Genomic DNA, 72,089 nt, shown 5'->3' with positions numbered 1-72,089 from the left:
GCCAAAACCCCAGATTGAACCAGGGATCTTCAGTCTAACACACTCCCAACTGAGCTATTTCAGTCTCACAGGCTTGGGATGATAAGTGGCAAGTAACATTCGCACCACACAAGTGCCAGGCAATGACCATCTGCAACAAGAGAGAATCTAACTATCTCCCCTTGACATTCAATAGCGTTACAATCACTGAATCCCCCACTATCAACATCATGGAGGTTACCATGGATAGCCATACAAATAATGTGACTACAAGAGCAGGTCAGAGGCTTGGAATCCTGAGGTGAGTAATTACAGTGCAGCTGTTGGCTCCACCCCAGCGGCTGAATTTGTTCTGTAAACCATGAAGCAGCTTCCTCTCAAATCCCAGATTTATCAATAAATCCTCTTACAAAAGCCCCAAAGTGTGATATATTCCTCTCACTCATCCATGACTCTTGACTCCCCAAAGCCTGTCCACCATCTGCAATTCACAAGTCAAGAGTGTGATGGAATACTCTCCACTTGCCTGGATGGGTGCAATTCCAACTCAAGAATCTCAACACCGTCCAGGACAAAGCAGCCCACATGATTGGCACCCCATCTACAAACATTCACTCCCTCCACCATCGGCACACAGTGGCAGCAGTGTGTACCGTCTACAAGATGCACTGCAGCAATGCACCAAGACTCCTTAGACAGCACCTTCCAAACCCAGCGACCTTTACCACCGAGAAGGGCAAGGGCAGCAAATGCAGGGGATACCACCACCTGCAAGTTCCCCTCCAAGCCACACACCATCCTGACTTGGAACTATATCGCCGTTCCTTCACTGTCGCTGGGTCAAAATCCTGGAACTCCCTTCCTCACAGCACTGTGGGTGTACCTACCCCACATGGACTGCAGCGGTTCAAGAAGGCAGTTCACCACCACCTTCTCATGGGCAACTAGGGATGGGCAATAAATGCTGGCCGAGCCAGCGATGCCCACATCGCATGAATGAATGAATAAAAAAGTGAAGTATCCCTTGTGTCACTGTTTTGGTAGAAAATATAACCCTGGTGGAATTGCCCCTCCCAATCACACCTCACTTCATAGAACATAGAAAATGGAGAAAATTTATGGCACAGAATGAGACCATTTAGCAATCGTGTCTGTGCCAGCTGAAAAAGAGTGATCCAGCCCAATCCCACTTTCCAGGTCTTGGGAAAGGGATCTGAACAGATCTCAGAGCTCACATTATGTGAATGTTCTGTTGAAGTGTTGGTGAGCTGATATACCAGGGGAGATTCACACTGTTAGACACAGTGTGAAATACATTCAAGTATTTATAAAACATTACAACATGTGAGTAATATTCCCCATTGATTTCTCAGCACTGATGGATTGTGAAGTGGGAGACAGCCAGAAGTCCCAGTGAACCACACTGACCCTGAGCTGAGAATGAAATGAGATAAAGTTCAGTCTTCAGCAGTGAGATCCTGCAGAGAGGTAAGAATCCTGAATCAAGGAGAGACTTTCTCATACTGCTGTTGAATCTCATTTCAAACACTCCTTGAACTCCCTGCCGAGGAATTCAGAGCTGGATAACGCCTGTAAAATCAGCCTAAAAAGGAAATAAAAAACACCCACCGTGGGCTCAAACTCAAAAACTTGAGCTTCAGAGTTTCATGCTTTCATCGACTGAGCTCACCAGGCCTGAGACAGTGTCCCCGGCCTGTCTGTTATTGGACGGTGCAGCTGTTGGCTCCACCCCAGGGGCTGAATTTGTTCTGTAAACCATGAACCAGCTTCCTCTCAAATCCCAGGTTTATTAGTAAATCCTCTTACAAAATCCCCAAAGTGTGATATATTCCTCTCACTCATCCAGAATAAAAGTTACATCTTTTGCTCTTTTTACCTTTCAAACATTGACTTCTATTTTACTCAGCATTTATTTCTCTCTCCTTTTTATGTTGTGCATTTCCTAATAAACATTTCATTTCAATTATTTATGAGGGATGAAATGAACAGAAAAGATTTTCTGCAATGGTACCAGGGGTGTGGGACAGAGTGAGTGGTTCGGATCTGGAATACACTGCCTGAGAGTGTGCTGGAGGCAGATTCAATCGTGGCTTTCAAAAGGGAATTGGATAAACACCTGAATAGAGAAAATTTGCAGGGCTACAATGAAAGGGCAGAGGAGTGGAATTCGCTGATCTGCTCTTGCAAAGAGCTGTCATGGACATGATGGACTGAATGGTCTCCTTCTGTACTGTTACCATTTGATTCCTTGATTCTAACTCTGTCAAAGTTGTTCTGAACTTGCTCTGCTCCAAGGAGAACAACCCCAGCTTTTTCAGTCTCTGCACATAACTGAAGTTATGAGGAACCATGGGGAACCCACTGTAAACCTTCCTCCAGACAGAAATACAACTGTTCACCACCACACTGTGACCCAGCTGTTCACATGATTTGGATGTGGGGACCAAATGTAGTATTTCAAAGTTTGCAGATGACACAAAACTAGGTGGGAATGTGTGTTGTGAGGAAAATGCAAAGCGGCTTCAAGGGAATTTGGACAGACTTAGTGAGTGGACCAGAAAGTGGCACATGAAATATAATGTGTAAAAATGTGAGGTTATCCACTTTGGCAGGAGAAACAGATGTGCAGATTATTTGTGAAATGGTAAGAGTGTGAATGTACAAAGGGGCCTGGGTGTCCTTGTCAATAAGTGACTGAAAGCTAACATGCAGGTGCAGCAAGCAATTCAGAAGACGAATGATATGTTAGCCTCTATCACAAGAGGATTTGAGTATAGGAGTAGTGAAGTCTTGCTTCAATTGTATATAACCTTGGTTGGACTGCACTTTGGAATACTGTGTGAAGTTTTGTTCCCCTTACATTAGGAAGGATATCATTGCCATCGAGGGAGTGCAACGAAGGTTCACCAGACTTGTTCCCGGGATGGCGGGACTGTCAAATGAAGAGAGATTGGGGAAACTGGGCCTGTATTCTCTCGAGTTTTGAAGAATGAGAGGTGATCTCATTGAAACTTACAAAATATTTAAAGGGATAGACAGGTAGATGAAGCTAAGATGTTTCCCCCGGTTGAGGAGTCTAGAACCAGGGGACACAATTTCAACGTAAGGGGAAAGCCACTTAGGACAGCGATGAGGAGAAATTTATTTCCTCAGTGGGTTGTGAATCTTTGGAATTCTCTACCTCAGAGGGCTGTGGAAGTTCAGTCATTGAGTATGTTTAAAGCAGAGATTGTCAGATTTCTAAATACAAATGACATCGGGGAGATGGAGATAGTGTGGGAAAAATGCATTGAAGTGGACGATCAGTCATCATCATATTGAATGGCAGGGTGGGCTCGATGGGCTGAATGGCCTACTCCTGCTCCTATGTTCCTATCAGTCTGCAAACTTCATATGCATGCTGTCATTGTTCCTTTTATTCCATGGGCTTCAGTTTTACTGGCAGTCTAGTATGTGACATCTTCAAGAAGGTTTTCAATAAGTTAAATAAGGAGAAATTGTTTCCAGAGGCAAAAGGGTCAGTAACCAGAGGATGTATTTATCAGGTGATTGAGAAAAGACCAGAGGCGAAATGAGGAATGATTTTTTATACAGTGATGTGTTGTGATCTGGAATGCACTGTCTGATCAGGACTTGAAAGCAGATTCAGTCGTAACTTTGAAAAGCAATTGGGATAAATACTGGAAGGAAAAATGGACAGATTACAGGAGACAGCACTGACACAATGGACCAAATGGTCTCCTTCTTTGGGTATCATTCCATGGTTTTATGAACATAATGTTGATACAATTCGCTGAGTTGGAAGGGAAGTGAACCCAGATTCCGGGTATTCTAAACACCAGACCCAAACCAAATGAACAAGCCTGTTGTTTAATCTCTGTTTTTCACACCAGCTTCTCCTCGCTCTTTCTGTGTTTCCTGCCTGGTCTGTTCCTCTGACCTTCATTCCTGACACTCTATTGAGAATGGCCAACTCACTGCGCCTCTCACTCACACCGTCACTCCACCCCTTCACCCACTTCCAAACCTCTCTGTTCAACAGTACCTCACATCTGCTCCTCTGCTCCATTAATATAACAGGAAAACATTTTCAAACAGACATCTCCAGACAGTGAACGTTCCAGTAAGACAAGGTAAAGAGCAGATTCATTCACTTTAAATACAGAGAGAGCAGCTCTCCCTGTTCAGTCTAAGGAGCAGATCTGGTTTCACTCCCATTAGTCTTAGAGACATGCGCCAGAATTTTAAGGGACCGTTGGAGACGGGAATGGAGGCCGGGGAGGGGGAGGGGGGTGTATAAAATAGGGATGGAAGACGTTGGACCGGATTTTTCTGTCGGCGGCTGACATGGAGGGCAGACTTGTGAGTCCAATTGTCAGCAATTTTATTCACTGGATCCAATTGAACTAATAGTGCACGGGAACCACGGGGCTTCAGTGCCTCGCCTGGTTAAAGGAGGTGACTGGGAGGTGGGAGCTGAGTGTTGTCTTCACTGGGAAGCTATCGGGAGAGGCAGCAAAACTTGGCAGCAAGGGTGGAGGGGGAAAGGGCATCGGGAAACACTGTCAGGAGTGGGGGCCAATGTGCCAGCTCTGCAGAGGGAACAACACCAGGGTGCCATTGGGGCAGTGCCACTTCATTGAGGGTGACAAGTGAGGTAAATGTGGCTGGGTGTTGTTTACTGTGAAGGCCTTGCACTCAGGGAGGGGCAACCTGTCATGGGCCTCATTCGAGGCTCTCATTGGATTCGAGGCTCCCATTGAGGAGGAGGAGGAGGAGTAGAGAGGAAGGGAGGGAGGCGCAGGCACCTGCAGGGGCACCACAGCAGCTTGGGGGCCCACAGGAAGGCCAGCCTCGAACAGGAGGCTGGAAAAGGAGGCAGAGGAACACGTCAGCCGAGGTTCAACTACCTGCAGATGTCCGATTGACAGTGTCTCCGCAGACTGCACCTCTCCACGGAGGTCATCACTGATCTCTCTGCCATGATGCAGCTGTGCCCCATGCGACTTGGTGGGCACCTGATGCCAGTGTCACTGAAGGTCACCGTGCCACTGAACTTCTTCACCACCAGATCATTGCGGGGATCCACTGGAGATATGTGTGGAATCTCACAGTCTGTAGTGAATCAGTGCATCAAGGAGGTCACCAATGTCCTGTTCAGGAGGGCCGGTGACTATGTGCACATTGATCCAAACAGTCAAGCTGAGAGAGCTATAGGATTCGGGGCCATCGCTGGATTCCACCAGGTGTAGGGTGTCATTGACTGCAGCCATGTGACCATCAAGGCTCCTGCAGACCAGCCAGCAGCCTTCAACAGGAAGGGCTTCCACTTGCTCAGTGTGCAATTGGTCTGCGACCACTGCAAATGGATCCCACAGGTGTGTGTACAAATCCCGGGAAGCAGCCACAACGCCTGCATACCAAGGCACTCCCAGGTGGCAGAACCTTTTCGCGGCCCCATCCGCTTTCAGAGATGGATCCTTGGAGACAAGGTCTACCCACTGAGGACGTGACTACTGACGTCTGTGAGGAACCCACGCACGGATGCAGAGGAGAGGTACAACACCTGCTGCGGGTCAACCCGAGCGACCGTCAAGGAGGCCATTGGTCTCCTGAAGATGAGATGCAGGTGCCTAGATCGATCCAGTGGAGCCCTTCAGTATGTCCTGGCGAGGGTCTCGCATATCGTGGTGGTTTGCTGTGCACAGCACAATCTGGCATTACAGAGGGGTGAGGTGTTGACTAGTGAGGATATCGTGGAGTGTGATGTCTCCTCTGATGATGAGGATGTGGAGGAGGATGCTGCCCATGCAGTGCCAGATGAAGAACCTCAGGCACAGTAGGAAAGGGGCCATGAGATACACACAAGGGAGACATGAGACACCCTTATACATTCAAGTTTCCTTTGAGCCTTACCACCTTCTGGAACCACAGCAATAAAGTCTTAGCTTTAAGCAGCCCTGTTGTCACCTCCTTCCTTCTGTTCTGCAGCGTCCAGGTACACATCGCACAGTGACAAGGCAGAAGCTTTGTAAACTCAGGGCTTGGTCCCTCACTTCCAGCCCCTTGGGAGGAAGGGTTTAAATGAAGTCCCAAAGGGTATCAACAATAAGAAGGAGACATAGTGAGAGAACATCATTTCTTTATTCCGTGTGACACCAAACACAACCCTATCCATCTGGAATGTACATTCACCCGTGAACCCCTCAGTGAATCTAGGTGCTCTTCTTAAATCTTTTCCGGGTGCTCCTACGTGGTGCTCCCCCTGCTCTGTCAGCTGAGGTGGAGACAGGCTGCTGACCTTGCCGACCCATGGCTTGGGATGACATTGGTGGCCGTCCTCTTGCTGCCTGAGGCCTGGAGGGCCCTGGCACACTGAGGGCCTCCTGCACAGGTACAGGGACCCCCCTCTGTCATCGAGGATGATGGAGGCAGGCACTGGCATCACTTGTGTCACTGGCAGAGGGGCTTTGGAGCTACTTTCCACACCAGGAGCACCCTGAGAGGAGACCCCAGATGTAGCAGCCAGCTGCTCCTCCCCCTTATAAGACACACTTGTACCTCGCTGCTGACCTGAGAGGGATGTGGACCTGGTGAAGAGTTCAGGTGCCTCGTCCCCCCTCTCACCTTGTCACCGCTGGATGGATCTCATGGACAAAGCGATGGAGTGCAAGTCTGCGCGCATCTCCGGCAGCCACTGATTGGTCGGCTGGATCTGGCTCTCCATCAGAGTCACCAATCTCTCAAGGAAGGAAGCCAGACACACCCCCATCAGAGTCAGTGCAGCATGCAAGGCCTGGATGGACTCCTCCATCATCCGAACTTGGGTACACATAACCTCTGGCAACTCTGCCAGATGTTGCCTGACCTCTTGCTGCAGCTGCAGTATTTCCCGTGTTGCTGGTGACACCAGAGGCACGTCATCAGCCTGGGACTCAGCATGGGCCTGGCCTCCCACAGACTTCCAACTGCCAGTGGCCTCGGCTGTCACAGCCTCCGTCAGCTGCCCGGGCCTGTCTGTGACGTGCTCACCAGCTTGTGTGCCCAAATCTAACAGCAAGTGGATACCCACCGAATGAGGGTTTCTGTGCTGGTGGAGGGTGCAGGGGAATGAGGTGATGGTGCACCATCTGAGGCTCCCTCCTCCTCCTCAGAGGTGTCTGGCTGTCCCACAGTCTCTCCAGCTCTTCGCTCTTGTCGTTCATCCTAGCCTGCTTGTGAAAACAGGGACATTGAAGGGTTAGGGTCTGCCCATCGTGACATTCCAACCACCCCTACTGTGCAGCTCCATTGATGCAGTGGTGAACAGATGAGCAGTATGGCTCCTTTGCAGCGGATGCTCCCTTGTGCCCCAGGAGATGTTCACTCACTCTCTTAGGTATGTGTCCCTGTCTCTCCATCAGCTATGGAGCAGCTGCTTTGCTGCCCGGCCTGTTCCATGGCCTCCTCCTCCATCGGGATGAGGACATGGAGATAAGGCATCCACTGCCAGTCTTGACATGCTCTTTCCGATTGTGGGCTGTCTTCTCCTGCAGCCACTATGATCAACAAAGTTAGTCTCCCAGCGGGGACAAGCCCAATATCTCTGATGGTGATAGTCCAGCAGTCCATGATGTGGACACACATATTCCTCCTGCATGTGGCCCCTCTTGAGGGACTGTGTGAGTTTATACAATGACTGATGTGCACCTCCCACCGAGATGCAGCCAAGCCTCAGGCAGCATGTCCTGCTGCCCTTCCCCAATACACATGACTGGGTGGTCACTCCCTTTCCACCAAACACTCCCTCTCACTCTGCCATGCGCAATGTCCAAAGGGTCCAAAGTGTTTTGAGTTTGTGCCTGAGCAGCCCGGATCCGGTCATTGACCCACTTCGTGCACTGGATCCATGTCTTGGGGGTGACCCCACGGCTGCTGACTTCACCTACTATCTCAAAGCAGCTTTGCTTGGTCAGGTGGACAGGTCTCCACCTCCCATCCCTGGGGAAGAGGATCTTCCACCTATCTGTTGTCACCTGGAGGCGAACCTGCAGGAAGGCATCGCCAAACCATTGGACCATGGTCACTGCAGGCTCGCATTCAGCTCCTTACCTATCAGGCAGCAGAGACAGCAGAACGGGTCCTGGGGCATCAGTGACAGCAGAACGGGTCCTGGGGCATCAGTGACAGCAGAACGGGTCCTGGGCAGCAGAGGCAGCAGAACAGGTCCTGGGGCAGCAGAGGCAGCAGAACAGGTCCTGGGGCAACGGAGGCAGCAGAACAGGTCCTGGGGCAGCAGATGCAGCAGAACAGGTCCTGGGGCAGCAGAGGCAGCAGAACAGGTCCTGGGGCAGCAGATGCAGCAGAACTGGTCCTGGGGCAGCAGAGGCAGCAGAACAGGTCCTGGGGCAACGGAGGCAGCAGAACGGGTCCTGGGGCAGCAGAGACAGCAGAACAGGTCCTGGGGCAACGGAGGCAGCAGAACAGGTCCTGGGGCAGCAGATGCAGCAGAACAGGTCCTGGGGCAGCAAATGCAGCAGAACAGGTCCTGGGGCAGCAGAGGCAGCAGAACAGGTCCTGGGGCAGCAGAGGCAGCAGAACAGGTCCTGGGGCAATGGAGGCAGCTGAACAGGTCCTGGGGCAGCAGATGCAGCAGAACTGGTCTGGGGCAGCAGAGGCAGCAGAACAGGTCCTGGGGCAGCAGATGCAGCAGAACTCGTCCTGGGGCAGCAGATGCAGCAGAACGGGTCCTGGGGCAGCAGAGGCAGCAGAACAGGTCCTGGGGCAGCAGATGCAGCAGAACAGGTTCTGGGGCAGCAGATGCAGCAGAATGGGTCCTGGAGCAGCAGAGGCAGCAGAACGGGTCCTGGGGCAGCAGAGGCAGCAGAACGGGTCCTGGGGCAACAGAACGGGTCCTGGAGCAGCAGAGGCAGCAGAACGGGTCCTGTGGCAGCAGAACGGGTCCTGGGGCATCAGAGGCAGCAGAACGGGTCCTGGGGCAGCAGAGGCAGCAGAACGGGTCCTGGGGCAGCAGAACGGGTCCTGGAGCAGCAGAGGCAGCAGAACGGGTCCTGGGGCAGCAGAATGGGTCCTGGAGCAGCAGAGGCAGCAGAACGGGTCCTGGGGCAGCAGAACGGGGCCTGGGGCATCAGAGGCAGCAGAACGGGTCTTGGGGCAGCAGAACGGATCCTGGGGCAGCAGATGCAGCAGAACGGGTCCTGGAGCAGCAGAGGCAGCAGAACGGGTCCTGGGCATCAGAGGCAGCAGAACGGGTCTTGGGGCAGCAGAACGGGTCCTCAGACAGCAGAACGGGACCTGGGGCAGCAGAGGCAGCAGAACGGGTTCTGGGACAGCAGAGGCAGCAGAACGGGTTCTGGGACAGCAGAGGCAGCAGAATGGGTCCTGGGGCAGCAGAGGCAGCAGAACGGGACCTGGGGCAGCAGAGGGCTCTCAGGAAGACACTCCTTTAAACCAGGCAGCAGTGAATGCAGGTCTGGCAGCCCTTTCAATATGGTGGCAGCACCTGCCGTTGTGTCAGATGTCGGTGCCATCGGTGCCTCGTTCCCTACCTCTGGTCCTTGTTTACATGGGCCCCACGCCTCCCCTTCATTAATTGGTCGGCTGCTCCGTGATCGAGGTCGGTCGGCCACATTTCACTCGTGTGGTGACGACACCCACTTCCGGTGCCTCTGCCGAGAGCCGCACCGTTAGTTTAAAATTCAGCCCATGGGGTCAAGAGTGGAAAATCTCCCCTCTGATTCTCTCTACTTAAAATGAAGGAGACACCAAATTAAAACTGATGAAACCAGGGATTGTATCCTGGTTCTTCAATCTAGTGTTCTCCCAACTGAGCTATTCCATCCTCACTGTGAACTCATCTTCATTGGAGACAAATATAACTCCAGGCGGAATTTCCCCACCCGTTCATTCCTCACTTCAGGGGAATGGGACCCGACCAGATCGCGGAACTCAGATTATGTTAATGTTCTGCTCTTGATATCTTAATATTATCTTGCGTTTGAGCCACTTTTAATCAGGTTCTCGGACAAATTCTTCCATCATCCCTTCTCCCACATTCCCTCTCTCTCATTCATTCTTTATTCCTCACAATCCAGAAAGGGTTAGGAATCAGAGCTCACCCCCAAACCCTCTGCACACAGACCTCTGTCTGTTACCCTGTTTGATCCAAGAGACCAGTCAATAAATTACACTCTTTATAAACACAGAAAGGTGCCTCAGAGTGTTGGACAGAGATAAATACACTGAAGTCTTTTGAAAAAAGTTCATCTTACGGGTTGTTACTGAGCCCACAGAGAAGGGCGGGCCCAGGCTCCAGCCCCAGCCCCAGCCTGTGCTGTGTTAGCTGATGCCACCTGGTGTGATACTGAGCCACACGGAGCAGGAAAGGGCCTGGTTGTAGTCATGGCCTGTGTTGTGTTAACTGATCCCACTCAGTGTGGTAGGAGCCACACAGAACAGAATGGGCCCAGGCTCCTTCCTCAGCCTGAGGGATGATAGTTCTTCTCACACGTTGTTGTACAGAGCCCCACACAGAACAGGGAAATTACAGGCTCCATCCCCGGCCTGTGGTATTTTACTTCATCGCACCTGGTATGGTACGGTGTCCCCAGAGCAGGAAAGATCCAGCTTCCATCTCCGGCCTGTGCTGAATTAGCTGATCTGACCTGGTTGGCACTGAACCGCAATCAGGGAAGGATGGGCCGAGGCTCCATGGCCTGTGGTGTGTTAGTTATTCTCATTTGGTGAGGTACTGAGCACCATATAGAGCAGGATGGGCCTGTGCTCAGTGAGCTGATCTCACCTTGTGTGGTCCTGAGACCCACACACAAAGCAGGACAGGCCTGGGCCTCATCCCCGGCCTGTGTTCAATTAGCAGATCTCAGCCAAAAGATTTTGATAAGGTTCCACACAAGAGGCTTCTCGATAAGATTAAAGGCCCTGGTATCAGTGGTAATATATTGATCTGGATTGGGAACTGACTGGCAGACGTAGGCAGAAAGTAGTTACAGATGGATCTGGATCTGTTTGGAGACCAGTTACCAGTGGTGTCCCACAGGGATCGGTGTTGGGACTGTTGCTCTTTACTATTTTTATTAATGATCTGGATGTAGGTGTAGGGGGCACCATCTGTAAATTTACAGATGATTTGAAGATCTGTGCGAGTGTTTAGACTGTAGACGATACTCGACTGTTTCAGGCTGATCTTAATGTGTTGGGAGATTGGGTTCATGACTGGTAAATGATGTTTAATTTGGGTAAGTGCAGTGTTATTCATGTGGACAGGGCGAATGCTCAACATTCATACACCCTTCAGGGAAAAACAATAAAGCAGGTGGAGAAAGAAAATAATTTTGAGCAGAGATCTGGATGTTCTGGTGCACAGATCTCTAAAGTTACAGCAGCAATGCTGTGAAGTGATAGTTGGAGCAAATAGAGGGTTGGGCTGCATTCAGAGGACAATTGAGTATAAAATGAGGCATATTCTTGCATGGGATGTGAGCGACACTGGCAAGGCCAGAATTTGTTACCCATCCCTAATTGTCCTTGACAAGGTGGTGGTGAGCTCCCTTCTTGAATTGCTGCACTCCATGTGGTGTAGGTACACCCACAGTGCTGTTAGGAAGGGAGATCCAGAATTTTGACCCAGCATCAGTGCATGAACAGCGATATATTTGCAGATCAGATGGTGTGTGACTTGGAGGGGAGCTTGCACATGGTGGTGTTTCCATGCATCTGCAGCCCTTGTCCTTCAAGGTGGTGGAGGTCTTCGGTTTGGAAGGTGCTGTCTGCGGAGCCTTGGTGAGTTGCAGCAGTGCATCTGGTAGATGGTACACACTACTGCCACTGTGCGTCAGTGATGAAGGGAGTGAATGTTTAAGGTGGTGAATGGGGTGACAATCAAGCCAGCTGCTTTGTCCTGGACAGTGTCGGGTTTCTAGAGTATTGTTGGTGCTGCACTCATCCTGGTTTGTGCCTGTAGATGGTTGACAAGTTTTGGAGAGTCAAAAATCACAAAATTATTGCAGTGCAGAAGGAGGCCATTCGGCCCATTGTGTCTGCATAGAATCATAGAACATAGAAAGTTTACAGCACAGGCAGGCCAAAAAACGAGCCACCCAGCTGAATCCCATTGCCCAGCATTTGGATGGTAGCCCTGCAGGTTCAGGTACTTGAGGTGCACATCCAGACACCTTTTAAATGAGTTGAGGGTTTCTGCCTCAGCTACCCTTACAGGCAGTGAGTTCCAGACTCCCACAGCCCTCTGGGTGAAAAAACCTTTCCTCATCTCCCCTCTAATTGTTCAACACATCAATTTAAATCTATGCCCCCTAGACACTGACCTTCCTACTAAGGTAAATAGACCCTTCCCATCCATTCTATCCAGACCCCTCACAATTTTGTACATTTCAATCAAATCTCCCCTCAGCCTCCTCTATTCAACCCCAGCTGATCCAATCTTTCCTCATCGCTGCATTTTTCCAGAGCTGGCAACATCCTCGTAAATCTCCTCTGTAACCTCTCTAGTGCAATTACATCCTTTCTGGAATGAGGTGACCAGAACTGCACACAGAACTCAAGTTGTGGCCTAACTAATGATTGATACAGTTCCAGCATAACCTCCCTGCTCTGATATTCTATACATCGGCTAATAAAGGAAAGGATGCCATAAGCCTTCTCAACCAACTTATCAACATGTCCTGCTACTTTCAGGGATTATTGGACATTCACTTCAAGGTCCCTCACTTCCTCTACACCTCTCAGCATTCACCCATTAATTGTGTATTCCTTTGCTGTGTTTGACCTCACCAAAGGCATCACCTCACACTTCTCCAAGTTGAGTTCCATTTGCCACTTTTCTGCCCACCTGACCAGTCCATTTCTCCAGCTCTCCTAATGAGCATTTCACCACGTGCCTTGAGCTGAGTTACTCATCACAGAATTCCCACTATCTGATTTACTCTTGTAGCCAGAGTATGTATATGAATGGTCCAGTTAAGCTTTTGTCAATGGTAACCCCCAGGATGTTGATGGTGGGGGGATTCAGCGATGGTAATGCTGTTGATCGTCAAAGGGAGATGGTTACATTCTCTCTTGTTGGAGATGGTCATTGCCTGGTACTTATGTGGTGTGAATGTTACTTGCCACTTAGCAGCCCAAGTCTGAATGTTGTCCAGGTCTTGCTGCTTCTGGACACAGACTCCTTCAGTATCTGAGATGTCCCGAATTTGTCCTTTTATGAAACCTTGGTCAGGACTCACTTGGAATATTGTATCCAGTCTTGGTCTCCTCACATGATGGGTGATATTGAGGCTTTGGAAAGGGTACAGAGGAGAGGCATTCGACGAATTCCCAGTATAAGACATCTTGGTTATCAAGTTAGACTAAAAGAGTTGGGACCCTACACCTTAGAGAAACCTAGACTGAGGGGTGATCCGATTGAGGTTCATAAATAATGAAGAGTCCAATTTAGCATGGGAGAGGAGTCATAATGATGGCGGATCATCCTCCGCCATTTTCGCCACCTCCAGCGTGATGCCACTACCAGTCGCATCTTCCCCTCCCTTCCCCTGTCAGCATTCCGAAGGGATCGTTCCCTCCGCGACACCCTGGTCCACTCCTCCATTACCCCCACCACCTCGTCCCCGTCCCAGGGCACCTTCCCTTGCAATCGCAGGAGGTGTAATACCTGCCCATTTACCTCCTCTCTCCTCACTATCCCAGGCCCCAAACACTCCTTTCAGGTGAAGCAGCGATTTACTTGTACTTCTTTCAATGTAGTATACTGTATTCGCTGCTCACAGTGTGGTCTCCTCTACATTGGGGAGACCAAGCGCAGACTGGGTGACCGCTTTGCGGAACATCTCCGCTCAGTCCGCAAGCAGGACCCTGAGCTTCCGGTTGCTTGCCATTTCAACACTCCCCCCTGCTCTCATGCTCACATCTCTGTCCTGGGATTGCTGCAGTGTTCCAGTGAACATCAACGCAAGCTCGAGGAACAACATCTCATCTACCGATTAGGCACACTACAGCCTGCCGGACTGAACATTGAGTTCAATAATTTCAGAGCATGACAGCGCCCCTCTTTACTTTCATTTTTAGTCATTTTTAGTTATTTTTTCTTCCTTTTTTTTGGCATTCCTTTTTACATTTTTTGCATTTATTTCATTTCATCTTGGTTTGTTCAGTTTGCTTACCCACTGTTTTTTTCAGGTTGTTTTTCTTCAGGTTTGCACTTGCTGATGTTCTATATTCAGTATATTCACACCTAATCTGTACTAATGCTTTGTCTTTCAAAACACCATTAACATATTGTTTGACTTTGCTCCGTGACCTTTTGGTCAGCTCTGTGGCCTGGTCCAATCTGCACCTTCTCCTTTGTTGTCTCTTGCCCAACCCCCACCTCACTTGTTTATAATCTGTGACTTTTCTAATATTTGTCAGTTCCGAAGAAGGGTCACTGACCCGAAACGTTAACTCTGCTTCTCTTTCCACAGATGCTGCCAGACCTGCTGAGTGAATCCAGCATTTCTTGTTTTTGAGTCAAAACTTTATATTGGAAAAGGCCAGATGGCACCCGGATCACATTAAATTTCATTTTTAGTGGTGGGTTAACGTACCAGAATGGCCGAGTGGTTAAGGCGTTGGACTTAAGATCCAATAGACATGTGTCTATGTGGGTTCAAACCCCACTTCTGGTATCTGTGCTTTCAAAATGTTGCTCATTTGTTCCCTTACTTTTGCCTTGCACCATCATCTCTTCTGTCACTCTTGCCTTCCAACTGATCACAGCTTCCTATTATTTGATCTGCCCCAGCACCGTTCCTTGGCTCTGCGCTTGCTTATAAACTTGTAAATCTTTAACTTAATCTCCTCTGTACCCTGACAATGACCTTCTCATCCTTCCTGGATTGTGGTTCCTCACAGGATTCGCTGCCTCTCCGACTCCTCTCCAGGTAACTGAAGGCCCTGAGCCTTGGTCTCGCTTTATACGCTAGCTGGTAGTTGATTCCTTGCAGGTCTGCCACCGCTCAGGAGAAGCTCAAGACCCAGATCAAGCAAAGTATCAAGAGGAATGTGAACAAAGGCTCCCTGGTGCAGAGCAATGGACAGGGCGCCTCCGGCTCCTTCAAAATCAGCAAGAAGGAAAACCCAGGGAAAAGTGGGAAAGAAGGTGAAGAAACCAGCAGCCAGGAAATCTTTAGTGAAGAAACCAGCAGACAAGAAATCTTCAGTGAAGAAACCAGCAGACAAGAAATCTTTAGTGAAGAAACCAGCAGACAAGAAAGTGACAACAAAGAAAGTAACAGCCAAGAAAACGAGCAGCAAGGCGGCGGCAACGCCAAATAAGGCGGTGAAGAAAGCAGCGCTTCAGAAAAAGTCTCCTGCGAAGAAGGTCAAAAAAGGCAAGAGTGCGGCGGGCGGAAAGGCGCTGAAGAAAGTGCAGACATGGAAGAGCAAGGTCAAGCCGAAAGCAGCAAAGTCTCAGAAAGCAGGGTCTGGAAAGAAGTGAAAGCGCGGGAAACTTGTAAACATCTGAACACAAAGGCTCTTCTCAGAGCCACCCACATCTCTCAGGAAAGAGCTGATCCCCTGATCAAATGATCCCTGTCCCGGCCCCGCCTGCAGATTCCACATGGAAATGATTTGGAGTAAATCCAGGATCCCTGGTGACTCCCCTCCACCCAGCCCTTTCCCCACTCTCTGTCATAAAACAGAGGGATGTCCGGCCCTCACTCTAACTGGAGATGTGTGCGGTGCAGTCTCAGTTCACAAATTCAGGGGGAGAGTTTGTAAGACAGTAACACTGGCGGAGAAACCCCACCTCACAACTCAAACCCCAACACATGAGTTTCTCCAATTCAGCTGGAGTCGGGTGAAAACAGGAGCTGGGATAGGCTGTGATCGGGAATGTTAGGAATGGATTTGTTCAGGGAGGAACGTACCTGGAATCTCCGAAAATAATAGTTCCTTATTTCCCCAGATGACACATTCTGCAGTGAGAGTGAAAAGTCTCTTCACTGCTTCACATTTACTAATTGTTTGGTTCGAGATGAATAATGAGTCAGAGAGTAATGACAGGATCTGAAGCTTCTCTCACACCAGCCCTTGAATGACTCAGTGTGAAGTGTCCAATGTGTGAAGCTACTGCCAGGGTTTGTCAATCTGAACAGTTTCAGCTCAGTTACTGGGGGCCTGGAATCCCCGCAGTTTGACTCTGTCTCTGATTGATCACCCGCTTCACAATCCAATTCTTAACCAATAGGAGAATCACATATAAGTAAATAGAAGTTCTCATTGGCTCAGATTTTCCAATTGGAAAAAGCCTGGCAGTTCCAGAGCAGGAAGGAATTGAAGTGATGGAAAATTTCAATTTTCAGGCAACAATTTTAAAACCTTTCATTTTATGTTCTGTTTTACTGTATTTACCGTCACAAAATCCTGACGCGATTTTAGGAATCGTTTTCATTCGTCAATCTGTTAACTGGAAGCGGCGGGAGGAAGGTCCGGTTCAGCAATTTAAAACGGGACAAATATCAGCTTCCACTCTGTAAAAGGAACAAATTAGCGACGAACCGCTTCTCACAGGCTTCTCGGGGACTGACAGAAACGAGCGGTTTCTGATCTTTTCTCCTGAAAGAGGCGGATAATGCTGCAGGGAGCAATGAACTGCCCTTCACTTTCTGGCTGCTAATACACCCCTGACTTTAAACAGTTCAAACAGCGACTGATGCTTCTGCCGGAAAATGAGCAGATTCACCAGAATGATCCCGGTCCATCATGGCCAAAGACATCCAGCTGGCCCGCCGCATCCGCGGGGAACGCACCTTAGACCCAGCTTCAGTAACAAGTGTAACAAGGGCTCTTTTCAGAGCCACCAAATCAGCAAAGGAAAGAGCTGCCATCTCTGTTCATCATCAAACCCATTAGATTGGAGGGGCGGCCACATGGTTTCTGTTTTGTCACATCACTTTCCCGAAAGGCCTGCAGGACTGAGAGCTGATCTGGAATTTAGAAAGCAGCATTACCGGAGACTCATTGCTGCTCAGCACAATCTCAACCCCGCTCCTGGGATCCGTTAGCTGGCATTTGGGGAAAAGAAATGGATCCAAGTTTTATTTGGAAGGCATTAATGGAGCCGGGTCCGTTCACATGAGGGTTATTTACAAACATTACCCAATGAGTTCACTAATATTTGAATCCATTGGAGATCAGTACACAGGATATGTAAGGCAGCTCGGTCACTCTGACTGAAACCGCCAGTTCCCCGGGGCTGCAGACCCTGACACTGCGGGGAGAGAATCCCCGACTCTATCCCGCCGCCGGGGGAAACAGACAGCTCTGTGTCCGCAGAATAGGGAGGGCCGGGGGGAAGGCACACCTGAGAGCGCTGCAATGGACTCAGCTCCTGTGTGTGCACAACTCTCACTGATTCCGTCCTCTGGGAACAGTGCGGTCTAAACAGATGAGGTTAGGAGAGAAACACACAGCCCGAGAATGTCCTCTTCCTTCCTGCATTTACTCTGTTCCGGTAGCAGATTCTCATTGAGAAGCGGCGCTCAGATCACCGGAGAGAAAAAAAAAACACAATTCAAACTGTCCAAATGAAAAACAGAGAATTAACCCGGACACTTCCATTATTAAATTAATTCATCAGCTCCGAACCAGTTCCCGTTAATGTACCGGGATAATCTCGGGATTTATAAAATCGAAGGCAGCGGGATTTATTAAATTGTTGATTCTGACACCCTGTAGTTCACTTCTTCACTTAACTAGAGGGGGTGATGTGTGAGCAGAGAAACAGAGCGAAATCCAGAGAGGGAACTGAACACACACCTGGACAGATGTGAAACAGGTCAATCCACTGTTACAATAACTCCATCACTGACTCCCTCCTGACAGTAACCAGTCCTTTCACAGAGACTGTGGGTGGCTCTGAAAAGAGCCTTTGGTTTATTTGATGACATTTTGGCCGCTTTACTTTTTCTGGGAGCTCTGAGCGCTGGTTTTCTTGGGCAGCAGCACGGCCTGGATATTAGGCAGCACCCTGCCCTGAGCGATAGTCACTCCTCCCAGCAGCTTGTTGAGCTCCTCGTCGTTGCGGACGGCCAGCTGCAGGTGTCTGAGGATGTTGCCCTCAGATTAGGAGATTATCTTCTTGTTGTCCCGGGCTGCGTTCCCGGCCAGCTCGAGGATTTCAGCGGTCAGATACTCCAGCACAGCAGCCAGATAGACCGGGGCTCCGGCACCCTCACGCTCAGCATAGTTACCCTTTCTCAGGAGCCTGTGAACACGGCCCACCGGGAACTGCAGTCCAGCCCGGGAGGAGCGAGACTTGGCCTTGGCTCGAGCTTTCCCGCTGGTCTTTCCTCTTCCAGACATTTCCACAATCTCACAAATACTTTCACAAAGAATGAATAATTTCCTTAGCATTGATAACACGTCGCAGGTAGTCAGGATGGCCGAGCGGTCTAAGGCGCTGCGTTCAGATCGCAGTCTTCATTGGAGGCGTGGGTTCGAATCGCACTTCTGACACCTTGTGTTTTGACTGCACTGGAGGCGTTTGGGAGCAGCGGTGAAAAGCAAAGAGAAAGCAGGAAAGAACATGGACAAACAAAGGAACAATGGAACCAAAGATGTTGTCACAAAACATGAGAGTTGGAGGCAACCAAGCAAACAGCAGGGCACATAAAAGATCAAAAATGTAACCTTTGTATCGGGGTGGAATATGTTGCCAATATCCTTAATGAATACTTTACTGTTTTCCCGAATGAGAGGGTGATGCAGATATTGTTATGAAGGAGGAGGAGTGTGAAGTATTGGACGTGATAACTTAAGGAGAGAGGAAGTATAAATGGGATGAGCATCCTTGAATGTGGAAAAATCACCAGGACCAGATGAAATGTACCCCAGGCTGTTGAAAGAAGCCAGGGAAGAAATAGTGGAAGGTCTGACCATCATTTTCCAATCCCTCACTGGATACAGGTGTGGTGCCAGAGGATTGGAGGTCTTGTAACGTTGCAATAAAAGCAAAATACGAGGCAGATCAAGCATGGCTGATCCTTTCGAGTAGAGAAACAGGGCTGAATTCCCTGAACCAGTGCTACAGCTTTCAGAATAGAAGGAGCCTATACACACCTGATGGGTTCCACTTAAACAAAAGAGCTGGAGGTGTTGACGGTCAGAACAGATAAAATGTGGAGGAGTGTTTGAAGCAGATGCTGTGTGGTTACTGTAGTTGTACTATGGAGTTATTTCAAGGAGGTGATTCTGAATGTAATGGATCAACGTGGACCCGTCCAAGGCAAAGGTTCCAAACTTCCCTGTGGTCCAGCCTGGTTGAATGAAACTGAAGAAAACAAATCACCCAGAAGTGGAAAAGAAATATAAGGCCATGAAAGCACAGAATTCAGATGGATGCAATACCAGATGGTATGGCAAGTGTGTAAAACAGCAACAGACTGGTGAATAAAACTTTCCCATTGAATGAGACAAGAGAAAAGAAGGGTAATAATAGTGTCAGGTGAGTTGTGACACGATTCACATTCCACCTTGATCTGAATAGGACTGTTGAAGGGAGTGATTGAGAAGAATAGAGGAGAAATGAAAAGAAAGGAGAAACAAACAAAAGGTCTTTTGATTTTAGAATGCTTGTTTTTGGAAATGACAGACTGTAAAGTGTGTGTGTCAGAAGATATAGAGCGAAGTTGGGTATGACAAGATCACAGGAAAGTTGTGCCCTGAGACAAGGTGTGTGTTGACAGGAAAGCTGCTTTCTTTTGCACAATATGTATTTTATTCATATAATTTGTGCAATTACATTGCAAAGCAGTTCAAATTTAATATTACATAAGGTACAATACAGATCAGTTTCCTTCAATAATGTACATGATGTATCTCACTATCCCTGCCTGCACAGGTTATATTTACAGTATTTACATTACACATCAAACATTCTCTGGTGCAAACAGCCCGAGGGGTTTTACACGGGTTCCAGCCCCTCACTGTACTGTGGCCTACTAGGGCCTTCGACTGCAGCCTTTCCCCATTGAGTCTCCATGGTGGCTTCCCCAAGCTTTAATGCCGTCCCACAGCACATAGTCTTGGACGTTGCAATGTGCCAGTCTGCAACACTCGGTCATGGACAGCTCTTTGCACTGGAATACCTGTCCCACGGCCGGGCTCGTTCTCAATAGAGATCGTTGCAAATGAACATTTCGTAAATCCGTGCTGTCCCTCTCACAATATAGAGAACAGGATGTCTGGCAGATTCAGTGTGAGACAATAACACTGCCGGGTAAAGGCCGCTTTCCAACTCCAATCTTAACACAGGAGATTCCCCAAACAGCTGCAGTAAGGTGCTGTAAACTACTGGAAGCGGATGTGTGTGGAAATGGTGATGTTACTGAGGAGGTTTCTTAGTATAGAATGGACTATGTTTTGGTGGGAATATTACTGAGTGTTAATTGCATCGGGACCATATTTAAAAGCTCCGGCTTTCTGGAAAGCCTTGACTATGAAGGCCGAGTCTGGAAGGGTTTGTGTGGAGAGCTGGGTTTCGGTTCTACTGTTAATAAAGGGTTTGAAATTGGCAGCCCGGAGGAAACTGGAGGTGGAGCTGAAAGATGAGGGGCCATTCTCTCTCTGTCTGTCACTCTGGGTGTCTCCTCCATCGAGCTCTCTGTTTAATCTTCACTCTTGTCTCTTCCCCTCCCTGCTTTCACTCTGCCTTTCTCAGCCAGGTCCAGGTGGCCTGTATAAAAAGGAGCCTGACAGAATCAGTCTCTTTTATTGTGCACTGATTTGAGGAAAGAATCAACATGTCTGCCAGTAAACAAGAGTATGCTCCAGGTTGGCAGCATGTTAGAATCCATGAGGAAAGGCATCATCGCCCTCATTGACAAGCAGAAGGGGGAGAGGACAGAAATCAGAAATTGGTGGCCCAATTTCTGCTTAATGCTGACTACAAGATTCTGTCAAAAGACATAGCCAGTCGATTCAAGTCTGCTCTGGAGTTGGTGATTCACCCCGATCAGACCTATACTATACCAGGCAGGACAATCTCTGATAGCTTTGCGCTACTCAGGGATATGATCACCTATGTACGGGACAGGAGGGTGGACACCTGCCTCATCAGCCTGGACCAGGAGAAGGCTTTTGACAGGATATCGCACACTTACATGATGGATGTGCATTCCAAAATGGGGTTTGGGGAGGGAATCTGCAATTGGATCAAACTATTCCACACAAACATCAGTAGTGCAGTCTCAATCAATGGGTGGGAATCAGAAAGTTTCCCGATCCAGTCTGGAGTCAGACAGGGCTGTCCTCTCTCCCCTGTCTTGTTTGTTTGCAGTATTGAACCCTTTGCTGAGTCTATTAGGAAGAATGCGAGCATCAGAGGGGTGACAATCCCAGGCAGCGGAGGCACTCAGGTTAAAACCTCCCTGTACATGGATGACGTCGCCGTTTTATGCTCGGATCCACTGTCTGTGCGCAAAGTGATGAGCATCTGCGACCAGCTCGAAATGGCCTTGGGAGCCAATGTTAAACACGGCAAGAGCGAGGCCATGTTCTTTGGGAACTCGGCTGACCGATCCTTTGTCCCCTTCACCGTTAGGTCAGACTACCTGAAGGTGCTGGGAATATGGTTTGGTAGGGCTGAGACGTGCACCAAAACCTGGAAGGAGCGAGTAGCCAGGGTACAACATAAGCTGAGCATGTGGGAGCAGCGATCTCTCTCCATTATGGGTAAGAACCTGGTCATCAGGTGCGAGGCGCTCACATTGCTGTACGTGGTGCAGGTCTGGCCCATACCGCATTCCTGCGCTGTGGCGATCAGCTGAGCCACTTTCCGCTTCATCTGGGGATCCAAAATGATCCGAGTCCGGAGGGACACGATGTTCAAACCTCTGGATAAGGGCGGGAAAAATTTACCCAACGTCGCCTTCATCCTTATGGCTACCTTTGTGTGCGGCTGCATCAAGCTGTGTGTAGATCCCCAGTTTGCAAACTTCAAGTGTCACTACGTGCTGAGGTTCTATCTGTCCCCAGTGTTGCAAAGGATGGGCCTGGTCATATTGCCGCGGAATGCTCCATCAAGTTGGACTGTGCCGTACTGCCTATCCTTCATGGAAAAGTTTCTGTGGAAAAACACCTTTGACCACCAATCCATCAGGCAGTGGTCTGCACGGAATATCCTCAAGGCCCTACGGGAAAAGGAGATGGTGGATCCTGTCGGATGGTCCCCTGAGCAGAAGTCCAAAGTCATTTGGCAGAATGCCTCATCACCAGAACTTTCAAACAAGCACCAAGATTTAGCCTGGCTGATGGTGAGAAGAGCCCTCCCTGTCAGATCCTTCCTGCACACCCGAAGTCTCACCCCATCCACACGCGGCCCTCGAGGTGGCTGTGGTGGAAAAGAGACGTTGCCCACCTCTTTCTGGAATGTGTCTTTGCAAAGCAGGTGTGGAAGAGATGCAGTGGTTTTTGTCGAGGTTCATCCCAAGCAGCTCTGTAGCACAGGAGTCTGTGCTCTATGGGCTGTTCCCAGGGACGCACACCGAGATAAACATCAACTGTTGCTGGAGGACTATCAATTCGTTGAAAGACGCTCTTTGGTCTGCCCGAAACTTGCTGGTCTTCCAGCGCAAAGAGTTGTCCATGACCGAATGTTGCAGACTGGCACATTCCAATGTGCAGGACTACGTGCTGAGGGACGCACTAAAACTTGGGGCAGCCGCAGCAAAGGCTCAATGTGGAAAGACCACAGTGTAAGCTCCCCTCACCACGCTGAACTGAGGAGCTGGATTCATGGGAAACCACTCGAACTGTAGCCAGAAAATATTTGTTTGCTGTAAAATGTACATGGCACGACAATGAAATGGAAGGGTTGTGAGGCAACTCACTCCTGTATTGAAGGAAACTGATCTCCTTTGCACTCTTTGCATTGTTTGACTTGGTGCTTTTTGGAACTGTTTTGTAATGTATTTTTTTTTTACAGATTTTTATGAATAAAGTATATTTTGGAAATTAATAAACGAAAGTCTGGCAGAGGTAAAGGAGGGAAAGGACTGGGCAAAGACGGAGCAAAGCGGCACCGCAAAGTGCTTCGTGATAATATCCAGGGCATCACCAAACCAGCAATCCGCCGCCTGGCTCGCCGTGGCGGGGTCAAGCGGATCTCGGGTTTGATCTATGAGGAGACTGGCGGGGTGTTGAAGGTTTTCCTGGAGAATGTGATCAGGGATGCGGTCACCTACACTGAACACGCCAAGCGCAAGACGGTCACTGCCATGGATGTGGTGTACGCTCTGAAACGGCAGGGCTGCACTCTCTACGGATTCAGCGGCTGAACAACTCGACCCTTTCCTGCAAACACAACAAAGGCTCTTCTAAGAGCCACCCACCGCCTCACAGAGAGAGCAGTGACCTCGAAACGGGAGCTGGGATAGGCTGTTAAGAACTGTCTGGAATAAATCTGTGCTGTGTTCGAGATACAAAACTAGAATCCCCAAATTTGACATTTCATTTGCAGCAAGGATGTGCAGTGGATTTGATTTTCTAAACGGGCTGTGTAAACAGTGCCCGAGGCTCTACAGTTAGTTATTTCCCCAGTCGACACATGCCCTCAGTGAAAAGCCACATCACTCCTCCAGAATCACTCATTGTTTTCCTAGAATTTCAAAATGATTTCGCTGCAATGAGGGAATCCGGGAGTTTTGCAGCAGCCGTTAAATCGGTCACTGGAACCAGACCCACTTGTGATGTTATTTCCCCCGAGACGGTGTTTCCTGCACTGAAACTGACAGGGTTTGTGAAACTGATCAGTTTCAGCTCATTCATTCAGGGACCTGGAATTCCCGCAGTTTGAGCCCGCGCTATCCAGAGCCCACTTCTGATTGGTCACCCTCTTCCCATTCGCATGTCTTAACCAATTGCCGAGCCTCGAATTAGAAAATACAGCAAATCATTGGCTTAAATTGTCGTCCTGGCAGAAAGGTTGAATTCAAAAAAGCCGCCAATTTCAGTGTTGGGCAGAATCGAATTACTCAACGAATCTCAATAACGAATTGGCAGCACATTTTATACTTTCCCCGATTTTCCTTTCCATCGATTGGGGTGCTAATTCACTCGGGTGCGTTTGCTAATACTAACTGTAATCCTCAGATCCATTTAACATTTCAGTAATCCTATTAAATACAAAAGGAATTTTGTGATTGAATTTCCATTGGAAGATCGTGAATTAGCACCTCGATCGATGGAAAGGAAAATCGGGCAGAGGATAAAATGTGCTGCCAATTCGTTATTGTGATTTGTTTATATAACTGACCAGGATTGACTTCACCAGAACGCAGCTACTAGCTCCCACCCCACTGACCGCTCTCCCCCTCTCTGCAACTCGCTTTCTCCCCCTCCTCCCTACTGGTGAAATTCCGCACTCTGGCTGTTCGCTCTCCGCACCCCCACCCCCCACCCTGTCCCAGCCCAGCCCACAGCTGCTAGCTCTGGCCGTGACACTCGCTCCCACATTTCTTCACCAGGCGCCACCTGCAGAAGCAGGAGGGCCGCAAGGAGTGACAGGGCGACGTAGGAGTGAGTGGCTGAGAGGCGGGAAGTGGCACGGCCTGGAGCGAGTGGCCAGAGAGTGGGGTGGTGCGAAGCGAGGAACAACTGGCCAGGGGAGTGAGGGGGGGTGGGGGAGCAGCGAGGTCTGGAGCGAGCGGCTGAGGGGGGGAATCGTCGAGGCCTGGAGTGAGTTGCCGAGGGGGGAGAGCTACAGCTTCAAAATCTCCCATTCAGCCACTTCCTCCAGCCAAGTGGTGGGGGGATGGGGTGGCTAGATACCCAATGATGCTTTATCACGCATGCACGAAGATGGATTTGTTGCGGAAATGTGATGATGTTGGCGCTGCAAAATGCTCGAGTATCTGACCGCTGAAATCCTCGAGCTGGCCGGTAACGCGGCCCGGGACAACATGAAGACCCGCATCATCCCCAGACACCTGCAGCTGGCCGTCCGCAACAACGAGGAGCTCATCAAGCTGCTGGGAGACGTGACCATCGCTCAGGGCGGGATGCTGCCTAATATCCAGGCCTTGCTGCTGCCCAAGAAAACCAGCGCTCAGAGCTCCCAGAGAAAGTAAAGCGGCCAAAATGTCATCTAATAAACCAAAGGCTCTTTTCAGAGCCACCCACAGTCTCTGTGAAAGGGCTGGTTACTGTCAGGAGGGAGTCAGTGATGGAGTTATTGTAACAGTGGATTGACCTGTTGCACATCTGTCCATCTGTGTTTTTTAATTTGCTCTGTTTTTCTGCTCACACATCTCCCCCTCTAGTTAAGTGAAGAACTGAACTACAGGGTGTAGAATCAACAATTCCCAGGATCGGGGGTGAGATTGTGCTGAGCAGCAATAAGCCTCCAGTAATGCTGCTTTCTAAATTCCAGATCAGCTCTCAGTCCAACAGGCCTTTCGTATTTTAAATATCACAACAGAGCTGAGCGGGAGTGAGCGCAGCCTCAGCTGCACCGAGTCTCAGGGGCTCTCACGACCCCAATCAGAGCCGCCAGGCCTGGCAGACGTGCAGCAAGGACCCCGGGGGAGGGAGGGTGCACCATTAAAGTGATGGTGCAGCACCTCCCCCATCCTCGCCGCCACTTCCCGGTTTCTTCTCCCGTTTATCTCAACATTAAGAAGACGCTTTTGCTCTGGACTACACTGGTTATAAAGTAAGACCCAACTTTGTCTCTGAAAGTGATGAATAGCAGCAACAACAGCAGAATCCAACCCCTGCAGTTACATGTGAACTTGCTGATGTTGCAGCAGATTGAATGACTGAGTGAATCCCTTCCCACACACATGGCAGGGGAACGGCCTCTCCCCAGAGTGAATGTGTTGGTGTTTCAGCAGATCATTACTGCTTTTCAAGCTCTTCTCACAGTCAGGACATTGAAAAGGTCTCTGATCAGTGTGAACAAGTTGATGTTCAGTGAGGTTGGATGACTGAGTGAACCCCTTCCCACACACGGAGCAGGTAAATGATCTCTCCCCAGTGTGAACTCACTGGTGTTTCAGCAGGTTGACTCTGGCTGGGTTCAGTTCTACACTCACTGGTTCCTCTCTCTCTCCTCCCCTGAAGGTGCTGATTCTGACTGTATGTACATGCTCTCTCCCCCTCCGACCCTCCCTGTCCAATGTAGTATCCCCCAGTTTTGGTGATGTGCTCTCCCTGACCTGTCTCCATTTCTCCTTCTTATACAGACTTGCCCTGACTGTCACTATTTCATAGAATCATACAGCACAGAAGGAGGCCAATCGGTCTTTTGTGCCTGTGCTGAATCTGTGAAAAAAATGATGCAATTAGTCCAACCCCCTGCCTATTTCCCCATAGTCCTGGAGAAATTCACTTTGAAATATTTGTCCAATTCCTTTATGAAAGTTATAATTGAATCTGTTTCCAGCACCCTGTCAGACAATTCATTTCAAATCCGAATCAGTTACTGGGTAAAAAGATCTCTCCTCACCTTTGGCCAACAATCCCAGCTTCACCACCCTGTCCAGAGAACTGAAACCCCTCATCTCTGGTATCATTCTCGTAAATCTCCTCCAAACTGTCTCAAAAGCTTTGATGTCCTTTCTGAAACCTGGTGCCCAGAACTGGACACATTACTGTAGCTGAGATCGAGCCAGCGACGCCCACATCCCACGAACGGATAAAAAAACGCTCCCTGCCAAATCCCCAATTCTTATCCATTTACAGACGCTCCTTGCCCAGTCCCCAAATCTTATTCATTTAGAGACGCTCCCTGCTCAATCCCCAATTCCTATCCTTTTTCAGACGCTCTCTGACCAGTTGACCTTGCTGGCGGGCAGTTTCGGGAAGCCTCACAGGGAAAAGCTTCACCGCCACCCGCAGGGACACAAACGGGATTGTTCCATCCTATTGTGGCCTTGACGCCCTGCTCCAGCTGTGTGCACCCGCTACGGGCGCGGTCTCCCTGCACTTTGTGAATATTCCGCTCCAGCTGCAGATGGAGCTCAGCCACTACCGCGCCTGCTCTTTCTCAGAGACAAGGCAACTTCTGGAGCGCAGAGCATTCTGGGTACCACAACTGTCATTAATGCCAATCTCTGACATGATAATCAGGTTTTATTTCCTACATTTCATTTCCTGGTATGTTAGTGCGTGTTTTCTTTTGTACCTGTCAGTGCCTGGGAGGAGAGAGTCAGCTTCACTTTGTAGCCGTGAATTTCTGGTGTGAGAATGTGGGTTTTTACTCTGTATGTTTCAGTTTTTGGTTTGTGACTGTTTCTGCTATTGCTATGTGAGTTAACTTTGTGGAAAGAGATGCAGTGGTTTTTGTTGATCTTCATCCCAAGCAGCTCGGGAACACAGGAGTCTGTGCTCTACGGGCTATTCCCAGGGACGCACACCGAGACAAACATCAACTGCTGCTGGAGGACTATCAATTCGGTGAAAGACGCCCTTTGGTCTGCCTGAAACTTGCTGGTCTTCCAGCGAAAAGAGTTGTCCACCACCGAATGTTGCAGACTGGCACATTCCAAGGTCCAGGACTACGTGCTGAGGGACGCACCAAGGCTTGGGGCAGCCGCAGCAAAGGCTCAATGGGGAAAGACCACAGTGTAAGGTCCCCCCACCAAGCTGAACTGAGGGGCTGGATCCATGGGAAATCCCTCGAACTGTATCGGAGAACTTTTGTGCGCTGTAAATGTAAAAATGTATATGGCATGACAATGAAATGGAAGGATTGTGAGGCAACTCATGATTGTACAGAAGGTAACTGATCACCTTTGCACTGTTTGTATTTTTTTGACTTGATGCTGTTTTAAACTGTTTGGGAATGTAATTTTTACAGATTTTTATGAATAAAGTATATTTTGGAAATAAAAAAAAAATGTGAGTTTCACCACATATCTTTCAACAACTTGTATGTGAACATCAGCTTTTGTCCAGATCTATCAGTTTCTGATATAGAGTCATAGAGTTATCCAGTACAGAAACAGGCCCTTCAGCCCACTGTGTCTGTGCTGGCCATCAAGCACCTAACTATTCTAATCCCATTTTCCAGTATTTGGCCCGTAGCCTTGTATGCTATAGCATTTCAAGTGCTCATGTAAATACTTCTTAAATGTTGTGAGGGTTCCGGCCTCTACCACCTCTTCAGGGAGTGCGTTCCAGATTCCAACCACCCTCTGGGTAAAATTTTTTTCCTCAAATCCCATCTAAACCTCCTGCCCCTTACCTTAAATCTATGCCACCTGGTTATTGACCCCTCCGCTAAGGTAAAATATTTCTTCCTATCTAACCCATCAATGCCCCTCATAATTTTGTAAACCTCAATCTTATCTCCCCTCAGCCTTCTCTGCTCTAAGGAAAACAACGCCTGCCTTTTCAGTCTCTCTTCATAGCTGAAATGCTCCAGCCCAGGCAACATCCTGGTGACTCTCTTCTGTACCCTCTCCAGTGCAATCACATCCTTCCTCTAGTGTGGTGCCCAGAACAGTACACAGTACTCCAGCTGTGGCCTAACTAGCATTTTATACAGCTCCGTCATAACCTCCCTGCTCTTATATTCTCTGCCTCGGACGATCTATATTGGCCTGTAATCTAAGGCTTTCCTCCTCACTATTTACGACACCACCAATTTTCGTGTCATGTGTGAGAAAGGGTTTGATTCTATCCCTATCAGTATCCGTTACATGCATGTGTTTTTTAATCTGCACCCCCTCTATTTTATTCTCTGTACTTGTCAGCCTCTTGTAGGTGAGTCTGTGTTTTGCTCTTTATCTCTCAGTCTTCGAAGTATGAGCCTGGGTTTGTACCTAATTTTCTTTGTACCTTGCAGGATGGATATTGAAGAGAGGTTTTTACACATTAACTGCCAAATCCTGATAAGTGATTTTTGGGTTTCACACAGTATCTGTCAGTTTCTTGTCTAGGACTGTTGGTTTTACTCTGTCCCTGGCATTTGCTGGTTTGTTAGTGTGGGGTTTACACTGTACCTGTCAGTTTCTCATATGTGAGTGTTGGTTTCACTTTGTACAGAATCATAGATCACAGAATACTTACAGCACAAAAGGAGGGATTCAGCTCATCGTGCTTGTGCTGCCTCTCTGCACAAGCAACTCAGCTCATGCCACATCCTCATGTATTCCGTGAAAAGCTGAATTTTTTTTTCCCTTCAGATAATTATCATATATCCTTTTGAAAGCTATGGTTGAATCTTCCTCCGTCACACTCTCAGGCAGTACATATCAGATCTTAACCATTTGCTGCATAAAAAAGATTTTTCCTCATGTTGCCTTTGGTTCTTTTCCCATTCACCTTAAATCGGTGCCCTCTGCTTACTCAGCCATGAGTAATATTCCCCATTGCTTTCTCAGCACTGATGGATTGTGAGGTGGGAGACAGCCAGAAGTCCCACTGAGCCGCACTGACTCCCAGCTGAAAAAGAAATGAGATAAAGTTCAATCTTTCACAGCGAGATGCTGCAGAGAGTTAAGAGTCCCGAATGAAAGAGAGCGTTTCTCATACTGTTGTTGAATTTCATTTCAAACACTCCTTGTACTCTCTGCTAATGAAGCCTAAAAAATGGAAAAGCTAAATGGCGCTCAAACTCACAACCCTGAGATTGAAAGCCCCATGATCGACAGACTGAACTGAATGTGTCACTTCTACTGTACCTCTGTTTGGATGGATGCAACTGTATGCTCCAATGCAAGGGCAGCTTTCAAATCCTCCCATGGGTCCACAAGTCAGACTAAGTTCCATGTTGTAATCTCAAGCAAAGGAAATCTGCTCACTTCCAAAACTATCAGCAAATTGAAGCTGATTACGATCAACGTCATCAGAGGTCAGAACTATCTGGTGAAAGAAGACTCCCTGAAGAAGGATCCACAATTATTCAAAGGCATCGACAAAGTGAAAAACAAGAAAATCGATGAGTCAATCCAAGCTAAACAGAAACTCTGAAGAATTCCATTCCAGACCAGAACACAATTAGAGGCATTTTTGTATTCAAAGCTGGGCATTAGTATTTAATAGTTGATATATAATTTTGAATATATTTGAATTTCTTTATTCATTTGGCACTGCTGAACATGAAGCAGTCTTAAATCATTTAATTTTTTTTTGTAAAATCTGACTTACCAGATTAAAATATTAGATCAAGGGAGAAATTTCAAAGATTACTGGACCAGTAATCCAGAGGCCTGGACTCAAGATCCAGTGACAGCCAGGACGTCAAGGCGGGAAACACTCCGCACTAGTCTGCAGTGAGCGATTCCATCGAAGGTAGAGCACAATCTCTTTAATATAAGAATGTATATTTTATAATAATTAATCACTCAAGACCTTCCTGGTCTCTGCATCTCACCTGCTCTCTGGATAAACTTGCAGAAAGTATTTCAACCTGTAAAGGAGGAGTCTAGGGAATGTATAATGATATTTTCTCGCCTTCGGGCAATAGTTTAATCAATACAGCGTGGGACAACCTGTCTGGGCACAACTCCATGACTTTCTCTTTAACTAGTGACCTCACAATCACTAACTTCTATGGTAACAATCTTCAGCTCATCACCTCCGGTACGTAGCTCTAATCTTAATGCACATTTAAACAACCTTTCAAGTCCAGTTACAGTTTTTGTTGCCTTACCTGCACAAGCTTAAAAAGTGAAAAACGGAAACAAGTTTAACTGAACATTCTGGTGGTCAGTTCGGGCACGGGAAATAAATGAAAGGACTCGGACCAGGTCGGATGTGGTGCTGTCAGGCTTGGGTCGGGTTTCATTTGCTGACCCGAGCAGGCCTTTAGTTACTGTTGCAACCTTATATTCCCACTTGACAATCTGTATATTTTGTTCATTTCAATTTTGTCGACAAGCTCTTTGAATCCAGTTCCCCGGTCCTCAAGCAGGCTCAGTTTGGAAATCGATTCCGCTTTCTGGAAGGCTGAAAGCAATCGATGACCTTAAACTAAAAATGGCAACAGAGAAGGGCTCGTCTGGGATTTGAACCCAGGACCTCTCACATATTAATCACTGATATACCCAAAGCGATAATCATACCCCTAGATCAACGAGCCACCGTTGGCATGGTTTTTATTCGCTCCTGTGGAATTTCACTGGCACCCACAGCCGATCATGCATTTTTTTCAGATCAAAACAATATCCTACAAAGCTGAAATAAAAACAGAAAGTGCTGGAAATACTCAGCACCTCTGACAGCATCTGTGGAGAGAGAAACAGAGTTAACATTTCAGGGTTTTCACCTTTTGTTTGAGCCATCTTTTCAGACTGCTTCTGTCCATCCAATCTCACTTTTTACTCTATCCACATTCTCAGGGTGGTGCAGTGGTGAGCACTGTAGCTTCACAACTTCAATGACCCCAATTCAGTTCTGTACACTTCCTGTGTGGAGTTTGCAAGTTGTTTATGTGGGCTTCCACAAGGTACTCTGGTTTCCTCCCACAACGAAAGACTTGTGGGTTGATAGATAAATTGACTGTTGTAAATTGGCCCCAGGGTAGATGATAGGAGAAATGTGGGGATGTGGTAGGGAATTCTGGGTTAACATAGGATTAGTATAAATGGGTGGTTGATGGTCAGTGCAGACTCAGTGGGACAAAGGGCCTATATCAGTGCTGCATATCTCTATAACCATTCTCTAAGCAAATGCATTTTTCATGAAGTCCTCATTTCTTTTATTAATGACAATTTTATATTTCCGGCCCTTGCTTCATACGATACCACAAGTGGAATCATGTTTCCATCAACCCGATCAAACCCCTTCACTATTTCCTCATATTGCAATGTTTCTTTAACCCTGACAGACTGTGGAGTTTCTGCTGCTTGATTGCAGTTCTTGCTTCCCGCCAGTAGATGTCACCTCACTCCAATATCGTGAAGTTTACAAATGTGAGAGAGACACAACAGGAAATAATTGTTGACATTATAGTGAATGTGTGGGATTTAGAAATACTAGGAGTGGAGACGAGTTATTATTGAATTTGTCAAACCAAACATATGTTATAATGTTGTGTTAAATCTGTCACTCTGTTGTCTTGATTCTGAGAGAGACATAGACTCATCGAGTCATTGGGTCATTTGTGGTATAGAAGGAGGCCATTCGCCCCATCAAGTACAGGCCAGCTCTCCATGGAGCGATCCAGTCAGTCCCACTCGTCTGCTCGATCCCCCTAGCCCTGTAAATTTATTTCCTTCAAATGCCCATCGAAATTCCTTTTGTAACCAACGATTGTCTCCACTTCCTCCGCCCTCGGGTGCAGCGAGTTACAGATCATTACCAATCACTGTGTAAAAAAGCTCTTCCGCACATTCCCCCTGCGTCTCTTGTCCAAAACCTTCAATCTGAATCCCCTAGTCCTTGTACCAATAGTTAATGGGAACAATTTTTCCTTGCCAACTTATCTAAAACTGTCATAGCCTTCGACACCTCTATCCATTCTCCCCTCAATCTCCTTTGAGACAGCCAGAAAAAACCCTGTTTTTCTAACCTAACCTTGAAACTAAAACCCTCCATCCCTGGAACTATTCTGGTAAATCTCCTCTGCACCCTCTCAAGAATCCGCACATCCTTTCTAAAGATTGATGAGCAGATCTGGATGCAACACTCCAATTGGGGCCGAACCAGAGTTCAGCATAACAACCCTGCTTTTGTACTCAATGTCTCTATTTATAAAGCCCAAAATCCCACATGCTTTGCTAGCCACTCTCGCAATATGTCTTGCCAACTTCAAAGAATGATGGACATGTACTCCAGGTCCCTCTATTCCAGCACACTCTTCAGAACTGTAGCATTGAGTATATATTGCCTCTCCCTATTTCTTCTGCTAAAATGCATCACCTCACACTTGTCACTATTAAATTCCATCTGCCACCTGTCTGCCCATTCTACTAGCCGATAACTATCCTGTTTCAGGCAGTTCATATCATCCTCACTGTTTGCCACTCCTCCAAGTTTGGTGTCATCGGCATATTTTGAGATTCTACTCGATATTCCAAGATCCAAGTCATTAATCTGTCGCAAAAAAAAGCAATGGTTCTAGCACTGACCCTTGGGGAACACCACTGTCGACTATCCTCCGGTCTGACCAAGAACCATTTCATATGACTCGCTGTTTTCTGTCTTTAAACCAATTTCCTATCCAAATGGACACTGACCCTCCTAATCCATGAACCTCAATTTTGTTAACCACCCTTTTATGTGGTACTTTATAAAATGCTTTTGTAAAATCCATATAAACAACATCCACTGCATTCCCTTCATCAACTTTCTCAGATAGTTTATCAAAAAATGCAGTTAGATTCATCAAGCATGAACTTCCATTCATAAATCCATGCCCACTCTCCTTAATTAACTCAAACCTCTCCAAATGACTTGATTTTTTCCCTGACCTGTTGGTCTTGTGCTTATAGCAAGCTCACCACAGAGCATGTATTTGGCAATCTGACTGTCATTCATTTGGCCCAGTCAACAGAGCCGCCTCTGACTCAAAAGGGCAAACATGCTGCGGATCCCTGCACGCTGGTGTACTTCCTCATTCGGCACTCTGTCCTGCCAGGAGATGCCCAATATCCATCTGAGGCAGTGGAGGTGGAAGCTGTTCAGCTGCTTTTCTTGGCTTGTATCAGTTGTTGATGCTTCTCTACTATAAAGGAGGGTGCTGAGAACACAAGCCTGGTACACATGGAGTTTTGTATTTTCGGTCAGTTTGCTGTCGGTTCACACCCGTCTTCTCAACTTTGACATGACAGCTGCAGCATTGGCAATCCTGGTGCTGATTTCAGCATCAAGGGACAGATTGCTGGTGATTGTTGATCCAAGGTATGTGAACTGTTGACAACCTCCAAAGTGAGGTTGTCAATGTTGATGGAAAGTGGAGTCTCTACGTCCAAGTCTCTACGTCCAAGTGGAGTCTTGCCAAGATGAACAGCTTGTCGTCAGCTCTGATATACAGGTGAACACCCCCATCTGTGTACAATAGCAGCATGGAGAAGAATACACCAATTATAAAGGATGTGATAACTAGACAGTTAGAAAATAATGATATGATTGGGCAGAGTCAACATAGATTTATGAAAAGGAAAACAGGCTTGAAAAAACCCGTTGAGTTTTTTGAGGATGTTACCTGTAGAACAGATAAAGGAGAACCAGTGGATGCTTTGGTAATGTCCCACACAGGAGGTGAGTAAACAAAATTAGAGCACATAGGATTGGGGATAATATACTGGTGTGGATTGAGAATTGGTTAACAGACCGAAAACAGAGAGCAGGAATAACGGGTCCTCCTCAGGATGGCAGGCTGTTACTATTGGGGTACTGCAAGGATCAGTGTTGGAGCCACAGCTGTTAACAACCGAAATAAATGATTTGGATGTGGGGATTAAATGTAATATTTCCAAGTTTGCAGATGACATAAAGCTAGGTGAAGTGTGAGCTGTGAGAAGGATGCAGAGAGGCTTCCAGGGAACCTGGAGAGGCTAAGTGAATGGGAAAGAACATGGCAGATGGAATATAATGTGAATAAGTGTGAAGTTCTCCACTTTGGTGGAATAAACAGAAAGACAGAGTATTTCTTAAATAGTGAGAGGTTGGGAAGTGTTGATGCCCAAAGGGACCTGGGTGTCCTTGTTCATGAGACACTAAAAGCTCTTGTGCAGGTGCAGCAATCAATTAGGAAGGCAAATGGTATGTTGGCCTTCACACGAGGGGTCTTGAGTACGGGAGTAAAGATGTCTTGTTGCAATTGTATAGAGCCTTGGTGAAACCGCGCTGGAGTATTGTGTATAGTTTGGTCTCCTCATCTAAGGAAGGATATACTTGCCATAGAGGGAGTGAAACAGAGGGTCACCAGACTAATCCCTGGGATGGTGGGACTGAAACTGGGCCTGTATTCCTTAATGTTTCGAAGAATGAGAGGTGATCTCATTGAAACTGATAAAATTCTTACAGGGTGTGACAGTGTGGATGTAGATAGGATATTTGCCCTGGTTGGTGAGTCTAAAATCAGGGGACCAAGTCTCAGAATAAGGAGTAGGCCATTTAAAACTGAGATAGGGTTGAATTTCTACACTCAGACGGTAGTGAATCACTGGAATTCTCTACCCCAGAGAGCTGTGGCAGTTCAATAATTGAGCATGTCCAATACAGAAATTGTTAGAAATCTTGATACTCAGGACATCAAGGGATATGGGGATAGCACGGGAAAGGGGCAGATAGAGGTAGATGATCAGCCATGATCGAATTGAATGGCAGAACAGGCTCGACGGGCTGAATGGCATCCTCCTATGTTCCTCTGTTCCGAAGAGAGTTGGCGCCAGTGCGCAGCCCTGCTTTACCCCGCTGCTGATCTTGAAAGTGTCTGATGTTGCTCCATTGTAACTGATGGAACTGTGCATGTGCTCGTGAAAAGAAGAGATGATGCCCAAGAGTTCAGGAGGGCAGCCGAGTTTCCATCGCAGTTTGAAGAGTCCGTCTCTGCTGACAAGATCAAAGGCCTTGGTGATGTCATTCGCAATGAGTGCGGCTCTGTGGCGCAATGGATAGCGTGTTGGATTTCTAAATAATGATAAAGAAGGCATTCAAAGGTTGTGGGTTCACATCCCACTAGAGTCAGATTTTGGACCAGAGACAGAAGAGCACAACGGAACAGAGAGTTCACAAGTGTGTCAAAAGCACCGACTCAGAGACAGAGAGAGAGAGGAGCACAGCAGGAGCAGAGCAGGGGTAAAAAAATCAAGGAGTGACATCACAATGGAGAGTGAGAGCAGGGAAACAGAGAGCCGCTGGGGTGAGTTCACAGGATTTGGTTCTTGCTTCGGTGCAGTGGAAGGAGCTGTTTGGTGAGGATCTGGTAAGCTGTGACATCACAGGCAAGCAGGTAGTTGATTGGTTTGGAAAAAGCTGCATGTTTGATGAGTATCTGGTAAGTGATTAAGGTCCATTTTAGTCCTCATGTTTAAAATAGTAAACAAACTAGTAGTAAGCTTAATAAAATATACAATAAAATAAACAATTGAATAAAATAATTAAGTAGTTAATTGAAACACGTTCAGGATGACAGGACAGGTGATGTGTCACAGCTGCAGCATGTGGGAGCTCCTGGATGCCAGTGTGATCCAGAGCAAACACATCTGCAGCAAGTGTAGTATCTGTTCTTATCTGTGCTTATTTGATTGAGAAGAGACCATGATCATTGCCTTTTGATCCTGGGGGAACTTTGAGTAAAATGGCTATCACCAATTTTCGCGTTTCGGGCCAGGGAGTGCGCAACACTGTTCGGGTGGTCGTGAAGGACAAGGAAGGAGATGCACCGGTCGATCGCACCTTCTTCATCAAGAAAATTCTCTTCGATTGCTGCGGATTTCAAGCGACGGACGTCTTCTGCCTGCAGGAATTCCCCAGCAGTGGATACTTCGACGTGACGTTCCGGAACGTGGCGGGATGCATCAAGTTTCTGAAGGCGTTCAAGGAGAAAGGGGACCGGGCGCCACTGTCGATCCTCACAGCGGAGCCGCTCTTCACGCTTCCGTCACAACGGGACCGGGTGGTGACGATTCACCTCTACAACCCCCATGTTCCGGTGGTGGATGTACTCACCTTTCTCGCCAGGTACGTCGACGTGGCCGGCAGCAGCACTGATGTCAAGGACCCCTTTGGGATCTGGACCAGCAAGCGGCAGGTCAAGGTGACCTTGAAGGTAGATCCCAGAGGAGCCATCATCCACCCTCCCTCCAGCTTCGCTATCGGGGGAAGTCGAGGCTTCTTGGTCTCCGCTGGGCAGCCCAGAGTTTGCCGCACCTGTGGCAAATCTGGTCACATGGCAGCCAACTGCAGCACGGTTGTTTGCAAGAACTACAAGGAGGAAGGCCATCAGACCAAGGACTGTAAGCAGACTAAGTGTTGCAACTTGTGCGGTGCGGCAGGCCATCTCTACAAGACCTGCCCCAAACGTTGCCTCAGCTATGCTCAGGCGGCAAGGTCCAAGGAAAGGCCGGGAGAAGGTTCGACGAAGGCGTCCGCTGTTCGAAAGGAGACCAGCAACCTTCTCCGCAGCGAGGAACTTCAACTTGAGAAGGAAGGGGAGGCAGCTGAAACCAACGAACCAGCACCTATCCAGCGCCCGGAAACCCCTCCTCCACAGACAGAATCAATGGAGGAGGAGGCAGCAGATGGACAAACAGGTCAGTGGCAAGTGGTCCAGAGGAAAACCACAAAGAAAAAACATCCCAAAGCCACCACCCAAATCAGTGGCAAGAGGAGGCTCTCTTCTGAATCAGACTGCAACAACTCCTCTTCACTGGACGGGGAAATGCTGGAGCGACAGCCCCTTCAAAAGAGGCGGCAGAACTCCGAGATGGATGATGGAGCATCCCAGCCCCCGGGCACTGGAAGCTGTGATGGGCCCGGCGTGCCCCAACCCCAATGCCCCACACGTAACGACGTGGCCAACGCATCTCAGCTCCGGGACACCGGGAGCAAAGACACGTCTGGCGCACCTGAGCTCCTGGAGACCGGGAGCTGTGATGTTTTAGAGGAGGAACAGATGGAAGCAGCTGAGGACAATCCAATCCTCTCTGCCTACAAGACCCCCCCCGATGTCACCCGAGCGGCACAAACCCTGCATGAAAAATCAGGAGGGGTTTCTGAGCCCAACCAACGTGAAACTGCTTGCGCATACGATGGGTATGCAGGAACATCCCGAAGGGGAAGGACTGGGACTAGCGAGGAGAAACGGTATGGGAAGCAACAACTAATTTTTAGTAAAAAATGGGTGTAAGAATTGCTTCCATTAATGTGCGTAGCATTAAATCTACTACGCGATGTGTTTCAACCTTGGATTACCTTGCCAAGGTCAAAGCTGACCTACTGTTTCTGCAGGAGTGTGGAATACCACACCTCAGCACCTACAGGCAGTGGTCGCGATGGTGGTCCCACGGGCCATCGATCTGGTCGGGGGGTAATGACTGCCGTTCCTCTGGCCTGGGTATTCTGCTGCGGGGAGGTAACTTCACCATCTCCGAAGTTAAGGAGTTGGTGGGCGGCCGCCTCCTCGTAGCAGACGTGATGTACAACAAAGCTCCGCTCCGGTTGATCAACGTGTACGCCCCGGTACAACGCAGCGAGCGGCTGACCGTCTTCCAGCAGCTCCCACTGCTGCTGGCGACGTCCAGGCCGGTCATCCTAGGCGGTGACTTCAACTGCATCATCGATGCGGCTGGACGATCCGGCAGTGACGACAGCAAACTGGACGCTCCGTCCAGATTCCTAATAGAAACAGTGAAAGATGCCAAACTACACGACGTCTTCAGCAAACCTGCAGACGGAGCGCAGCGCAGATACACATGGTCAAGATCGGACGGGTCTGCCCGTTCCAGGATTGACTTCCTGTTTGTGTCCCGAGCTTTCACGGTCGGATCCACCGACGTCAAGCCGGTGTTCTTCTCCGACCACTGCCTCTTACTGGCCGACTGTCACTTACAGGACGACCAGCGGGTTGGCAGAGGGACGTGGAAGCTCAATGCGACACTGCTGACCCCAGAGAACGTTGAGGAACTCAAAAGGGATTACAATGGTTGGAGGACCGTGAAACCCCTCTTTGAGTCTCCAGTTCACTGGTGGGAAGTGATTAAGGAGAACATCAAGAGGTTCTTCATCCACAAAGGTGTTCAGAAGGCGAGAGAGAGACAGAGGGAAGTGTCCCGACTCCAGAAAATTATGCAAAATCTACTCCGGTTGCAGTCAATGGGGGTCGAAGTCAAGGAGGACCTCCAAGAGGTGAAGAGCCAGCAGGCCTCGTTCTTTGCCAAGGAGGCCTCCAAGATCATCTTCCGGTCCAGAGTCCGCTCCATCGAGCAGGATGAGACGTGCTCGCGTTACTTCTTCCAAAAGGTACACAGAGAGAGCTCTGTTATCAGCAGCCTGAAGGAAGAAGATGGCTCGGTAACGTCTTCGCAGTACGACATACAAAGGATCAGCAAATCCTTTTATGCTGGGCTGTATGACGCGAAGCCCACAGACAGCAGAGCCTCCCAGTCCTTCCTGTCATCTATCACAGAGGTCTTAGATGACAGCAGGAGGGAGAGACTGGACAAGCCGCTAACTCTGGACGAGCTGACAAAGGCCGTCGAGTCTTTCGAGACGAGTAAAACTCCCGGGAGCGACGGCTTACCGGTCGAGTTGTACTCGGCCCTGTGGGACTGGGTCGGCCCGGACCTGCTGGAAGTATACGAGAGTATGCTCCTGGCCGGCAGCATGTCAGAATCCATGAGAAAAGGCATCATCACCCTCATTTACAAGCAGAAGGGGGAGAGGGCAGAAATCAGAAATTGGCGGCCCATCTCACTGCTTAATGTTGATTACAAGATTCTGTCCAAAGTCATAGCCAGTCGAGTCAAGTCTGCTCTGGAGTTGGTGATTCACCCCGATCAGACCTGTACTGTACCCGGCAGGAAGATCTCTGATAGTCTCGCGCTACTCAGGGATACGATCGCCTACGTACGGGACAGGAGGGTGGACACCTGCCTCATCAGCCTGGACCAGGAGAAGGCTTTTGACAGGATATCGCACACCTACATGATGGACGTGCTTTCCAAAATGGGGTTTGGGGAGGGAATCTGCAATTGGATCCAACTGCTCTACACAAACATCAGTAGCGCAGTCTCAATCAACGGGTGGGAATCTGAAAGTTTCCCGATCAAATCTGGAGTCAGACAGGGCTGCCCTCTGTCCCCGGTCTTGTTTGTTTGCTGCATTGAACCCTTTGCTGAGTATATTAGGAAGGATGCGAGCATAAGAGGGGTGACAATCCCAGGCAGCGGAGGCACTCAGGTCAAAACCTCCCTGTACATGGATGACGTCGCCGTTTTCTGCTCGAATCCGCTGTCCGTGCGCAGACTGATGAGCATCTGCGACCAGTTCGAACTGGCCTCGGGAGCCACAGTTAACCACGGCAAGAGCGAGGCCATGTTCTTTGGCAAGTGGGCTGACCGATCCTTTGTCCCCTTCACCGTAAGGTCAGACTACCTGAAGGTGCTGGGGATATGGTTCGGAAGGGCCGGGGCGTGCACCAAAACATGGGAGGAGCGAGTAGCCAAGGTACGACAAAAGTTGGGCATGTGGGGGCAGCGATCTCTCTCCATTGTGGGTCAGAACCTGGTCATCGGGTGCGAGGCGCTCATGTTGTTGCTCTAAGTGGCGCAGGTCTGGCCCATACCCCACTCCTGCGCCGTGGCTGTCACCCGAGCCATTTTCCGCTTCGTCTGGGGATCTAAAATGGACCGGGTCCGGAGGGACACGATGTTCAAATCTCTGGACATGGGCGGGAAAAATGTACCCAACGTGGCCCTCATCCTGATGACCACCTTCGTGTGCAGCTGCATCAAGCTATGTATAGATCCCCAGTACGCAAACTCCAAGTGTCACTACGTGCTGAGGTTCTATCTGTCCCCGGTGTTGCGAAGGATGGGCCTGGTCACATTGCCGCGGAACGCTCCATGCAGTTGGGCGGTGCCGTACCACCTTTCCTTCGTGGAGCAGTTTCTGCGGGAAAACACCTTTGACCACCGGTCCATCAGGCAGTGGTCTGCACGGAATGTCCTCAAGGCCCTACGGGAAAAGGAAACGGTGGATCCTGTCGGATGGTTCCCCGAGCAGACCGTCAAAGTCATTTGGCGGAATGCCTCATCACCAGAACTTTCAAACAAGCACCAAGACGTAGCTTGGCTGGTGGTGAGAAGGGCCCTCCCCGTCAGATCCTTCATGCACACCCGAAGTCTCGCCCCCTCCGCACAGTGCCCCCGCATTGGCTGTGGTGGGGAAGAGACGGTCGCCCACCTCCTCCTGGAATGTGCCTTTGCAAAGCAGGTGTGGAAAGAGATGCAGTGGTTTTTGTCAAGGTTCATCCCAAGCAGCTCTGTAACACAGGAGTCTGTGCTCCACGGGCTGTTCCCAGGGATGCACACCGAGACAAACATCAACTGCTGCTGGAGGACTATCAGTTCGGTGAAAGACGCACTTTGGTCTGCCCGAAACTTGCTGGTCTTCCATCGCAAAGAGTTGTCCACCACCGAATGTTCCAGACTGGCACATTCCAAGGTCCAGGACTACGTGCTGAGGGACGCACTAAAGCTTGGGGCAGCCGCAGCAAAGGCTCAATGGGGAAAGACCACAGTGTAATGTTCCCCCACCAAGCTGGACTGAGGTGCTGGATCCATGGGAAACCCCTCGAACTGTATCGTTAATATTCTCAATTGCTGTAAATGTAAAACTGTAATTGACATGACAATTGTGAAACGGAAGGGTTGGGAAGAAACTCATGACAGTATTGAAGGAAACTGATCTCCCTTGCAACGTTTGTATTTTTTGGTGCTGTTTGGAAACTGTTTGGCAATGTAATTTTTACAGATTTTTATGAATAAAGTATATTTTGGAAATAAAAAAAAAAGTTTGCGGCTCACGAGAACTTTCAAACAAGCACCAAGACGTAGCTTGGCTGGTGGTGAGAAGGCCTCTCCCCGTCAGATCCTTCATGCACACCCGAAGTCTCGCCCCCTCCGCACAGTGCCCCCGCGTTGGCTGTGGTGGGGAAGAGACGGTCGCCCACCTCCTCCTGGAATGTGCCTTTGCAAAGCAGGTGTGGAAAGAGATGCACTAGTTTTTGTCAAGATTCATCCCAAGCAGCTCTGTAACACAGGAGTCTGTGCTCTACGGGCTGTTCCCAGGGACGCACACCGAGACAAACATCAACTGCTGCTGGAGGACTATCAATTCGGTGAAAGACGCCCTTTGGTCTGCCCGAAACTTGCTGGTCTTCCAGCGCAAAGAGTTGTCCACCACCGAATGTTGCAGACTGGCACATTCCAAGGTCCAGGACTACGTGCTGAGGGACGCACTAAAGCTTGGGGCAGCCGCAGCAAAGGCTCAATGGGGAAAGACCACAGTGTAATGTTCCCCCACCAAGCTGGACTGAGGTGCTGGATCCATGGGAAACCCCTCGAACTGTATCGTTAATATTCTCAATTGCTGTAAATGTAAAACTGCAATTGACATGACAATTGTGAAACGGAAGGGTTGGGAAGAAACTCATGGCAGCATTGAAGGAAACTGATCTCCCTTGAAATGTTTGTATTTTTTGATGCTGTTTTAAACTGTTTGGCAATGTAATTGTTACAGGTTTTTATGAATAAAGTATATTTTGGAAATAAAAAAAAAGTTTGCAGCTCAAAGAGAGAGAAAAAAGGAATGTAGTGGTAGTAGGGGACAGTATAGTCAGGTGGATTGACTCTGTTCTCTGCAGCAAAGAGCAAGAGTCCAGACGGCTGTGTTGCCTGCCGGTGCCAGGATTCAGGACGTCTGCTCAGGGCTGGAGAGAAACATACAATGGGAGGGGGAGGATCCAGTCGTCGTGGTCCATGTCGGTACCAATGACATGGGCAGGACAAGGTTAGAGGTTTGAGCAAAATCAGTATGAGGAACTAGGCAGCAAATTAAGTAGCAGAACCTCAAAGTTAATCATCTCTGGATTATTACCTGAGCCATGTGCAAATTGGCATAGGACAAATAAGATTAGAGAAAGTAATGCGTGGCTCAAAGACTGGTGTGGTAGTAGTGGGTTCTGGTTCGTGGGACATTGGCACCAGTACTGGGGAAAGTGGTGGCTGTACCGTTGGGACGGTCTACACCTGAACCGTGCTGGTGCCGGTGTTCTAGCGAGCCACATAACGAGGGAAGTAGAGACAGTTTTCAACTGAATAGTGGGGGCAAGGGATCAAATTTGGGAAGATATGGTGAATCAAGGAGGAGAGACAAGGCAAGAGAGAAAGGTATAAATATGGGAAATGATAAACAGACTGTGACAGGAAGGGACAGAGCAGACAAATCTAAGAGTAAATCAACAGATAAGGCTAGAGGTTACAAAAATAATAAAAGGACAAAACTAAATGCTCTGGATCTGAATGCATGGAGCATTCGAAACAAAACAGATGAACTGAGAGCACAAATAGAATAAATAAGTACGATCTGATAGTCATTACAGAGATCTGGCTGCAGGGCGACATCGATTGGGATGTGAATATTGGAGGTTACATGGCATTTAGGAAGGATAGGAAGCTTGGAAAAGGTGGTGGGGTAGCTCTGTTAATTAATGATGGTATTAGCGCAATAGAGAGGGATGACCTAAGTTCAGGAGATCACGATGAAGAAGCAGTTTGAGTTGAGATGAGAAATAATACAGGCAAGAAGTCACTTGTGGGAGTGGTGTCCAGGCCACCTAACATTAACCACACTGCAGGATGGGGTATAAAAAAAGAAATAATGGCAGCTTGTCAGAAAGGTACAGCAATAATTATGGTGGATTTTGATATCCAAATAGACTGCAAAATTCTGATGGGCAGAGGTAGCCTAGATGAGGAGTCCACAGAATGTTTTTGGGATAATTTCTTGGAAAAATAAGTTCTGGAGCCAACCTGAGAGCAGGCTATACTAGGCTTGGCATTGTGCAATGAGATAGGATTAATTAATGACCTCATAGTTAAGGTGCCCCTAGGTAGTAGCGATCATAATATGATTGAATTTTACATTCAGTTTGAGGGAGAGAAGAGTGGGTCCCAGACTAGTATTTTAAACTTAAATAAGGGCAATTATAAGGGCATGAAAGCAGAGCTAGCTAAAGTGAACTGGAAAATTAGGTTAAGGGATAAGTCAATAGAGATGCAGTGGCAGACATTTAAGGAAAATTTCAGAATACAAAATAGATACATTTCAACGAGAAAGAAAAATTCCAAAGGTGGGACTCACCATCCATATTTAATGAAAACAGTTAAAGATACTATCAAACTTAAAGGAAAACCTATAATTGTGCAAAGGTGGGAGGCAGGTCAGAAAATTGGACAGAATATAAAACAAACAGCAAAGAATTACTAAAAGATTGATAAGGAAGGTAAAATTAGAGTACGAGAGAAAGCTAGCAAGAAATATAAAGACAACTAGTAAGAGTTTGGATAGATATTTTAAAAAGAAAAGAGTTAACAAAGTGAGTGTTGGTCCTATGGAAAGTGTGTCTGGGGAATTAATAATGGATAATTAAGAGATGGCAGATGAATTGAACAGATACTTTGGATTGGTCTTCACTATTGAGGATACAAATTACATCCCAGTATTAGCTGTAAGTCAGGAAATGGAAGGGAGGGAGGAACTCAAGAAAATTACAATCACCAGGGAAGTGGTACTAAACAAATTGTTGGAGCTGCGGGCTGACAAGTCGCCAGGTCCTGAAGTGGCTAGTGAGATAGTTGATGCGCTGGTTTTAATTTTCCAAAATTCCCTCGCTTCGGGAAGGTTCTGTTAGATTGGAAAGTAGCGAATGTAATTCATTTATTCAAAAAGGGAGGGAGACAGAAAGCAGGAAACGACAGGCCGGTTAGCTTAACATCTGTCTTAGGGAAAATGTTAGGAGCGATTACTGAAGATGTTATAGCAGGGCATTTAGAAAACATTAAGGGAACCAGGCAGAGTCAACATGGTTTTGTGAAAGGGAAATCATGTTTAACCAATTTATTGGAGTTCTTTGAGGGAGTTACATGTGCTGTGGATAAAGGGGAACCGGTGGATGTATTGTACTTCGATTTCCAGTAGGATAAGGTGACATATCAAAGGTTATTGCAGAAAATAAAAGCTCATGGTGTCAGAGGTAACATATTGGCATTGATAGAAGATTGGCTAGCGAACAGGAAACAGAGAGTCCGCGTAAATGGGTCATTTTCTGGTTGGCAAGAAGTAACGAGTGGTCCACAGGGATCTGTGCTGGGGCCTCAACCTTCTACAATTCTCGAAATGACTTTGATGAAGGGACCAAAAGTATGGTTGCTAAATTTGCTGATGACAAAGATAGGTCGGAAAGTAGGTTGTGAAGAGGACATAAGGGGGCTACAAAGGGATATAGATAGGTTAAGTGACTGGGCAAAGACCTGGCAAATGGAGTATAATGTGGGAAAGTGGGAAATTGTCCACTTTGGCAGGAAGAATAAAAAAGCATATTATCTAAATGGTGAGAGATTGCAGACATCTGAGATGCAGAGGGATCTGGGTGTTCTAGTGCACGAATCGCAAAAGGTTAGTCTGCAGGTACAGCACGTAATTAGGAAAGCTAATAGAATGTTATCATTTATCGCCAGGGGAATTGAATACAATAGTAGGGAGGTTATGCTTCAGCTATATAGGGCATTGGTGAGACCTCTTCTGCAATACTGAGTACAGTACTGGTCTCCTTATTTATGGAAGGATGTAAATACATTGGAGGTCGTACAGAGAAGGTTTACTAGACTAATACATGGAATGGGTGGGCTGTCTTATGAGGAAAGATTGGACAGGCTAGGTTCGTATCCACTAGAGTTTAGAAGAGAAAGAGGCGACATGATTGAAACATACAAGATCCTGAGGGGTTTTGACAGGGTGGATGTGGAAAGGATGTTTCCCCTTGTGGGAGAATCTAGAGCTAGGGGTCACTGTTTAAAAATAAGGGGTCACCCATTTAAGACAGAGATGAGGAGCAATTTTCCCCCTCAGAGGGTCGTGAGTCTTTGGAATTTTCTTCCTCAAAAGGCGGTGGAAGCAGAGTCTTTGAATATTTTTAAGGGAGAGATGGATGGATTCTTTATCTGCAAGGGGGTGAAAGGTTATCGGAGGTAAATGGAAATGTGGAGTAATCAGTTCAGCCATGAGCTTATTGAATGGTGAAGCAGGCTCGAAGGGACGAGTGGCCCACTCCTGCTCCTAATTCGTATGTTCATATGTAAAGACAATGTAGAGTGGTCTGTCCTGTTCACAGTACTTCTCCTGCAACTGCCGAAGTGAGACAATCATGTCGACTGTCGATCTACCAGCTCTGAAGCTGCACTGAGACTCAGGATAGATGTGTGATGCCAGGGTCTGCAATCTGGTCAGAGCAATGCGAGCAAAGACCTTCCCCACAATACTTAGCAAGGAGATGCCTTGCTAATTGCTGCAGTCACTGCGATTCCCCCTTATTGTTGTACAAGGTGACAATGTTTGCATCACGCATGTTTTGAGGTGCAGATCTTTCCTTCCAACAGAGACACAGAAGTTCATGGAGATGCTGCAGTAGAGCCGCTTTTCCACTTTTGATGATTCCAGGTGGAATACCATCACTTCCCGGGGCTTTAACACTGGCAAGATGGTCAATTGCTTTGTTGAGCTCCACTATGGTGGGGTCACTGTCCAGCTCCTCCATGACAGGGAAGTCTGGAATGGCACTGAGAGCCACTTCAATGACAATATTCTCCGTTATGTAGAGTTTAAGGTAATGCTCCACTCACCTTTCCATCTGCTTGTTAACAGATGATTCCACTTTGACACCGCACTGAGACCTTGAGCATTGTTGTCTGAAAGAGCCTGATCGAGGATGTTGAGGAACTCCTGGGTCCTTTCTGGATCAGTGGTTCGTCAAGTGTTGATCTGAGGACGACGTTCTTCTTGGATGGATGAAGCTTCCTTGGCTGAAGCCTGACCTTGTTACACACCAGGGAGTGCTCAGTGTCACAGTCAGCGCTGTGATAGCTGTGAGTGATGAGGACACTGCTGAGCGTGGTATGTCTGGTGATGATAAGGTTAGCTGGTGCCAGTGGTATGATCTCAGATGTCTCCAGGACACCCTGTGGCACAGCTTGACCTGGAAGTAGCTGTTCATCACACAGAATCCATGGTGACAGCATAGCTCCAGCAACCTCTGTCCATTTTCATTTATCTTGCCAATCCCCTGGTGCTCTATGCTCGTTGGCCAAGCTGCAGTCAGTACCCAAGCTTGTGTTGAAGTCTCCGAGAAGGTACAGTCCCTCAGTGCTGGGAATTCTACTGATGGCAGTATCAAGTGTCACATAGAATTGATCCTTGATATCTGGGGTGGAGGTGAGTGTCGGGACATAGATGCACATGAGATTAACTGGGCCCACGCTTGTTGACAAGTGAAGAGTAAGAAGTCTCTCTGAGCCTACTGTGGGTGGTTCACTCATCTCAAGTAGCGTGTTTTTTTACTGTGAAACCCACTCCATGCTCACGAGTTGCCTCTTGGGCTTTCCCCTGCCAGAAGAAGGTGTAGTGTTTCTCTTTGAGGGATCCACTTTGAACGAGTCCAGTTTCTTGCAGCACAGCAATGTCCACATTGAGCCTTGAGAGTTATTTGTCCATCAAAGCTGTCTTGTGTGTGTCATCAACCTGCAGAAGGGTGTCAGTAAGGCCAGGACACATGGTCCTCACATTCCAGCTTGTGATGCGAAGGACTGGTGTCTTCTTTGTTGAGCTTGTTTTTCTTGGTGCATTGATTATCGATCCGCCTGTTGAGAGATGACTCTCTAAGCTCCAAGCACCCATTGAAGCAAGCAGGTTGTGGCAGGACAGCACGTAACTGACTGGGGGCTACCCAGCTTGGAGTGGGTGGTAGCTATCCAATGAGATGCGATGATCTCTTCAACTGTCAGAAGTAACCCCTGGCGCTCATACTCTGCACCAATTGAGTGAGAGCTTATAATCGGTAACCGTTTCTTCCCGTGTTGTGCTAATGTTTAAGCACAAATAGTGTCCTCTACACGGCACGTTAGTACTGAACACAAAATGGCTCCTTTGCTCATGTGTTAATAATAAAATGGCTTTCTTGACCTTGTTAGTTATTACAATGGATACATTATAAAATGGTCAAATTAAACTAAGATCGAACTACCCAAGCTTGCCTGCATCCTCCAGTCCTCTGGCAACATTCCCATATTTAAGGAGGATTGAAAGATTGTGGTTCGAGTCTCTGATATTTCCACCCTTACTTCCCTCAGCAACCCAGGATGCAGCCCATTCAAACTGGGTGACTTTTCCACTGTGAGAGCTGCCAACCTTGTAATTGTCTCCACTTTATCTATTTTCATCCTGTCCATTTTCTTCACTTCCTCCTCCTTTACTGTGACATTTGCAGCATCCGCTTATTTTGTGATACTTAATTAGTGCCTCAGCCACACCCTCTGCCTCCACAGGATCTCCTAATTGACTCACGCTTTCATTGACTGTCCATATGTTGGTAAAAGACTTCAGTGTTCCCAGTTATGTGACCTGCTAATCTTTTCTCATACATTCCCTTGCTGATCTCATTTCCTTTTTCAGCTCTCCTCTGTACTTTCTGTATTCTGCTTGCCTCTCTACTGCATATGAATCCTCACATGATTTCGATATTAATGATTTATGAACTTTTGTTGAAGGATTGAGTTTTGTAAATTTCTCCCTCGCTCCCCTCATGATCAGGCAGAAAGTTTAACTGCAGTGTTTTCAAACAGCAACAGCTTTATTTGAAAAGCCATTGGGACAGGATTCCGGGTTTTAATCCAGTCACAAATCTGGTTCTGATGTGTTGTGGCTCCAACTGTCACATGACCTGTCAGAGGATGACCTCATAATTGGCCCAGTCATGGAGCTGTGGGTTGATGTTTAAATTGTTTCAAAATAATTTTCCAGAAGGACAATCAAAATGAATCGATATACAAAAGGTAGATTTTGTGAATTTGTGCTTCCAGTGGAAATCCCTGCAGAGTCTGCTGGTTTTCATATCCCCAATTCCCCACAGGAAGCTCTGTGTCGGAATCTGTACTCATTATATCAATATTATACAGAATCATTTCATGGGAGACCCCAGTGTGAATTGTAAACAGGTGGTTCAGTTTTAACTTTCAAAGTAACACAGAAGCAAAATACTGCAGATGCTGGAAATCTGAAATAAAAACAGAAAATGCTGGAAATACTCAGCAGGTCTGGCAGCACCTGTGGAGAGAGAAACAGAGTTAACGTTTCAGATCTGTGACCTTTCATCAGAACTGGGCTGAAATTGTCTGAGGGCCAAGTGGCCTCTTTCTGTGCCTTAAACTTTCTATGAGTCTAAGATTCTATGAGATTCTGGAATCAATTTCAGGGTCGATGACATTGCACTCTGTAAGGATAGGAAGATGGAGATTATTAAGTACAGTGCAAGAATATAGATGCTTTTACATTATTTTAATCAAAATTGATTTAAACTTTGTGTTCACGAATCCTATCTTTTGATCACAATGACACTGATAACAATGGAAAAAGCAAGACTTGCATTTCACGGCCACAGGACGTTGCAAAGCCTTTTACAGCCAATGAAGGACTTTCCAAGTGTAGTCACTGTAGTCGTGTAGGAAACATGGTGGCCAATGTGCGCACAGCAAGCTCCCAGAAACAACAACGTGATAAAAACGAGATAATCTGTTTTGAAGTGATGTTGATTCAGGGTTAAACAATGACCAGCATCCCAGAAATAATTCCCCTTCTATTCTCTGAAATAGTGCCATGGTACCTTTAACATCCACCTGAGAGGGCAGAGGGATCCTCAGTTTTCTGTCTCACCTGACAAACAGCATTTCTGATAGTGCAGCACTGCTTTAGTACTGTACTGGAGTGCCAGCAATTTTTAAATGGCTGTTAGTCCTACTGGAAAATATTTAAAGGAAGATTAAATGAAATGAAATAAATACATTGCTTTTGCCTCTCTCCCATCCCCCCAATAACAGTTAAATTAATTATTTGCCCTTCCCTCCCAAAACCTACCTTTACTATCTGACCTTCCGCCCAAAACTGCACAAACTGTAAACTATAACCCTTCCCACCATCCCCTACACCCATGACATTAATTTGACTCCGTCCTCCCACCCCCACACTGAGAAACTTACCTTCTCCCCCCTCCCCACCAGTGTTGCACCTCATTTGCCCGGGTGGGGCTCCGAAGGCACGGCAGTGCCGGCCACAGGGCTGAAGATCGCAGCGGAACATCATGAAGTGATGGGATAATAATTAATGCAGGTTTGTGGTCCCGTTGCAGAGCGGTGAAGGTCCCCACAAGGCCTCGCCGTCGCCGGCAATATCGAGCTAGGCCCTGCCGGCATTGAGGTCCGTGGCGGGTCTCATCCGGGGCCATCTTCAGGCGGCCCCCACCCCACCCCCACCACAGATCTCGACGTCGAGGGCTCTATAGAATCCAGCCCATTGTTTCTGTCAATCTCAACTCCACAAGGATTTGCCTGTTAATTGTAGAAAAATTAAAGCTCTATAACCTTTTGATAAAAGGGTTCAAATCCATTTCCAAACAAATGATAGTTCTCATTGTATCTAGAACATGTTTTCTTACATACAAACATACCAATTAGGAGCAGGAGTAGACCACTCGGCCCCTCGAGCCTGCTCCACCATTCAATAAGATCATGGCTGATCTGATTGCAACCTCAACTCCACATTCCCACCTGCCCCTGATAACCTTTCACCCCCTTGTTTATCAAGAATCTATCTACCTCTGTCTTAAAATATTTCAGAATTTCTGTCGTCCAGCTACTCTCACTTTATTTCCTGGATTTCACCTAAAAATTGTATTTCCACACTTTGGATATCCTGTACTTCATTCATGTTTTTGCTCTCTGGGGATTTCCCTTTAATTATATTCAGTGCTGGTATTTTACTGCCACACACTGACTGAAAGTGTCCCAACTTTCTGCAGGAAAAACACTCAGCTTCTTTGGCGAGGCAGTTTTCCCACTTGCGTCTCTCTCGGCCGCACCTACTGCAATTGGTTGCAGCTACCACTAGATGCTCTTACCGTCTTTCTTGTCTTTTCCCACTAATTTTTCCTTTTGTTTTCTTAACAAATTCAATTGAGTCTGCAACTCTCGAGATCAGACTCTCCCTGTCCCCTCGAACAACGGATTGGTTAAACTTTCTAACCTCTGCTTGGCTGCTCAATTGATACTCTTTCGTTAATGTGAGATCAGCCCTGGACTGTAGATGATCTGAAAGGGTGTTGTCTAATACCCCGAACACAATCCTGTCTCCATTCAGCTCTTCCCTTAAGTTGCCGTATTCACAAACCTCCGTGAGATTGTACAAGTCATTGATAAATGAATGAATACTCTCCCCTTTCTGTTTTGTACGCTTATTAAATTCAAAGTGATTCCTGACAATGCAGCAGCCAGCCGACGTCATCAGAGCGCTCCAAGCTGCGCACATGCACAAACAGTCTCCTGCGCTCTGAGATGCTGTGCATGCTCAGCCTACGTCTTCCAGGAGGAAGTGGCGCATGCACGGGAAAACTCTCTACCCCCTCTCAGCCACTCACTCCAGGCCGCTCACTGCCCGCTCCTCGCTACCCCGCTCCCCCGCCCTCCGGCCGCTTGCTACCCCCCCCCCACCCCCGCACTGCCCTCTCTCCGTCCACTCACGCCCCGCTTCCCCCCCACGTCCCTCCAGACACTAGCTCTAAGCCATGCTGCTTCCCTCCTCTCGGCCTCTCGCTCCAATATTCGATCATTTTTCACCGCACCACCCGATAAAGCAAGGCGAGCCTCGAGGGGTGATGGGGCAATGTTGGAGCGAGTGGCCGAGAGGAGGGAAGCGGCAGAGCCCATGGCCTGGAGTGTGAGCAGCCAGAGAGCAGGATGGGGGTGGTGGTGGGTGAAGCGGGGAGTGAGCAGTCAGAGAGTGGGATGGGGGGAAGCGGGGAAAGATCGTCCGGAGAATGGGATGGCACTGTTTAAAGGGGATTTGAGGAAAAAATGTTTCACCTCGAGGGTGGTTGGAATCTGGAACACATTGCCTGAAGGAGTGGTAGAGGCAGGAACCCTCACAACATTTAAGAAGTATTTAGATGAGAACTCAAAACGCCACAGAATACAAGGCTACGGCCACGTGCTGGAAAATGGGATTAGAATAGATAGGTACTTGATGGCCGGCACGGACACGATGGCCGAAGGGCCTGTTTCTGTGCATTATAACTCTATGACTCTATGAAACCTCACTGAATTACAGAGGGTGTGCAGCACTGTCAGAGGTGCTGTCATTCTGATGAGACTTCAAACAGCGCAACGTTCTCCGAGTATCAACCAAAACATGTCCATTGTGTAGATATGTGCCATATTTGCTTATGAAATGACAGTCACTGCTCCGAAAGTAATTCACTTTAGGTGAATTAAGATGACTTGGTACTATATAATGCACAAGAAGGAGCGGGGGACTGTTGGGGGTGGGACGGAGGCGGCGATGGCAACCTTTGAGGGGATTTTTGGGTCGAAGTTGTTTTCTGTGATAAATTGAGGAGCTCCATCTTTAAGCCTGGCAGCTGCCTGAATGTCACAGACAGTGACGTTTCAGTGGAAGAGGCTGCATTTGCGCATGTGCTAGTACAGCGTCACCTGGTGGTTGCGTTGTCAGCAATGCAGCGTTTTAACTTTGGTTCCACGATGACATTTTTTTCCTCAATTAAAATAGGTTGAGTGCCTTAATAACTTCTTCACATGTTGCCTTCTGTTCTTCATGAGGATGTTGCCTGCACACTCCCTTCATTGCAGACAATAGCGTACTGACCTGTTCCATGTCTGGCTTCTGCACGAGACCCGATGCAGTCCGATACCTTGCAAACCTCTGGAACCATCTCGGCCAGTCCTCGGCTTGGTTCAGTCCAGTGACCTTTTCAAAGGTACAGGCAAAGATTTCTCCATCTTCGCTTTGGTTTACTGTGGCCCCCATATAATATTCTGATATCTGTCAAGGCTTAGTACAGAATTTATAAGAATCTGACGGTTAAAATAACCTGGGTTTACTCTGCACATCTTGCATTGAAGGTTTCATCTACAACTCTCCATGAGGTGCCGTACAGATTATATTACAGCACTTCCTGTGATGATGCACATAGTCTATTTATATAATCTGCCCAGCAACAACCCAATGTCCACTCTTATATTATTGTACAGATGTGAGAAAAGCTGAGGATGGGAATGGAACGTCTGAATGAAGATTTCATGATGCTGATGATGTAAATGAGGCTGATCTGTTACCCATTCCACAATCCCTCTTTATTTCTGTGCATGTTTCTCGATGCTGTTTCAACCAAATTGAAAAAGAATCACAAATCCTCCTCTGGAGCCTCAGGTGTCCATTCAGGAAAGGCATGGTGGCCAAGTGGTAAGGCGTCAGTCTCGTAAACTGAAGATCACGGGTTCAATCCCCGTCCATGCCTGATGATTAGTTTATCACTTTAAAAGTGATGTTTCCGGAAAAGATGTCAGTTGCATTTGTGTCGGCCATCTGGAAATCAGTGTCATGTTGCACTTTATCCTGGACACTGGGAAGAACATGACGAGAAGCCACATGGTTCCTCGAGCTTTCTCTGCCATTGATTGAGTGAAAATATCTGAGGTCCAAGCACAGAACCTTATTACTGTGCATTTGCTTGATATTTAATAGAGCTATTCTATTTATCCCACATTCCGCACTCCTGTCCTTTCCCCCATTGCCCTGTTATATTTTCCATGTCAGGTATATATCCAATTCCATTTAGAGTTAACATTGAATCTGCTTCCACTGACCTTTCAGGATTGCATTCCAGACCAGAACAACACACTGCTGAAAAAACAATCTCCTCATCACAACTCGAATTCTTTTGTCAATTACTTTAAATGTGTTTCCTCTGGTTACTGACCCTTCTGTCACTGGCAACACTTTCTCCTTCTTTACTCTATCAAAACTCTTCAGGATTTGCATTTCCTGCTGCCTTTGCTGATATAACAAGGCTGAGCACACATCACCAAAAGGAATATGATTGGCTCTGAATCACATTTATCCTTCCTGTCAATCTGATGTGGACCTTGTATTTTCCCGGAACCAAACAACCTGAGCAACAAGTGTGGGTTCCAGCGATTCCCACCGCTCTGAGAGACAGAGGATGTGATAATGAGCCAGATAGAAGAAAGGAGTGAGATAGACAGTAAAATAGCCCTGGTCTGTTGCTACTAACCCCCGGCCCCCCACTTAAAATGGCATCATTTTCTCCTGCCTCTCCACATTCTAATCCATTGATTAATGCAATCCTTTCATCTGGAACATAGAACATAGAACAGTACAGCACAGTACAGGCCCGTCGGCCCACGATGTTGTGCCGAACCTTTAACCTACTCTCAGATCAAACTACCTGCATACCCTTCATTCTACTATCATCCATGTACCTATCCAAGAGTCGCTTAAATGTCCCTAATGTATCTGCTTCTACTACCACCGCTGGCAGTGCATTCCACGCACCCACCACTCTCTGTGTAAAGAACCTACCTCTGACATCTCCCCGAAACCTTCCTCCATCACCTTAAAATTATGCCCCCTGGTGATAGCCCTTTCTGCCCTGGGAAAAAGTCTCTGGCTATCCACTCTATCTATGCCTCTCATCATCTTGTACCCCTCTATCAAGTCACCTCTCATCCTTCTTCGTTCCAATGAGAAAAGCCCTAGCACCCTCAACCTTTCTTCGTAAAACATACCCTCCAGTCCAGGCAGCATCCTGGTAAATCTCCTCTGCACCCTCTCTAAAGCTTCCACATCCTTCCTATAATGAGGCGACCAGAACTGAACACAATATTCCAAGTGTGGTCTAACCAGGGCTTTATAGAGCTGCAGCATAACCTCGTGGCTCTTAAACTCAATCCCCCTGTTAATGAAAGCCAACACACCATACGCCTTCTTAACAACCCTATCAACTTGGGTGGCAACTTTGAGCGATCTATGGACATGGACCCCAAGATCCCTCTGTTCCTCCACACTACCAAGCATCCTGTCTTTAAGCCTGTATTCTGCATTCAAATTCGACCTTCCAAAATGAATCACTTCACACTTTTCCAGGTTGAACTTCATCTGTCCCTTTAATTCCTGTTTCCTAATCCGTTGATGTTTCACAATGTACTGAACTGTCCCAATCCATTGAAATAACTCAGTCTATAGAAATACCCAATCCACTGATATTTTCCAGTCCATTGACTTTCCCAATCCATTAATGGTTCCTGACCATTGACATTCCCAATCCATTTATATTGCCTGTGATTTCAAAGCAACTGTGGAATACAAATAGTATCAGTATTATCAGATACATCGAGACGAGGTGCAATAGCCAAGTGGACAGATGTCAGGTTTATAAAGAAAAAAGCACTGGCTTGATATTTGTCCAGTCTATCACTGGATCTGAACTCTCAACCTACTGTTTTTCTGTGGGTCTGCTGACTTGTATATGTGAAGAACCATTGGATGTTTCTCAATCCTCTGACTTTTCTCATTCTTGTGCCATATTTGTTCCTTTGGGTTCACCAGTGAAGAAAATTATTCCCTATTACATTTGGTGAAGACTTTAATAACCTCACATCCTTGTGTCTCACCATCTCAGGTCAAACTCCCTACAGAAACTTTAAACATTTAACTATTCTGCTGGAAACATTTTCAAGGGCGCAGACATTCCTTCATTACGCTTCCTTCTTTGACATGTGATTGACAAATATGTGTGTAATGGAGAGAGAGAGTGTGAAAAAAGAGAGAGAGAGAGAGTGCGATAGAAAGTTAGAGGACCAGCTCAAGACAGATAGAGAGAGAGAGGCAGAGAGAGGTAAAGCGATAGACAGAGAGAGAGAGAGAGAAAGAGAGAGAAGGAGAGAGAGTCATTGAGTCCTGGAGTCACTACAGTACAGGAAGTCATTTTGCCCATCAAGCCCATGTAAATCAATCCATTCAGTCCCATTCCCCCGCTCTATCCCCATTGCCCTGTAAGTTATCTAAACCTGTCATATCTATTATAATCTTGTACATGTCTATCAAATCTCCCCTCAATCTCCTTTGCTGCAAGGAGTACAACCCCAGCTTCTCCAACCTAACCTTACAGCTAAAATCCCTCATGTCTGGAACCATTCTGTTAAATCTCCTCCACCCTCTCAAGGACACTCACATCCCTCCAAAAGTGTGTTGACTAGAACTGGATGCAATTCTCTGGTTGTGGCCCAACTAGAAATTTATACAGGTTCAGCATAACTTCCCTACTTTTGTACTCAGTACCTCCATTTATGAAGCCCAAGATCCCATATGCTTTGCTAACTACTTTCTCAATGTGTCCTGCCACCGTCAAAGAACTATGCATATGAATCCCCAGGTTTTTATTCCTAAAAATATGCTTTCTTCATATAAATCTGTAAAAAAATGCATTATACAACAGTTCAAAACAGCACCAAGTTGACATTCCAAAAAGTGCAAAGGAAATCAGTTTTCTTCAATACAGGAGTGAGTTGCCTCACAACCCTTCCATTCCATTTTACCTGACATGGACATTTTACAGCAAACCCATACCTGGTGTATACAGCCCAAGGGTTTCCAATGGGTCCAGCTGCCCAGTTCACTATGGCGGGGGGACCTTACACAGTGGTCTTTGCCCATTGAGCCTTTGCAGTGGCTACCCCAAGCTTTAGTGCGTCCGTAAGCACGTAGTCCTGGACCTTGGAATGTGCCAGTCTGCAAAACTCGGTCATGGACAACTCTTTGCGCTGCAAGACCAGCAGGTTTCGGGCAGACCAAAGAGTGTCTATCACCAAATTGATGGTCCTCCAGCAGCAGTTAATGTTTATCTCGGTGTGCATCCCTGGGAACAGCCCGTAGAGCACAGACTCATGTGTTACAGAGCTGCTTGGGATGAACCTCAACAAAAACCACTGCATCTCTTTCCACACCTGCTTTGCAAAGAAACATTCCAGAAGGAGGTGGGCAACTGCCTCTTCCCCACCGCAGCCACCTCGAGGGCCGCGTGTGGAGGGGGTGAGACTTCGGGCATGCAGGAAGGATCTGACAGGAAGGGCTCTTCTTAGCACCAACCAAGCTACATCTTGGTGCTTGTTTGAACGTTCTGGTGATGAGGCATTCTGCCAAATGACTTTGGCAGTCTGCTCGGGGAACCATCCGACCGGATCCACCATCTCCTTTTCCCGTAGGGCGTTGAGGACATTCCATGCAGCCCACTGCCTGATGGATTGGTGGTCAAAGCTGTTTTCCCGCAGAAACATTCCGACGAAGGATAGCTGGTACGGCACAGTCCAACTGGATGAAGCGATCCGCGGCAATGTGACCAGACCCATCCTTCGCAACACCGGGGACAGATAAAACCTCAGCACATAGTGACACTTGGTGTTTGTGTACTGGGGCTCTACACACAGCTTGGTGCAGCTGCACACGAAGGTGGTCATCAGGATGAGGGCGACGTTGGGTACATTTTTCCCGCCCTTGTCCAGAGGTTTGAACATCGTGTCCCTCCCGCCCTGGTCCATTTTAGATCTCCAGATAAAGCGGAAAATGGCTCGGGTGACTGCCACAGTGCAGGAGTGGGGTATGGGCCAGACCTGCGCCACGTACAGCAACAACGAGAGTGCCTCGCACCTGATGACCATTTTCTTACCCACAATGGAGAGAGATCGCTGCTCGCACACACTCAGTTTATTGTGCACCCTGGCCACTCACTCCTTCCAGGTTTTGGAGCAGGCCCCGGCCCTTCCGAACCATATCCCCAGCACCTTCAGGTAGTCTGACCTGATGGTGAAGGGGACAAAGGATCGGTCGGCCCGGTTCCCAAAGAACATGGCCTCACTCTTGCCATAGTTGGCTTTGGTTCGAACTGGTCGCAGATGCTCATCTGTCTGCGAGGGGATGGTGGATCCGAGCAGAAGACAGCAACATTGTCCATGTGCAGGGAGGCTTTTACCTGAGTGCGTCCACTGACTGGGATTGTCACCCCTCTTATGCCTGCATCCTTCCTAATGGACTCTGCAAAAGGTTCGATACAGCAATCAGACAAGACAGGGGAGAGAGGACAGCCCTGTCTGACTCCAGATTGGATCAAGAAACTTTATGATTCCCACCCATTGATTGAGACTGCACTACTGATGTTTGTGGAAAGCAGTTTGAACCAATTGCAGATTCCCTCCCCAAACCCCATTTTGGAGAGCACGTCCATCATGAATGTGTGCAATATCCCATCAAAAATCTTCTCCTGGTCCAAGCTGATGAGGCAGATGTCCATATCCCTGAGTAGTGTGAGACTATCAGAGAGCTTCCTGCTGAGTACAGTGCAGGCCTGGTCAGGGTGAATCACCAACTCCAGAGCAGACTTGACTCGACTGGCGATGACTTTGGACAGAATCTTGTAATCTGCATTAAAAAGTGAGATGGGATGCCAATTTCTGATTTCCGCCCTCACCCCCTTCCGCTTGTAGATGAGGGTGATGATGCCTTTCCTCATGGATTCTGACATGCTGCTGGCCAGGAGCATACTGTCGTATACTTCCAGCAGGTCTGGGCCGACCCAGTCCCACAGGGCCGAATACAACTCAACCGGTAAGCCGTCGCTTCCGGGAGATGTACTCGTCTCGATGGACCTGATGGCCTTTGTCAGCTCGTCCAGAGTTAGCGGCTTGTCCAGTCTCTCCCTCCTGCTGTCATCTAAGACCTCTGTGATAGATGACAGGAAGAACTGGGAAGCCGTGCTGTCTGTGGGCTTCGCGTCTTGCAGCCCAGCATTAAAGGATTTGCTGATCCTTAATATTTTTTTAGAGATACAGCACTGTAACAGGCCCTTCGGCCCACCGAGTCTGTGCCGACCATCAACCACCCATTTATACTAATCCCATATTCTTACCATATCCTCACCTGTTCCTATATTTCCCAACCACCGACCTATACTAGTGGCAATTTATAATGGCCAATTTATCTACCAACCTGCAAGTCTTTTGGCAGGAAACCGGAGCACCCGGAGAAAACCCACGCAGACACAGGGAGAACTTGCAAACTCCACACAGGCAGTCTCCAGAATTGAACCCGGGTCACTGGAGCTGTGAGGCTGAGGTGCTAACCACTGCGCCACTGTGCCGCTGTGTTGGATTGCAAAGACGTTACTGAGCCATCCTGTTCCTTCAAGCTGCTGATAACAGAGCTCTCTCTGTTTACATTTTGGAAGAAGAAACGTGAGCACGTCTCATCCTGCTCAATGGGGAGGACTCTGGACCGGAAGATGATCTTGGAGGCCTCCGTGGCAAAGAGCGAGGCCTGCTGGTTCTTCACCTCTTGGAAGTCCTCCTTGACCTCGACTCCCATCGACTGCAGCCAGAGCAGATTTTGCATTCTTTTCTGGAGTCGGGACATTTCCCTCTGTCTCTCTCTCGCCCTCTGATCACCTTTGAAGTGAAAGAATCTTTATCTTAACAACCTTAATAAAAGTGCGTCCCTCAGCATGTAGTCCTGGACCTTGGAATGTGCCAGTCTGCAAAACTCGGTCGTGGACAACTTTTTGCGCTGCAAGACCAGCAGATTTCGTGCAGACCAAAGAGTGTCTATCACCAAATTGATGGTCCTCCAGCAGCACGGAAATGGACCGGGTCCGGAGGGACACGATGTTCAAATCTCTGGACAAGGGCGGGAAAAATGTACCCAACGTGGCCCTCATCCTGATGACCACCTTCGTGTGCGGCTGCATCAAGCTGTGTGTTGATCCCCAGTACGCAAACTCCAAGTGTCACTACGTGCTGAGGTTCTATCTGTCCCCGGTGTTGCGAAGGATGGGCCTGGTCACATTGCCGCGGAACGCTCCATGCAGTTGGGCGGTGCCGTACCACCTATCCTTCGTGGAGCAGTTTCTGCGGGAAAACACTTTTGACCACCGATCCATCAGGCAGTGGTCTGCACGGAATGTCCTCAAGGCCCTACGGGAAAAGGAAACGGTGGATCATGTCGGATGGTTCCCCGAGCAGACCGTCAAAGTCATTTGGCGGAATGCCTCATCACCAGAACTTTCAAACAAGCACCAAGACGTAGCTTGGCTGGTGGTGAGAAGGGCCCTCCCCGTCAGATCCTTCATGCACACCCGAAGTCTCGCCCCCTCCGCAGAGTGCCCCCGCGTTGGCTGTGGTGGGGAAGAGACGGTCGCACACCTCCTCCTGGAATGTGCCTTTGCAAAGCAGGTGTGGAAAGAGATGCAGTGGTTTTTGTCGAGGTTCATCCCAAGCAGCTCTGTAACACAGGAGTCTGTGCTCTACGGGCTGTTCCCAGGGACGCACACCGAGACAAACATCAACTGCTGCTGGAGGACTATCAATTCGGTGAAAGACGCCCTTTGGTCTGCCCGAAACTTGCTGGTCTTCCAGCGCAAAGAGTTGTCCACGACCGAATGTTGCAGACTGGCACATTCCAAGGTCCAGGACCACATGCTGAGGGACGCACTAATGCTTGGGGCAGCCGCAGCAAAGGCTCAATGGGGAAAGACCACAGTGTAAGGTTCCCCCACCAAGCTGGACTGAGGGGCTGGATCCATGGGAAACCCCTCGAACTGTATCGTTAATATTCTCAATTGCTGTAAATGTAAAACTGTAATTAACATGACAATTGTGAAACAGAAGGGTTGGGAAGAAACTCATGACAGTATTGAAGGAAACTGATCTCCCTTGCAATGTTTGTATTTTTTGGTGCTGTTTGGAAACTGTTTGGCAATGTAATTTTTACAGATTTTTATGAATAAAGTATATTTTGGAAAAAAAAAGTAAGGTTCCTCCCACCAAGCTGAACTGAGGGGCTGGATCCATGGGAAACTCCTCGAACTGTTTTGTTGATATTTTCTTTTGCTGTAAATGTGAAACTGTAATTGGCATAACAATAGTGAAATGGAAGGGTTGTGAAGAAACTCATGATAGTCTGGAAGGAAACTGATCTCTCTTGCAATGTTTGTATTTTTTGGTGCTGTTTGAAACTGTTTGGCAATGTAATTTTTGCAGATTTTTATGAATAAAGTATATTTTGGAAATAAAAAAAAAAGTTCAAAGCAATACAGTGGTTTTTGTCATGGTTTATTCCAAGCAGCTTGATAACACAGGAGTCTGTGCTCTATAGACTGTTCCCAGGGACGCACACTGATACAAACATCAACTGCTTGGAGGACTATCAATTCAGCGGGAGATGCCTTTTGGTTTGCCAGAAACTTGCTGCTCTTCCAGTGCAAAGAGTTGTCTGTGACGGAATGTTGCAGACTGGCACGTTTCAAGGTCCAGGACTACGTGCTGAGGGGTGCACTTAAGCTTGGGGCAGCCGCAGCAAAGGCTCAATGGGGAAAGGCCACAGTGTAAGGTCCCCCCACCAAGCTGAACTGAGGGGCTGGATCCATGGGAAACCCCTCGAACTGTATCGGGAAAATTCTGTGTGCTGTAAATGTAAAATGACAATGAAATGGAAGAGTTGTGAGGCAACTCATGATTGTATAGAAGGAAACTGATCACCTTTGCACTGTTTGTATTTTTTGACTTGATGCTGTTTTAAACTGTTTGGGAATGTAATTTTTACAGATTTTTATGAATAAAGTATATTTTGGAAATAAAGAAAAAAGTTCTCCCAGGATGAGGCTAACCTATTGTACTGTGGGTTTGCTGATGCCTGTGATGTCTTCAAATGTGGGATACTCAACTGCAGAATTTGTGATAGTTGGGGGTCTGCTTTTGCACTCACCCCTGATTATATGAATCAAAAATAGAATTTACTAGCTGTTGCTGGACAGTGTTTCAGCTCCCAATTATTTTTTGCTATAAACACTCGTGCTCGTTTCTTCGTAGCTCCAAGTACACACTTCTCCACCTCAATGCGTGGACTTAGCTGGCAGGGGAGAGACCGTGATCAGTGGCGTTTGATAATACAGGTGCTGTTTTTGTGTTTCTTTGGGGATGGGAGGTGGTTTCAGCACCGTATTTAGGGCATTTCGCCCTTTGGGATTGGAGATCTACCGTGGTGGTGGTTTCCCTGTCAGTTGAGGATTTAGTACTTGTCCCAGGAAAACGTCAAGTAAAAATGGCTGCAACCAACACCAGAGCTCCAGGCCAGGGGGTGTGTAACACCGTTAGGGTGGCGGTGAAAGATAGTGAAGGAGGTGCACCCATCGACTGCGCCTACTTCATTAAGAATTTTGTTTTTCCAAAATATACTTTATTCATAAAAATCTGGAAAAAAACACTGCAGCCTCACAGCTCCAGCGACCCGGGTTCAGTTCTGGGTACTGCCTGTGTGGAGTTTGCAAGTTCTCCCTGTGACCGCGTGGGTTTCCGCCTGGTGCTCTGGTTTCCTCCCACAGCCAAAGACTTGCAGGTTGATAGGTAAATTGGCCATTGGACATTGCCCCGTGTGTAGGTAGGTGGTAGGAGAATTGAGGGAAGGTGGGGATGTGGTAGGGAATATGGGATTAATGTAGGATTAGTGTAAATGGGTGTTTGGTGGTCAGCACAGACTCGGTGGGCCAAAGGGCCTGTTTTAGTGCTGTATCTCTCCATGACTCGATGACATTCCAAAAAGTGTGAAAGAAATCAGTTTTCTTCAATAGAGGAGTGAGTTGCCTCACAACCCTTCCATTCCATTTTACCTGCCATGCACAGTTTACAGCAAAACCATATTTGGTGTATACAGCCCGAGGGGTTTCCCATGGGTCCAGTTCCTTAGTTCACTATAGCGGGAGGACCTTACACAGTGGTCTTTCCCCATTGAGCCTTTGCAGCGGCTACCCCAAGCTTTAGTGCGTCCCTCAGCACGTAGTCCTGGACCTTGGAATGTGCCAGTCTGCAACACTCGGTCGTGGACAACTTTTTGCGCTGGAAGACCAGCAACTTTCGGGCAGACCAAAGAGTGTCTATCACCGAATTGATGGTCCTCCAGCAGCAGTTGATGTTTATCTCGGTGTGCATCCCTGGGAACAGCCCGCAGAGCACAGACCCCTGCGTTACAGAGCTGCTTGGGATGAACCTCGACAAAAACAACTGCATCTCTTTCCACACCTGCTTTGCAAAGACACATTCCAGAAGGAGGTGGGCAACTGTCTCTTCCCCACCTACTCAGCAGAGATGACATCTGTGATTGAATCAAAAAGCAGAACCGACCTGATGTACAACATGAAACCAGCAACCAGAACATTATATGACTTGAAATTAGCCAAGGCAGTTGTGCAAAAGACCGTGAGACACTGCGCAAATAAACACTGGACAATATCACAAATGTAACAAGGGTTGGGAAGAAACTCATGACAGTATTGAAGGAAACTGATCCCCCTTGCAATGTTTGTATTTTTTGGTGCTGTTTGGAAACTGTTTGGCAATGTAATTTTTCCAGATTTTTATGAATAAAGTATATTTTGGAAATTTAAAAAAAATGTGGGAGCAGCGTTCTCTCTCTATTACGGGTAAGAACCTGGTCATCAGGTGCAAGGTGCTCACGTTGTTGCTGTAAGTGGCACAGGTCTGGCCCATACCCCACTCCTGCGCTGTGGCGGTCACACGAGCCATTTCCCACTTTATCTGAAGATGCAAAATGGACAGGGTCCAGAGGGACACGATGTTCAAACCTCTGGATAAAGGCGAAAAAATGTACTCAACGTCGCCCTCAACCTGATGGCCGCCTTAGTATGTGGCTGCATCAAGCTGTGCGTAGAGCCCCAGTATGCAAACACCAAGTGTCACTACGTGCTGAGGTTCAATCTGTCCCCGGTGTTGCGAAGGATGGATTTGGTCACAGTGTCACGGAACGCTCCATCCAGTTGGACTGTGCGTTCGTGGAAATGTTTGTGTGGAAAAACACCTTTGACCACTAATCCATCAGGCAGTGGTCTGCACGGAATGTCCTCAAGTATATTTTTGGAAAAGAAAAGTCTGGAAGAGGAAAGACCGGCTGGAAAGCTCGGTCCAAGGCCAAGTCTCCCTCCTCCCGGGCTGGACTGCAGTTCCCGGTGGGCCGTGTACACAGGCTCCTGAGAAAGGGCAACTATGCTGAGCATGTGGGTGCCGGAGCCCCGGTCTATCTGGCTGCTGTGCTCGCGTATCTGACCGCTGAAATCCTCGAGTTGGCCAGTAACGCAGCCCAGGACAACAAGAAGACCCGCAACATCCTCAGACACCTACAGCTGGCTGTCCAGAATGACAAGGAGCTCACCAAGCTGCTGGGAGGGGTGACCATCACTCATGGCTGGGTGCTGCCTAATATCTAGGCCATGGTGCTGCCCAAGAAAACCAGCGCTCCGGGCACCAAAACCAAGTCAATCTGCCAGGATTTTATCAAATACCCAAAGGTTCTTTTCAGAGCCACCCACAGTATCATTCTTGTAAATCTCCTCTGTACTCTCTACACAGCAATTATGTCCTTTCTGTGATGTGATGACCAGAACTGTACGCAATACTCCAGCTGTGGCCAAACCACCGTTTTAAACAGTTCTCGCATTACATCCCTGCTTTTGTCGACCAAGAAAGGAAAGCATTCCATATGCCTTCTTCACCACTCTATCTACCTATCCTGTCACTTTCAGGGACCTGTGGACATGCACTCCAAAGTCTCTCACTTCGTCTACCCCTCTCAATATCTTCCCGTTTATTGTGTATTCCCTTACTTTGTTTGCCCTCCCAAAATGCATTACCTCACACTTCTCCAGATTGAATTCCATTTGCCACTTTTCCGCCCACTCAACTAATCCATTCATATCATTCTTAAGTCGACAGCCATCCTCCTCACTATCAATTACACGGCCAATTTTTGTGTCATCAGCAAATTTCCCAATCATACCTCCCACATTTAATTCCAAATAATTAAAATATACCACAAACAGCAAGGGACCCAACACTGAGCCCTGTGGAACGCCACTAAAAACTGCTTTCCATTCGCAAAAACATCGTTGACTACTATCCTTTGTTTCCTGCCACTGAGTCAATTTTGGATCCAACCTGCCACATTCCCCTGTATCCCATGGGCTTTCATTTTACTGACCAGTCTGCCATGTGGGACCTTATCAAATGCCTTACTAAAATCCATGTAAACTACATCCACCGCACGATCCTCATCAATGCTCCTTGTTACTTCCTCAATAAACTCAATCAAGTTAGTCAGACATGACGTTCCCTTAACAAATCCATGCTGACTATCCCTGATTAATCCATGTCTTTCTAAGTGGTAGTTTATCCTGTCCCTCAGAATTGATTCTAATAATTTACCCACCATCGAGGTCAGACTGACCGGTCTATAACTATTTGGCCTATCCCTCACATCCTTTTAAAATAATAGTACAACGTTCGCAGACCTCCAATCCTCCGGCACCTCCCCCATATCCAGTGAGGATTTGAAGATGATCCTCAGCGCATCCACTATTTCCTCCCTGGCTTCCTTTAACAACCTCAGATGCAAACCATCTGGCCCTGGTGATTTATTCATTTTCAAGGATGTCAGACGCTCTAGTACTTCCACTCTCATTATGCTTATTGTATCTAATATTTCACACTCCTCTTCTTTTACTACAATGTCTGCATCATCCCTCTCCTTTGTGAAGGCAGAGACAAAAAACTCATTAAGAACCCAGCCCACATCTTCTGGATCCACACAGATGTTCCCTTGTACATCTCTGATAGGTCATACCCTTTCCTTAGTTATCCTCTTGCTCTTAATGGACTGAGAAAACATCCTTGGGGTTTCCTTCAAGTAGTTGTATCCAGTCCACATCCACCAAATCACCTCTCAGTTTTGTAAAATTTGCCTTCCCCCAATTTCGAACTTTTACTTTTCGAGCTGCCCTGCCATTACTTAGATTTACAAACTCATTATTGCTCGTGTAATAAGTGTAATAAGTAGAATAATTTACCAGTTACTCACCGATCAGCTTCTTCCCCTGGACCATGGAGGCTGAAAAGGCAGAAAAGATAAGAGAGACCAAAGAGCACCTCTTTCCCCTAGTCAGTGAAGTCCCTCACACATCAACTCACAGCTTTACACTCTGTCCAAACAGCACTTTCTAATTAGTAATTATTCATAAATTACACTAACTAAAACATTAGTAAGCTGACCAATTACAAGGTCGCTATTTGAGGGTTTTTAAACAAAGAGCTTTTTTCCCTATCCCAACGGCTCTTTTCAGATCCACCGACAGTATCTAAAAGGGCTGATTACTGTCTGAAGTCTGCTGTACCCACACCTCTGTCTATCCCTCTTTATCTGGAACAACCAGCGTCATCTTCCATTCCTTTCACCATCATGTGTTTAACTCGCTTCTCCTCATAGACAGTCAGATATCAATGTAATAATGAAATGATCTGTGTCAGTGCTGGCCATTTCCCTGTCCTGATTTCAGACCCCACTCTGGACACTTGTTTCTCATTCCAGGACCTTCTTGTATTAATATTCAGCACCACCTGTCAGTCAGAAACTTGTCTCAATGAACCGATCCTTTTACTGAACTTCCAACTGCTGCTGTCGATTTCTCGAGGGAACGAGCAGCTCACTGTGTAAGGATGTGAGGGGAATGTAACCCGGCTGCTGGTGAGAAGGTCCCATCTTCTCAATTAAAAGCCTTTTATTTTACTACAGTGATTCCTAGATTCCCAGCTGGTCTGTTGAGGATTTTGTTTTCACAGAAATAACTTGTTAAATACAAATCTGATTCCAACACGTCAGTAACAGGACAGAATGGGAACCTTTTAAAAGAATGAAGCAACTATTTCAGTGGCTTCTCACTGTCCCCCTGAAGCCTGTGTGAAGGGGAATTACCAATAGTCTGTAATTTATTACTTCCACACCGAGTTTGAGTTATTTGTCGCGTGAAAGATTGCTGAACGGAGTCTTTTACTGTCAGTTACGGATGAGAAGTTGACAAAAATTGGCAAAATAAAGCTGTTCATAAAATAGCACCAGCAATTTGAGTCGGTAAAAGCAAAATTGTGTTTTAAAAGTTTATTTAAACCGCTACGGGAAAATAGATTTTTATGTACTTTTCCAGTCGATCACTTCTTTTCCACAGTGAAATTGGCGGCTTTCACAAATTCAAATGTTCTGCCAGGTTGACAGGTTCAACCAATGATTTTTTGTATTTTGTGCTTCGAGGTTCTCTGATTGAATCATTCATGTAAGCTAATGGCTGCGTGGCCCAATGGATAAGGCGTCTGACTTCGGTATATTCTATGATGTTATCAGAAGAATGCAGGTTCGAGTCCTGCCACGGTCATTTTGACCCGCAGGGATTTGGGGATTGAGTCGGGGACTGAACAGATTGGAAACCCGACATGGATTTAATGGGGCGAATGGCCTCCTCATGTGCTGTCACTGACTTTATGAGAAGAGGGTGACCAATCAGAAGTGGGCTGGGGTGACAGCGGGCTTAAACTGCAGGAATTCCAGGTCCCTGAATGACTGAGCTGAAACTGATCAGTTTCACTGCAGGAAACACCGTCTCGGGGGAAATAACATCACAAATAATTCCATTTGACTAATTATTCAATTATAAAACAATGGGCAGATGTGAAGGTGTGATGTTACTTTTCACTGTGAGGGGAGAATCCGCCATCTGGATAAATCAGTAACTTTATAACATCGTCTGTACGTTTGGTAAAGAAACGATGAAAACTCTCCCCATAACCCTGGTGTGGTGGAAAGGCTCAATTCAGAGATTGCAATATAACGAGAGCACAACATAAATCATTAACTGATATTTCCGGCATAAAACACACCCCAGCTCCCGTTCCCAGGTCACTGCTGTCCCTATGAGGCGGTGTGTGACTCTGAAAAGATACTTTGTTTTGTGTTTCTGCAGGAAAACCACAAAGATCCTCCCAGGCAGTGAAACTCATCTTCCCAGAATCTCCATACCAGATTGAAACAGAAAACACAAAGACAGTGAGAAAGTTCCAGAGAGTTACTGAGCATTAAAACCAATGAAATAAACCAATTCTAGAGAGATGTTGGTGCAGTTTTTTCAGAGAGATTGTGGGTGGCTCTTAAAAGAGCCGTTGTGTTTCGAGTGTTTTAGAACATAGAACATAGAACATAGAAAAATACAGCACAGAACAGGCCCTTCGGCCCACGATGTTGTGCCGATCCTTTGTCCTCTGTCAAGGACAATTTAATCTATACCCCATCATTCTCCTTTATCCATATACCTATCTAAAAGCCGTTTGAAAGTCCCTAAAGTTTCTGACTCAACAACTTCCCCAGGCAAGGCATTCCATGCCCCGACCACTCTCTGGGTAAAGAACCTTCCCCTGACATCCCCCTTATATCTCCCACCCTTCACCTTAAATTTATGACCCCTTGTAACGCTTTGCTCCACCCGGGGAAAAAGTTTCTGACTGTCTACCCTATCTATTCCCCTGATCATCTTATAAACCTCTATCATGTCACCCCTCATCCTTCTCCGTTCTAATGAGAAGAGGCCTAGAATGTTCAGCCTTTCCTCGTAAGACTTATTCTCCATTCCAGGCAACATCCTGGTAAATCTCCTCTGCACCCTCTCCAAGGCTTCCACATCCTTCCTAAAATGAGGCGACCAGAACTGCACACAGTACTCCAAATGAGGCCTTACCAAGGTCCTGTACAGCTGCATCATCACCTCACGGCTCTTAAATTCAATCCCTCTGCTAATGAACGCTAACACCCCATATGCCTTCTTCACAGCCCTATCCACTTGAGTTGCAACTTTCAACGATCTATGCACATAGACCCCAAGGTCTCTCTGCTCCTCCACATGCCCAAGAACCCTACCGTTAACCCAGTATTTTGCATTCGTGTTTGTCCTTCCAAAATGGACGACCTCACACTTTTCAGGGTTAAACTCCATCTGCCACTTTTCAGCCCAGCACTGCAACCTATCCAAGTCCCTTTGCAGACGACAATAGCCCTCCTCGGTATCCACAACTCCACCAACCTTTGTATCATCTGCAAATTTACTGACCCACCCTTCGACTTCCTCATCCAAGTCGTTAATAAAAATCACAAACAGGAGAGGACCCAGAACTGATCCCTGTGGCACGCCACTGGTAACTGGGCTCCAGGCTGAGTATTTACCATCTAAGACCACTCTCTGCCTTCTATCAGTTAGCCAATTCTTAATCCAACTGGCCACATTCCCCACTATCCCATGCCTCCTGACTACATGGTGGAGTTTTCCTTGGAGTTGATGTACTTGGTCACTCACTTTGTCCCTTCTCATATTCCGAGCGCTTTGTTGGGTGGAAATATTTATTCAGGCAGTTTCAACAGCTCAGAGCCGACATTGAGTCAGAAACCAGAAATGGGAGTACGGGACACAGACAAGGAATTTACGCTGGACCTTTATAAATCTCACTGGTTATAGGCCTCAGTTAGAGCGTTGTGTCTAATTCCATGCTCCACACTTTCGCAGGAATGTCAAGGCCTTAGAGAGGGTGCAGAGGAGATTTACTGGAATGGTATCAGAAATGCAGGAATTCAGCTAATGTGGAAAGAATAGGGGTCTGGGGTGTGTGAAGCTGGGGTCCTTCTTCTTAGAGCAGAATGGCAGTTAATAGTTGTGTTCAACATTGTGAAGAGTTTTTATAAGAATAAAGAAGTTTGACTGCAATTAGACAGAGCCTTGGTGAGATCACACATTATGGGCGGCACAGTGGCGCAGTGGTTAGCACCGCAGCCTCACAGCTCCAGCAACCCGGGTTCAATTCTGGGTATTGCTTAGGTGGAGTTTGCAAGTTCTCCCTGTGTCTGTGTGGGTTTTCTCCGGGTGCTCCGGTTTCTTCCCACAAGCCAAAAGACTTGTTGGTAGGTAAATTGGCCATGATAAATTGTCCCTGGTTTAGGTAGGTGGGAGGGAAATATAGGGTCGGTGGGTATGTGTTAGGAATATGGGATTAGTGCAGGATTAGTATAAATGGGTGGTTGTTGGTCGGCACAGACTCAGTGGGCCGAAGGGCCTTTTTCAGTGCTGTATCTCTCTGTGACTCTAGAGATGTGGATGCTCAATCATTGGGTATATCCAAGAGAGAGATCGATAGGTTTTTGGATACTAAGGCAATCAAGGGATCTGTGCCAGTGTGGTAAGATGGAGTTGATGTAGGAGATCAGCTGTGATCTTATTGAATGGCAGAGCTATTTCGATGGGCCGAATGGCTTACTCCTATTTTTTTATGTACATTTCCATTCCTCTCAGGGAATATTTTATTTTCAAAAAGAGAAATACTGCACACACTGGAAATCTGAATAATAACAGAAGATTCTGGAAACACTCAGCAGTTCCAGCAGTATCTGTGGAGAGAGGAAGGTAGGAGCAATGTTTCAGGTATATAGAAGGGTCACAGAACTGGACCATTAACCCGAGCTTCTCTTCTCCACAGTTGTTTCCGGACTGGCTGAGTGTTTTCAGTATTTTAGGCTTTTTCTTTCTGTATTTCATCCATTTCCCATTTGACTATTTGCTGTGAAACTTTCAGCGTTGTGCTCAATTCTTTGTGTCGTTGTGTTTCCTTTATTTGAAGTAATGTAAATAGTATCCTGAAATGAATTTGCCAAATGGTTGGGCAAATTGTTACAACCAGTTTTTGAGCAAGTTCTCCACATGCACAGTGAAGGATTCCTTCACATTTGCGAAGATCATACAGGACTTGCCTATCGATAGCAATGCCGTGTCCATGTGTCATTTGACATTGCTAGCCTATTCACCAATGTACCACTTCAGGAAGCCATAGATATTTGCACTGCAGTGCTATATCATGGCGATCTAGACCCGTCACCATTGTGTGAATCAGTATTCATTGAACTTATGAACTCGGCAACTTGCACAGTTGGGTTCAGTTTTTTTGACACCATGTATCGCTGGTGTTGCCATGGGATCCCCTCTAGGCCCAGCTCTCACAAACATCTTTGTTGGATTCCATGACAAACCTGTTTTTAAGGGAATGACACCTAACCTCCTACCTCTTGCATATTTCCAATATGTAGATGATACGTTTGCTATATTTGAATCCGCAGCTGCATGAAATAATTTCCTTGCACGTCTTCATGGGCTCTATCCTACACTCAAATTCACCTTTGGAATGGAGCTGTCAAATGAGCTCCCTTTCCTTGATGTACTAGTTGAGAAATCTGCTAAGGGGTTTTCTACCACGGTCTACCGCAAACATACCTTCACTGGTCAATACACGCGTTGGGATTATTACAGTTCCACACGCTATAAGACTGGTCTTATCGACAACCTCATAAATAGGGCTGAGCCATTTGCTCACCATGCAAGCTTGATGCTGAAATAGGGCGAATCAAAGACATCCTGCATTACAATGGCTACACTGATCAGATCATTTCTCACTGTATATCACACAAACTTATAAATGGGCTGAAGGACGTCATTTTGAGCCCTGAAAAGTGCCCAGTCTCCCTCAAATTACCCTGGAAGAGTAATATATCCCCAGTATTTGAGTAACAGGTGAAGCGAGCTGTTTCCTACTGTTCCTATGCAGGAGCAACAAGTGTGGTGTTCACCACTAACAGGATGCTGCTGTCAAGCAAAAGAGACGTCCTGCCTATCACACAAATAAGTAACGTGATATATGAATTTCAATACCAGTGTGATGCTAGGTTTCTAGACCGTACATCCCAAAACTGGTGGATTGTATCAAATAACATGTCCCTTCCGCTGTTCGCAATGGGCCCTACCCAACCAACCCGTGCTTGCAAAACTCAAAACACAGTATCCAACATGAGATGTGATTCCACAATAGGACAACATTTGCTAAATAATTCTCAGTGTGCTAAGAATTACACTGACAACCGATTTAAGACTGTCAGTGGGGCTAGCAGTGTGGTGCACTGGTGTGTTCTGTTCTTTTGGGCCTCCTTATCTCGAGAGACAATGGATACGCGCCTGGAGGTGGTCAGTACTGTAAGCTACATATATTAATACACAGGGCCCTGTTCTTTGCAGACAGAAATAACATGCACACACATTGTGCCAGTTTCAGCTAAACAAAATAAGTGACAGCCATTCACTGGCTCATTCCAAAGTGCAATGCCTTGACCAATCAGAGTCAAACTGCCTGGTTTAAATTTCAAACAAAGCTGGGCAGTTATCTGTCAGTTACCATAAACTGATGCATTCTGAATGGCAATGCCTCGACCAATCAGAGCTCACTTGCCAACCAATCAGCACTCTCTTCTCATACAGAAGAAAGTTGTTGTTTTCCCTTAAATTGGTATTCTTGTGGATTGCCCTGCTGAGTGCAAGACGAAAACAACTGGCTACCAAAGTCTGGACAACATGTCACTATTTTCTCGAAATGATTACTTTTATTTTCAATATAAAAATATAAAGCAATATGAGTGTAACATTTACAGACAAATTCTATTACCTCAAATTGCCTGATTCTTTC

General features: G+C 47.3%; 5 non-coding genes across 5 annotated transcripts; all 5 read left to right on the top strand.

Moving 5' to 3' along the window:
- The first annotated feature begins 14,616 nt into the window (after window positions 1–14,616).
- trnal-uaa (transfer RNA leucine (anticodon UAA)) lies at window positions 14,617–14,699 on the top strand. The gene has a single exon. It is a non-coding gene; the product is annotated as a tRNA-Leu (tRNA).
- Window positions 14,700–18,451: 3,752 nt separating this feature from the next.
- On the top strand, window positions 18,452–18,534 carry trnal-cag (transfer RNA leucine (anticodon CAG)). The gene has a single exon. It is a non-coding gene; the product is annotated as a tRNA-Leu (tRNA).
- Window positions 18,535–35,567: 17,033 nt separating this feature from the next.
- trnar-ucu (transfer RNA arginine (anticodon UCU)) lies at window positions 35,568–35,658 on the top strand. The gene is given in 2 exon segments: window positions 35,568–35,604; window positions 35,623–35,658. It is a non-coding gene; the product is annotated as a tRNA-Arg (tRNA).
- Window positions 35,659–53,038: 17,380 nt separating this feature from the next.
- trnat-cgu (transfer RNA threonine (anticodon CGU)) lies at window positions 53,039–53,110 on the top strand. The gene has a single exon. It is a non-coding gene; the product is annotated as a tRNA-Thr (tRNA).
- Window positions 53,111–66,836: 13,726 nt separating this feature from the next.
- Window positions 66,837–66,925, top strand: trnar-ucg (transfer RNA arginine (anticodon UCG)). The gene is given in 2 exon segments: window positions 66,837–66,873; window positions 66,890–66,925. It is a non-coding gene; the product is annotated as a tRNA-Arg (tRNA).
- The last annotated feature ends 5,164 nt before the right edge of the window (window positions 66,926–72,089 follow it).

This window comes from Heterodontus francisci, unplaced genomic scaffold, assembly GCF_036365525.1.
Source record: "Heterodontus francisci isolate sHetFra1 unplaced genomic scaffold, sHetFra1.hap1 HAP1_SCAFFOLD_43, whole genome shotgun sequence".
Taxonomy (NCBI): Eukaryota; Metazoa; Chordata; class Chondrichthyes; order Heterodontiformes; family Heterodontidae; genus Heterodontus; species Heterodontus francisci.
This window is presented reverse-complemented; position numbering and strand designations above follow the sequence as displayed.